The sequence below is a fragment of the Manis pentadactyla genome, chromosome 15 (assembly GCF_030020395.1).
Source record: "Manis pentadactyla isolate mManPen7 chromosome 15, mManPen7.hap1, whole genome shotgun sequence".
NCBI classification, from domain to species: Eukaryota; Metazoa; Chordata; class Mammalia; order Pholidota; family Manidae; genus Manis; species Manis pentadactyla.
The window spans coordinates 42,397,595-42,459,988 of NC_080033.1; the positions used below are offsets into that span (position 1 = coordinate 42,397,595).

Here is a 62,394-nt window from a genome sequence, read left to right on the forward strand (position 1 = left end):
ATCAGCAGCCTGTCGCCAGTGACCCCTGCCCGGAGCAGTTTAACCCATCAGGTCTGACCTTTCGCTACCCAGGAATCAGGGCCAGGACCCTCCAACTCACTAGGGCTATCCCTTACTGGGACACCAGATTTGCTAATTATTCTCCCAGATTCCATGTCACCTCTCATCAGGAAAGTCAACCGATGGCCAGTGCCTCAGGATTACCATCAATAGAATGGGCTTTTTGGGCCTTCCTGGTTCAGCCAAAGTCCAGCAAGCATTAAAGGTGACACTTTGTCCCCCATCTCCACCCAGATGCATAAGGATGGGTAGCGGATATACTTTAAGAAGCTCCAGCTCTGCACAGAGGGTGGGAAGAGAATTATTATGCCAGGACATGAGTCTGTGTGTGAAGGTGCCAAGGCTGCAGCAGCCAGCCGTGGGTAACAATGAGGGGTGTCTTTACTGCACTGTACCAATGTCAGATTGGGAGGTGCCACCTGAAAAGCTCCTGCTTCCAAAGAAAATACTAAGGTCACTGGGAACTTGGCCCTGCTACTCAGACCCACCATTGGAGATGGATGTCCTAAACACCCTTTGACCCATGCTCCAGGCCATGACCTCTTAACTCCTGCCAGGAGGCATCAAACTGCCTGATGGCATCTGGTCCATGCTCTGTACCCACAGCCATCCTAGGGCCAGGCCCCTGAAGGAGGTGAGCAGGGTAGGCACGAGAGTCACTAGCCTTCCAGAGGGCTCTCTTCACCACTTCCCAAGGCCACAAAGGGCTTCTTGCACAGCTCCCCAGGCACTGCTGCCTCCTGAGTTCTGGATTCCCCAGGGTCTTGGCCAGGGGCCTCCCGCTTGCGCTTGTGCAAGGAGGGGCTCTCCTCACCCAGCCGACCCTCAGGGAGGCCCTGGCTCTGCAGACAGACGATGGCCGCAGCCTGCTCCGCCAGTTTCTTCGACTTGGCCCTGGGCAGACGAGGCATAGGGTAATAAGGCAGGTAGGCAGGCAGGCTGGTTGCAAGACTAGAGTCTTGGAGGCCTGATGCTACATACCCCAGGCAGAGAATCTGACAGAACTGAGGAAGAGGTCATCCCCCTGGGCTGCCACCGCCCACATACACCATCTCGCTAGCCCTCCGAGGCCAACAATGGCTTCAGGTCTCTCATCCCAAGCCTCATGCCACTGACGAGGAAACTCACCACAAGGTGGACTGGTACTTTTGGTCAGCAACAGTGACAACAGAACAGAAGAGACGATCCAGGGGGCGCTGAACCTGGTGCAGAGAACAGGAAATAAGGATGGCTGCATTAGGGCAAGAGGACCAAGCCCTGGAGGATCCTCTGCCAGTGTCATGTGCAAGGCAGATAAAGGGAAGTACTTCCCACCTAAGTCAAATGAAGACTACCTATATTACATGCTCCTCCCCAGTGGCAGTACCTGGTGTATCTTCCAGAGAAGAAAGGTAGATTTACAAACAGACAGTGACATTCCAGCATGGCAGGAGTTCTGTCGTGGACCTAAGCAAAGGGCCATCAGAACCCTCAGCTGCATGTGACTGTGGACCTTCCTCTGAGTGACATCTGGATGGGCCAGGTTTCCCAAAATGAGGAGTTCATCAGATGGAAAGGAGTAAGAGGGGTTAAGGAGGGGGCAAAGAAGGTACATGTGGCAGAGGTACCAGGGGATGTGCCTGGGTGGAGAGCTGAGTGGATGAGACCTGAGGAAGAAAGGCATATGTTAGGATCCTGTGCTCTGTGCTGATGCACTAGGGCTTGATCCCAAAGGCACTCCGGAGCTGATGAGGGAGTAGAGGTCAGATTCATTTTGGAAAAATCACTCTGGCAGAAAGTGACACAAGGCCCAGAAGGTACAAGTTTGGAAGTGAGAAGGCCAATCCAGAAGAGAGCAGTCTAAACAATACCCAGCTGTGGAGGCCCAGAAAGGCGAAGCAAGACTGTCTCAAACTTTCCACCAAAGGGTCCCAGGTCTGGGGTCCAATTCAATGGCCCTTTGGCTGAGGCCTGGTCCTAAAACCTGTCTAACTTTGAGGTGTAAGCATCCTTCCTAAGCCAGTTTGCCCTTCCCAGAGAACTCTCTCCTGCCTAATAAACACCACTGAATGGCTGGCACAAGCAGGCCCTCACTTAAGTCTCAAGTTCACTTTTATAAAGCGGCCAGAATTAGACAACAGTACCACTGTCAAAGGGAAGAGGCAACTGGCCTGGCCACCAGCAACAACTGCAAGCCCACAGAAGCAAAGCCGGGCTCCAAGCCAAGCATCCTGGAGTTCAGGGTATGAGCTCGGGGTGTGCTGGGGTGACGGCACCAGCGTGGGAACACTGTAGGGCTGGATGCAGGGCAGGCCACAGCCAGGAACCCACTGTTTCATACACAGGCTGTGCCAACTTCTCCCTCCGGCACCACTCCAGCAGGCACATCTTGGGGGTGATCTGGGGGTGAATATGCTCTCCTGGGGAAAGGAGGGGAAGGTGTCAGGGCTCCCCCACCCCCAGCATCATCACTTCAACCCTCCTGATAGGGACTGCAGAAACTGAGCCATCAGGCTACTTGCCTCAAGACTCCTGTACCTATTCCTCTGAGCTCCCATTTCTGTGCCACCAGGGGCTTGGGGCTTGGGTTCTACGCAAAGTGAAGATAGGCTTCAGCATACTTGGGGAATTAGGCTGGGAAATGAACTCCCAGCACTCTGAGCGCCAGCCTGTAAAACAACTTCAAGAACTAAGAAGAAAGGTCCAGTTTTCCTCTCAAGACAATATTAGGGGGAGTGGAGAGGGTGCGGAATATAGGCAACCATATAAGGTCTCAGTGCCCACCCTGATTATGTCTATTATTAAGTGTCAGGATGATCTGCTGCTGCCCTGGACACAGTGGACTCTGGTTTCTGAGTTAATCTGTGACAGGGTGACAGGGTGGGAGGTGCTGTGTCCCAACTTCCCACCAGAAGCTCTCATGAGATATGACTGCCCAACAGCTGTGCCCATAACCCTCTTTCCAAGCGCTTGCCAGAGAAGACTGACTCCTGGTCTGGGCCTGGGGACCTAAGAAAGGCTCAGATCCCAGACAGCAGAGCACAGTCATGAGGGCCCCGTTTAAAGCTGAGTCACAGTCTGAGGCAATAATCAGCCAGAGGTTGCTTCTGCCTAGAGGGGGCACCACAGGGCTGGAGAGAGGTAGTGGGTGTGGGCGAGGGTTGCACAGACAGATGAGGGCTAGGGTCCCACTGCTACTGGGGAGCTCCTGGTAGGCAGCTAATTCCTCAGGGCCAGGGTAAAAACACAGACTCACAGGAACAGAGGGAGACAAACACCCCCATCCTGAGTTGTGGGAGGTATGGGTCAGGGAAACATGGGGTTTAATCACCTTGGGACAACAGTAACACCCTGACAGTGCTACTGGGCTTTTAGGGACTGTCTTCCCCAAAGTGACTTCTCTGAGATGCTGACAATTCAGAACAAGTGTCCAAACCAAGGAAATTTGTGGTCTCTAACCTTGGCATTAACCATGTACAGAAAAGCCAGCTTACTGGCCTAGTCAGACCCAAAAGGAACTGGCCCTTCTCCAAGCTGAGGCCAAGCTGGAGACCGAACGGTCAAACTTGACAGCCATCTGAATGACACCAGAGGTGTCTTCAGCTGGTTCCCCTGGCTCCTCCGGGGTCCTGGCCAAGAGCTCAGCCTGCCGGGCATCCAGCTCTCGGGTGGTGTCCTCATAGAAGGTACCAAGGCCAAAAGCAGAGCAGGACAGGCCCCTTAGTGGAGCCAGCATGCAGGGAACTGCTGCAAGAACCCAGAGCCCCACCACTGAAAAATGCTTCCCACCAACATACACCAAAACACCGTTGGGACCTGGCCATCAGAAGTTCCTTCCCACCCACCCCTGCTATCCGCCTGGACTGGCAGATGGAGAATGAACGTGAGCCTCTGAGGTTGGACACTGCAGGGCAGGACTGGGCTGGGTGGAAAAGGTTCTAACGGTTCCTCCCACCTGAGCCTACAGGCAGGTGTCCCCAGCTAGCAGTCAGTAAGTTGACCTACATTAATTTAGCGCCTGGGGTACGCATAGCTTCTAACTCATGTGGGGCCATGCAAGGAAGAGACAAGGCCTGACCACGGAATGGTTCGCCACTTCCTGTCCCAGCCACAAGCAGTCAGGCCTCGCCGTAACTGAGGTATCACCCAGGGCTACGGAGTTATACTCTTCCTCTTCAGCTTACAAGACACCTGCGTCAACCTGGTTAGGCTCTGTACGACAGGGACAGAACTGACACCACAAGCCCAGGGTGGGGAGAAGCGTTCTGACAAGGCTTTTCCCTTCTAGGGAGCATCTTGTCGGCTAAAGGGCATTCACAAAAATGGACACCTGGGGCGGTCAGTGGTTCAGAAAGGCTGAGGAGGGAAGACCTAGACAGGCAACATGAGGGGTCAGGAGCATTCAGGCAGAAGACCCAGTACAAGCACAGGTAGGTGGTGAGCTATAGGCGCAGGCACTGGGCCGAAGATCAATGCCAGAGTTGGAGCTATACCAGATCTGGAGGACCAAAGGGTGGCCTCCCAGACTGTAGAGTGATGGGGTCTGGGCGCAGGCTCAGGCCAGGAGCTCCATTCTACAACTCCAACTCTCCTGACCATTGGGTCTTAGCGTCCAACATGTGACACATCTGTCACCAGGAAGGCCCCTTCCTCCCCAAGAATTCCCAAGCCCAGCCCTCACATTCCTCTGTCCTACTAGTGCCCTGTTCCCAAAACTCTGCTGCTTAAGAAATCAGTCCAGGGATGGGAAGTCCCAAAGCTTTGTAAGTATCCCCTTCTGAGAGTGAAGCGGTACCACCATCCCACTCCTGCACACCCGCCTCCAGAAGCTGTGTCCCTGGTCCCCTGGTAGATTCAGCTTAGGGCTCAGGGTCAGCCCTGGCCAGTGTCCACAAGGACAGATGGACAGCTATTGCTGCTCTCACCAAATTTCCCGGGAAGACTGGGCAGCATGGAGCAACCTTCCCTGGGACAAGCAGTACTTGGTGTTGGTGTAGTGGTCGTCGTACTTCACAGCCTGAGGAAGAACCCGCATGAGCCCACCTGCTGCCTGAGCTGTGCTCTGACGGCAGAGAAAGGGGCTCCAAGGGGGCAGCAGAGGTGTGCTTGCAGGTGAGGCACCGTGACCCCGTAAGAAGACCCCCTCCATCCTGGCCACTGGCTTCCCCGGTTAGTGGTACAAAGCTTGAGGGTCATGGCCAAGGCTGCCAGTCAGGAGCGTACTCTACTGGCCAGCCTGACTGAGGTCCAGAGGTGCAGGCAGCTCCTCCTGCTTCAGCCACCGCAGGCTGCCAGCACAGAGGACCGGCCACCAAGCATCTTCCAGGGCGGGTAGGGGGGACAAGCCACAATTCCCGTACGGCAGGACTAGCGCCAGCACAGGTGTGAGACTTTTCTACTCCAATAACAACAGTGGGTACCTTCTCTTCCCGCATCTTAAATGGCCTGCCTCCGATTTCCCCCAACGTGGATAAAGCACAGCTCCATCTACCAAGCTTGTTCACACGTTACCTGTCACTACACTCAGCTTTATAAGCGTGAGATGCAGCTGTTACCACCACTCCACAGGCTGAAATACAGGCTCAGGGAGGCAGGCCACTGCCCAGGGTGGTGTCCAGTAGAAGCCTGCCTGGCAGGGGCAAGCAGGAGAGCAGTGGGTAAAGGGTGGCCCAGCCCTCCAGAAACCCCTCCCACCACTTGCCCCCTACACTCTGCTAATATCTCCACTTAGGCCTCGTCTTCAGTGCTTGGAAAGGTGCCAGGGCACACTCAGGACCAAGCAGGGATACGTGGGCAAGCCCCAGCCAGCGGCAAGGCCCTGATTCAGCTTGTTTGGGACAGAAGGCACCTGGCTGGACCAGAAGCAGCCCTGCCTAAGCTTGAAAGCCGCTCCCTTTCTCTGGGACAACACACCCTCTTGAGGAGCTGCCAAGGGACAGGCTGAGCAGGAATGATAACAGCACCTTTCACCCAGTGAGCAAGCTCAGCACTACTGAACGTGTCTTCTCTGCCACAGACTTGCCAGCCGGCCAGAAGAGCAGACATGACCTGGGCTGAGGCATGCCCCCCTTGCCTCTGGCTGACCCAGGACCCTGGACAACCTGATTGTCACCAACCTGCCGGACAGGATCCCCAGAACCAAGAGGATGAGTGCTGCAGCCCTGAGCAGGGAAGGCTGTAGGACAGAGGCCTCCGGGCCTCCTATCACCCCCAGCTCGCACAGCCCTGGGGACACCCACACGCCATGGCAGCCGCAACCGCCCAGGCTGTGGTTTCATAGTTTCAGGCTATGGCCATGGTTTCAAGAGGGCACAGGCAGCCTGAGGATCTGAGAAGCTCCTGATCTTCCCAGAGGGTGTGAGCCCCAGAACGGAAGAAGAGGACGGAGCCTGCTCTGGTGAGGGCTGTACTCTGTGCTTAGGCCCAACTCACTGACAATTTGAGGACCACTCATCATTTCTGCCTATTGATACGCATGGCTTATCATAAGAGTCCCACAGAGTTGCAGGCTTGTGCCAGAGGGACAGGGCAGGTGAACTTGTCAAATAATTCCTTTATGGGGAAAAGCCCCGCACTACCTACCATCAAGCTCCCACTGAGAAGAAAAAACTACTCCCTAAGGAGAGGGTTAAAGTTAGGCTATTCTCTAAGTCAAAGGTTTAAAGCATTCTGAGAACTGCAAGAGTAGATTTTAGAAATGATTTTGACTGATGCCTAGGTGAGATGTCTCTGTCCTCAACAACAGCTACTCCTGGCTGTGGCTGCTCTGGCACCAACCCACTGGCATGGGGGTCTTCAGTGACAGGCCCCATTGTCCTGGTGCATGAGTAGGGGGGAATGAGATGGGGGAAGGGAGTGTCGGTAAGAGAGAAAGAGAAAGAAACATACCATGTGTTTGGGGCCACAACTTCATCCTGAATCGAGAGGTCCTTGCTATGACCCCCACACTTTGGAAGCTTTAGAAGGAGGTGATGTTAAAGGCGTGGCTCCCCAGCACCCCTCTCTTCACACGGCAGTCAGGAGACCTGATACTACATTATAAGAATGAAAAAGAAAACGAGAGGAACAATAGGACTGCTGGGGGCTGGGGCTTACCCAAAGTGCCTTCTGTAGGAATGTAGCAGAAAGTGAGAAAGGTTTGTTTTGAAAAAGCGCACAGACGTACGTACTGGATGTACTTCTGCATGACCTCCTCCAGGAGCCGTAGACCCTCCTTGAGGAAGATGGACGGGTTCCACATGGCCCCTCGGGCCACCATCACTGAAGAGGCTGCTGTGGCTTGTCGAAAATCCTCTATGTCCACATACTCGTGGATGTGGTCGTGAGATCCTCCACTGAAAGGCAACAGGGCAGTAAGGGTGCCCTCATTCTCATACCACCACTTCCAAAAAAGACAACTTCCAGGTCTGCCGCTCATTAAATGTATGGCTTTGACCAAGTCTTGCAGCTACGAGCACTTCAGGAGGTTGGAGATTGTAATACACAGCCCACTATGGGGTCAGGAACACCAAGGGAGGGTATACAATAAAGCAGCCTGAACCTAGCCTGGCACTTAATAGGTGTCCCAGAGGTTTTACCTTCCTTTCCCTCATCCTAAACAGTGGCTAAAGCCAGTCCCCATCTGAAGACATGGGTCTGGAGGTGGATACTGGGATCACAGGAAAGCCTGCATACAGGCCAGGGCACCCATATGCCCCACTGTGGGCTGGGTCAGAAACCACAGACAGAGGCGATAGTGAGGGGAAGGAAGGAGGCCCAGCTTGGTTGCGATTTCCCTTCCTGCCACCCTGCAGCCACAGGAGCCCCTTGGAAGCTGCTGTTTCTTCAGCTGTTCCATTAGGAACCAGGCGGAGCCTCAGTCCAGTGGGTCGGGGGTCATGCGGCAATGATGACACCCTCGGGTGGCAGCAACAGCAATAGGATCCAGGATCCGAGCAGCCCTAACCTCTCCAAGCCACACCAACACTCCTTGGCCTAGGGACGCCAGGCCAGCTGCCACTCCCACCCTGAGCTCCCTCCCTCCCACTGTCAGGCATGCCTTTTGTCAGGACTTCAGAGCTTTGGAACTTCCCTGTTCCACCCTGCCTTCAGGCTCTGCCATCTTAAGGTGCAAGGCTGAGATGCACTCCCAGCTGGCCCACAGCAGCCAGCACTCCAGCGGCAGCTGGATGCTGGCTTACTTACTACTAAGCCTTTGGGCCGTCATCAGTACCTCACACCTGCCCGCCTAGGTTCCTGGTCCTGTAGCGGCCAGAATGTTTGCCTCGTCTTTGGACTGTAACCTGCCTTATGCCCCCTGAGTCATAGCTCTATGTGCCCTGGCTTGGACTCCTCCCCTTATACCCTGCACGCCAACCCTGGGTGTGACACCACATTCTCCTGGGCCTACTTCAACAGCCACCTTCTTGCTCTCCCTATCCCCTGCACATTCCTACCCCCAACCTGTCCACCGAACGCCCTGAGCCCCTGCCTGGTACACACATACATCAGCTACTCACCAGAGGCCGAGGGACATTTTCAGCCTTATTCCCAACCTCATGTTTTGTCCCAGCCTTTTTCTCTTTCCCTTAGAGTTATTTTTTTAATGCTATCTCATTTCATTTTTGTATGCCAGCCCAATTCCATTCTGAGTAAGGTGAGGCATAAAAAAATAAATGAGGAGGAAGGGAGGCTTACTTGGTTATGACAGGAATGGACAGGATTTCAGCAATGGCTTTGATGGCTTCAGAGCTGACAGGATGCTGGGGTCGCTCCTCCCGCTTCCTTGGAGATAAAGAAAAAAACGATGGGCCTGAAGGCTGAGTGCCAAGGGCCATGTCATAGTTTGCACAGGCCAACCCTACTGCCCTCTCTACTGAACCTCATGCAGGTCATGTAGCCAGCAAGGACAGGGTCTCAGTTACAGGGGATGGCTCTGCATTACCTGTGCTGTGAGAAGGCAAGTCCAGCTTTTAGAAGCTGGCAAGGGAGGCATGGCTGCACAGTGCTGTTGTGGGCGGCCTAGCCCCAAGGTCATACCACCTTTCCTTGGCTTCCCTTCACCTCTGCTAGAGATGAGGGACAGTGCTATAGGAATGCTACCCCTACTGTTCCAGTCTCACCCTCCTGGCCCAAGGGGCTGGGAACAGCTGCCGCTGCTAAGGCTAACCACTCCCACACAGCTGCCTGTGCTGAACCCCAGTTGGGCAGCTGATCCTGGGGAGAGGCACCTGGCGCAGGATATACCCAGCGGTCAGGGCAGGCCACAGACCATGGCTCTGTCACAGTGAGCCACAGGGGAGGCAGGACCACAACTTTGGGCCCCTCCTTCCAAGGTCAACGGCAAGAAATTCTTGTGTATGAGTCAGTCAGTCTTAGAGATGTTGAGGTGAGCCCTGACATGCACTGTGCTCGGGAACAAGCAAGAATGGTGGTCGGTTAGATAGCCCTTGCCCAGGTCTTGCCTAGGTATGTCCCCTCTGTTACACTCCTCAACAAAAAGCTCAGAGGCAACAGGGCTTCAGAAGACCCTGTCAACCAAGCCTCCACCTCCACCTTCCTATACCCACAGCAGCCAGTTCGAGCCCACCCTCAACAGCTTTGATGGCCAGAAAGTCCCTTCTTAAACTCACCCAATTCTATCTTCCTAGTGCTTCCAACTACCGGGTAAAAAGCATAAAGCTGTATTATTCAGAGAATACTCTATGCCAGGCACTGTGCCAAGGCTGTGTATTCACATCTCAGAAAAGCCTCATAACAACCTTGTAAAACAGAAATTATCTTAATTTCTAAATGAGGAATGTGGTACTCAAAGAGGTTAAGTGATTTGTCCAAGGATACAGAGCCAAAAACCAGCAGAGCTGGGATTTGAAACCAGGCAGTCTGAGCCCAGACCCTGCAGCCATGGGAAGGAGCACATGTGAATGTGTGTGTGGCCTTTCACCTCCCCCTACTGGTTTCTGCCTGCACAGCTCTACTTTTCTCTTTTTTACGTGCTGCAACTATGGGCCCCCTTCTTGGAAAATACTGAAATATACACAACCAGAAAAAAAATAGACTGTTGCTACAAGACTCTTGAACCCAAAAGGAAGATCAATAAGAGAAGAGACGTCAGTCTGGCCAAAGTCCACTGATCTGGGATTCTGTACAAAAGTGTATCTTGTACAGGGAGCAGGTCTGACTGGGAAACCAAAGGCAGTCGTCAACAGTACTTCAGCTCTCAGCAGACAGCACATTAGCTACAGATACAAGCACTGTTTAAAGCAGTCATTGTGACACCTGGCAGTCCACCAAAGGCTGACAAAAAAGGCAGTGGCTTTAAAAGAGCAGCAACTGCTTGTGGTCATTCAAGGGAGAAACTACTGTTCAATGCAGTACAAAGAAAATGAGATTCAGAGTTAAGAGTTCTAATTCCACCACTTCCTGGCTGCACGATACAATTTTAAGCAAATCACTCAACCTCTACCATTTATATATTCTGAAGGTAGGGGCATTTCTCCTTCCTCTTGGTCTTTCTGTGTCTCTAAAGCTCAGTGCAGTATCTACCACCGGTAGGTGCTCAATGAATGAAACAAAGAAAAATACAAGCCCATAAAGGGTTTGACTGCCTTCAGGACTTAGAGGACGTCAAAGAGAGCTAGGCAACTAGGCTGCAAATGTAGAAGAGAAGTTGGTTGTGACCGTGGGTCTGGTGAAGGATCATTAAGATGGCTGAGGACGTCCTTACAAGTCAGTCACTAGAACAGCGACCACTGACCTCCCATGAACTGAGATGGCGGCAATGCCAGTCCTCTCTATCCGCTTCACAAGGCTCAGGGTATCTTCCATCTGACAAAGAGGACCACAAAGAGTAGTTACTGAAGTCACCAAGCGAGCAGCTGCCAGCTCCTAAAGAGGACTTAGCTCCAACCCCTCCTCCAAACCTAATTCAGCTCCTCAAGGATCATTCACACCCCCAAATCAACATCCCCAGAGAAAATGGACCTTCAAATGGAACACATCAGCCTTACCGATGGCAGGATGCAAATCTTACAGGTCACAGGTCTGCGTGTCCCTTTAACAAGAGTGTGAGGATCTGCAGAGAGAACACAAGAGCACCTGCTCCTTTTGGAACAACTGCAACTGCCCATACTTACTAACTCTGCTGCAGACCTGCCCATCACAGTGGCATGGACATGTCTATGTCCGTGTATGTGTCCATGAGGCCAAGAAATCCACGTTTTTTTCTACACTAGAGCCCTAGCACCAGTAGTCCCTAGTTTGGCACACAGTGGTGTACCTATATTTGGTAAGAGAATGAGAATGGATCTGCATGCATGCCTATGCAGAACACAGTGCTCTTTGGCCAGGGCAAACATCTGAATCTCCTAGCAAGCTTAAGAAATACAAAATCTTAGATTCCCCCCCATATTTCCTGTAAAGGTCTCTAGGGGCAGGGCTTAGAGATATGTGTTTTCAAAAGGCTCTGTAATTACTTGAATTTAAAAAAATAGCTCTGTATTACTTAGCCATACAAAAAAAAAGAGGAAATCCTACCATTTGTGAGAACATAGATGGGCCTTGAAGGCATTATGCTAAATGAAATAAGTCAGAAAGAGAAAGACAAATACTGTTATGATCTCACTTACATATGGAATCTAGCAAAATACACAAAGAAATAAAACCCCACCATAAACTCACAATTAATTAAACTAGAAAAAGAAGAACAAATGAGGCCCCAAGTCAGTGGAAGGAGGGACATAATAAAGATTGAGCAGAAATAAATAAAATCGAGAAGAATAAAACAATAGAAAGAATCAATGAAAGCAGGAGCTGGTTCTTCGAGGAAATAAACAAAGTAGATAAACCCCTAGCCAGACTAAACAAAAAAAAAGAGAGTCTACACACATAAACAGAATCAGAACTGAGAAAGGAAAAATCACTACCAACACCACAGAAATACAAAGAATTGTGACAGAATACTATGAAAAATTATATGCTAACAAACTGGATAACCTAGAAAAAATGAACAACTTTCTAGAAAAATACAACCTTCCCAGGCTGACCCAAGGAAAAATAGAAAATCTGAACAGACCAATTACCAGCAAGGAAATTGAACTGGTAATCAAAAAACTACCTAAGAACAAAACCCTTGGACCAATGGTTTCACTGCTGAATTTTATCAAACATTTAGTGAAGACCTAATACCCATCCTCCTTAAAGTTTTCCAAAAACTAGAAGAGGAGGGAATACTACCAAACTCATTCTATGAGGCCAGCATTGCTCTAATACCAAAAGCAGGCAAAGACACTACAAAAAAAGAAATTACAGACCAATATCCCTGATGAACAAAGATGCAAAAATACTCAACAAAATATTAACAAACCAAATTCAGAAATACTTCAAAAAGATCAAACACCATGATCAAGTAGGATCTATTCCAGGGATGCAAGGATGGTACAATATTAGAAAATCCATCAACATCGTCCACCACATCAACAAAAAGAAGGACAAAAACCACATGATCATCTCCATAGATGCCGAAAAAGCATTTGACAAAATTCCACATCCATTCATGATAAAAACTCTCAACAAAATGGGTATAGAAGGCAAGTACCTCAACATAATAAAGGCCATATATGACAAACCCACAGCCAACATCATACTTAACAGCGAGAAGCTGAAAGCCTTTCTTTAGGATTGGGAACAAGACCAGGATGCCCACTCTCTCCACTTTTATTCAACATAGTTCTGGAGGTCCTTGCCATGGCAATTAGACAACACAAAAATATAAAGGACATCCAGATTTGTAAGGAAGAAGTTAAACTGTAACTGTTTGCAGATGACATGATATTGTACATAAAAAACCCTAAGAATCCACTCCAAAACTACTTGATCTAATATCTGAATTCAGCAAAGTTGCAGGATACAAAATTAACACACAGAAATCTGTTGCATTCCTATACACTAATGATGAACTAGCAGAGAGAGAAATCAGGAAAACAATTCTATTCACAATTGCATCAAAAAGAATAAAATACCTAGGAATAAACAACCAAGGAAGTGAAGACCTATACTCTGAAAACTACAAGACTCATGAGAGAAATTAAAGAAGATACCAATAAATGGGAACACATCCTGTGCTCATGGATAGAAAGAATTGATATTGTTAAAATGGCCATCCTGCCTAAAGCAATCTACAGATTCAATGCAATTCCTATCAAAATACCAACAGCATTCTTCAACAAACTAGAGAAAATCATTCTAAAATTCATATGGAACCACAAAAGACCCCAAATAGCCAAAGCAATCCTGAGAAGGAAGAATAAAGCTGGGGGGATTACACTTCCCAACTTCAAGCTCTACTACAAAGCCACAGTAATCAAGACAATTTGGTACTGGTGCAAGAACAGAACAATAGACCGATGGAACAGACTAGAGAGCCCTGATATAAACCCAACCATATATGGTCAATAAATATATGATAAAGGAGCAAGGGACATACAACAGGGAAATGAGAGCCTCTTCAACAACTGGTGTTGGCAAAACTGGACAGCTACATGCAAGAGAATCAAACTAGATTATTGTTTAACCCCATACACAAAAGTAAACTCGAAAAAGATCAAAGAACTGAATATAAGTCATGAAACCATAAAACTCTTAGAAGACAACAGGAAAAATCTCCTGAATATAAACATGAGCAACTTCTTCCTGAATGCATCTCCTCAAGCAAGGAAAACAAAAGCAAAAATGAACACATGGGACTATATCAAACTAAAAAGCTTCTGTACGGCAAAGGACACCATCAACAGAACAAAAAGGCATCCTACAATATGGGAGAATATATTTGTAAACAACATATCCGACAAGGGGTTAACATCCAAAATATATAAAGAACTCACAAGCCTCAACACTCAAAACGCAAATAACCCAATTAAAAAATGGGCAGAGGATATGAGAGACAATTCTCCAAAGAAGACATTCAGATGGCCAACAGACACATGAAAAGATGCTCCACATCACTAATCATCAGGGAAATACAAATTAAAACCACAATGAGATTTCACCTCACACCAGTTAGAATGGCCTGAGTCATTCTAGACTCAGCCTAGAACAGTCTGAGAAGACTAAGAACAACAAATGCTGGTGAGGATGCGGAGAAAGAGGAACCCTCCTACACTGTGGGTGGGAATGTAAACTAGTTCAACCATTTTTGAGAGCAATATGGAGGTTCCTCAAAAAACTAAAAATAGAAATACCATTTGACCCGGAAATTCCATTCCTAGGAATTTACCCAAAGAATACAAGCTCTCAGATTCAAAAAGACATATGCACCCCTATGTTTATCACAGCACTATTTACAATAGCCAAGATATGGAAGCAACCTAAGTCTCCATCAATAGATGAATGGATAAAGAAGATGTGATACATATACACAATGGAATACTATTCAGCCATGAAAAAGAAACAAATCTTACCATTTGCAACAACATGGATGGAGCTGGAGGATATCACGCCCAGTGAAATAAGCCAGGCAGAGAAAGACAAGTGCCAATGATTTCCCTCATTCGTGGAGTATAACAACGAAGCAAAACTGAAGGAACAAAACAGCAGCAGACTTATAGACTCCAAGAAGGGACTAGCAGTTACCAAAGGAGAAGGGTGGGGGAGGGTGGGTGGGAAGAATGGAGAAGGAGATTGAGGGGTATTATGTTTAGTACACATGGTGTGGGGGGGTCATGGAGAAGACAGTGTAGCACAGAGAAGACAAGTAGTGACTCTGTGGCATCTTACTACACTGTGGACAGTGACTTCTATGGGGCATGGGGGGACTTGATAACATGGGTGAAAGTAGTAACCACACTGTGTTTCATGTGAAACATTCATAAGAGTATATATCAATAATACCTTAATAAAAGAAAAAAGAACACTTAACAGTTCAAAAAAAACCAAACAGATTTGTGGCTATCAGGGGTGGGGCAGGTGGGTGATGGAGGGGTGGAGTGGAGGGAATTGGAGGAATATAGTCAAAAGAGTCAACCTTCCAGTTATAAGATACAGAAGTATCAGGGATGCGGGACACACCATGACTATAGCTCACACTGCTGTATGGTATATAGGATAGTTGTTAAGTAGAATTTAAGAGTTCTCATCACAAACATAAATCTTTCTCTTTTTCTTTTATCTGTATGAGATGATGGATACTAGCTAAACCTCTTGTGGTAATCTTTTCACATTATTTGTAAGCCAAACCATCATGCTGTGAACCTTAAACTTACACAGGGGTATTTGTCAATTATTTCTCAATAAAACTGGAAACAATTTTTTTTAATATTTGAAAAAGAGTCTGCCCAACACATTCCCTCCTCACTATGATTCTGAGGCCTAGTGCTGACTGAGACCACAGGCTGACAGCTTCTTTCCCATTGGAAGGCAATGTTCCCCGAGTGCTGTTCCAGGATCTGCTGAGTGAGAGCAGGAAGGCTTTACAGACCCCAGGCCCCATCCTCATGCACTACTCTCTTCAGAGGGATCAGCTGTACAGAAGGGAAGCTGGCAAAGGATATTTCAACATGTTAAACATTTTAAAAAGTGTTCAGTTGCATAGTAATTGCAAAGGACTTCAAAGAAAGATAAAGAAATCAAACAGGAAAATGCCAGGGAGGTGGCAAGACCAGACTACACAGGAATCAAATCAAGAGAGGTGCAGATAACACTGAATGTCCATGATATTGCTTTTTTCTTCCCTCCTCAAAAATTTCATGCCAGGCAAGCTGGACGAAAGGTGATCCCAAGAGCCTTCATCCAAGAACTGGATCACCAGCAGCTCTGAGAGGACACGCAGGCAACTGCTGCCAGTCTTGATTCTACACAGGTGGGGGGCAGCAGACAGCCAAGTTCATGAACCAATGGAAGGGCCCTTCTCTCAGGGACAGGTTGAGGCAGGCTCCTCCAGAAGACATCAGACCAAGAGGCAGGGCCGACAGGCAGGAGGACAGATCATGGGCAAGACAGGGCCTGCTGGCCCAGGCACAGCTGCCAGGGACTGGCAGAAAGGAACAGTCCCCACGTGCTACCCCAGGAGGTAGACTGGACTGAGGTCCTAGGGTCACTCTGGCAGGCTTTAAAGGGGCATCTACCCTTTAAGGGGGTGGGAGGGGCTGCCAGATCCACTGCGATACACAGTGAAAATTCACACTCTACTCCTATCCCTCAGGATGGCAGTACCATCTCTGGAAGGTTCCCTTGGCAAATGCTGACTTACAATCCTCTGGTGTTTGGTGATTATAGCAACATCAGCTGGTTTGATCCAGTTCTCTGTTTTGCACAACTTCCTTTTGGTGTATTTCATCCAAGTACATCTAGGCACTTTCTTCAGGATTTCTGTTCATCTCGTGTGTGTTCAAAACGAGGAAGGAAATAAGTAACGAAAAGTCCTAGCACTTGCAAGAGTCCCAATGAGGGGAAAGAACAAGTAGCGTCTCCCATCTGGCAAGGCTCTAGCAAGAAACTCTCTGGAACCAACTCTCCCAAGCTCCAAGCCACACCACATATCTCTGTGGTGTGAAAGTCTGTAGGGGAAAGGACCTAAAGACAGGCCCGTATCTGAGCAGGTCACAGCACATCTGCCCACAGGTAGGCTCATCACCCCAGACCCACTGGCTGACTCTGGAAAAGCAGACCCTTAGCTCCCCTGGTTGCTGGGGAGGGGTTGGGAAGGCAGATGAGAGAGAGCACAGGCTTAGGAATCGCTGAGTTCATGCAGGCCTGGCCCCACCAACCGTTAGCCAAGGCACAAGTACAGTGAGTGCAAGGGATGCCCTGGCTGCCAGTGGTGGGGGCAAGAAATCCTGGGCAGGGATGAGAGAGAGGATATTACTGAATTCGAGTCTTAACCCAGACAGGGTACACCAAAGTTAACCAGGAAGCTTTTTCAAAGGATTGATACCGCTCCCTGACCCTACTCACTTCAAGAGTATACAGAATTCTCAATGGATAGCATCTTTTGTTTATATTTGTGGTAAAATATAAACATAAAATTTTCCATTTTAACCATTTTTAAGTGTATAATTCAGTGGCATTAATTACATTCACAGTGTTGTGCAATCATTACTGCTTTCTATTTCCGAAATTCTACATCACCTCAAACAAGCATACTTATTTCAAAAAAATCCTGTAGATGGTCCTAAGATGTTCCCACAGATAAAACCATGGTCCTAAAACACCCAACCTGGAAGAACCCATAAAACTCTCTCCCAGGTCACCTAGTTGGCCAGCAAAGTTTGATCCTGAATCTAATCCAGCCCACTACTCCTGGATTCTACCTGCTTTGTTGTGAAGCCTGCAACCTCCCCCACATGAGGCAAACCCCACCCACTAGCCCAAGCTGGCCCTCCCACAGCCCCACCAAACAGGAGCGCCGTGAACTGAGCTTCTGAGCAGCAGTATAACCTGCTACCTCACATACAAACTGTGCCTCACCCAAACAGGCGCCGTGGAGGAGGACAGAGCCAACAGCATGCGTGGGAGAAGCCAGGAGACCCGAGGCTAACAGTGCCTGTGTGTGCAGTGCTCTGAAGCAAACCATCCCTAGATGGCCCCTTTCCCTAAGTGTGGTGATGAGTTTGACATCCAGAGTTGTCCACATCCACTCCATGCTGCACAGAGATGTCTGAGTCTGACTGGAGGTCCCCAGGCCCAGATGTCTGCTGACCTGTGGCTAGACACTTATAAATGACACCCAGGTACCTTCCACCTGAGATGCCATCAAGAGGGACACTGAGTGGAGTAGGGGCCACAAGACTATGACTGTGGATTTAGCACTACTGGCTACTTATATCTGCTATATGATCTTGAGCAAATTATTTTTATCTCTCTGTGCTTTCATCTTATTAGTCTTGATCAAATAGAGATAACAAATACCTGCCCTGTCTACATCTATTTGGGAACAAATGGAATAAATGCTAGAATAAACTTTGAAAAAGAATTACCCTACAAACGGTAAGAACACTTTACAGGCACATTGTAAATATAATCTTTGTATGTATCTGCACATGGGAAAAATGAGAAGGCACCTAGCCAATAGACACACTCTAATATCCCAGAGATGGGGGCTAGAGGAATACCATGGTCGAGGGGCTGACCCAGCAGCCAGGACAAACCTTGGCAGCTCTTACTGGTGGTGCCTTATCCCAGGCAGCTCTAGCCCACGGGAGGCACTGGGAGGCTTAAAGCCAGGCGGGGAAGCGGCGAAGGAGAATGAAAAGGAAAACAAAGGAACTAGAGGAGAACCAAGGAGAAAGCTGGCAGACTGAGAAAGAAAGTAAAAGGTGTATTATAAGGTGGCAGAAATTGTCATCCCCACATGCCCTGGCAGCTCACAATACTGGGTGGCAAACGCCAACGTGGGACCTCATAAACCTGGTCTGCACAGTCACCACTGGAAGAGGACCAGAGGAGACTAATTTCAACTTGCTTCTTATGGTGCTGGCCTGGACTGCTCTCAAAGGCTGGTGGTGGACCCTCTTCAGTGTGCAGTGGACTCACTGCTGCCCCCTGGGAGGGGCCGATCCCCACCCCCATAGCCACTGAGCCCCTACGCTATCCACAGGAGGCCTGGCCAATGTCTCATAATCGTCTCAGAAGAGACAGAGGAGCCTCTAAATGAGTCCCCAGAACCCCCAGCTCTAGCTGACATGTCCCTAGCCCTGGGATTTTGAGGAACCCCAAGGCTATTGTACACTGGCTCGGGGTTCCCAAACCTGGTTGTATGTCAAAATCACTGGAAAGCCTTTAAAAATTTTCCGAGACCCCAGGAGGAATGATCGACTCATTCTGGTTGATTCTAAATCTGGAGGACAGGAGGGGAGGGAGAGGCATTCTAGGCCACTCTAGCCCATAGGCATGTTTAAGAACCTCTGCTTTCACTCATGCAGGACTTACCTTCTCAACCTTGTCAGGGTCTGACAGCAAAGCAGCTCCCATTCCTCCCTAAGGAAAAGCACACAGAGGGTCTCCTTGCAGATGGAGGAGGGTGGTCCCTCCCTGTGGTATGGCAACATGATGTGGCCACCTGGCACCACCCCAGCACTTATCACCAAAGGACCAAAATCCACTGGCAATCGGCACTTCTTAGCAAGCAAGAAAGCAGCAGCATGCATGTCCGCAGTATCAGGATCGGACTTCGATGAATTCTAAAGTCATCACTCTGATTCTATTAGCAAAACCCATGGATCTATCTAGAAGTGGGTTCTACAAAAATTGTTGTTCAGGATTGCCCACTGCCTGCCCAGTCTCAGTGTCTTCATGAACTAAACCCCACAATCTGCCACTCTCCCTTTGAAATGGGATCCAGTACATCTTATTCCTACTCTTCCAACACTTGTTTTGCTACCACCACCGCCAGCCGAGCCACTCAGAGGCACACAACCTACAAATCTTGTCCAAGCCCCTCTCTCCTGCCAGCAACAACACCCCAGTCCCAAGCACCCAGGCCAATGTGAAACTCCAACAAAAGCCCCAGCTAATAAAAACCAACAACCTGTGGAGCCACTTATATTCTTGACATGAACAATGGTTGTCTCTTGCGATTATTGGTGATTGCAATTTTCGTATACTTTTCTATATCATCCAAGTTCTGGACAATGGTATGAATTACTTTAGTAACCAGGAGGGGGAGGATCTTTACAAATATGAACCCATTAAGAGTGAGATAAAGGGGAAAAAACAAATCCATTAAATATACACTGCCAGTGTAAAGACTGCATACCAATGAGTGCTCACATACTTGGCTCAGGTTTAAGTTCAGTTATTCTAGTTGAATTGTTTGCTGAAGGTTGACAGATTCTAATCAGAGAGAACATTGAACCACCACAGACTTGGCCAGCCTGAGCCTGCATTTCAGAGAAGAATGGGAAGGCCAGAGGAGCCACTAGCCCTGGCCTACTTGGCCACAGCTACAAACCTCAGCGGCCTTAAGGAAACCCTGGCCACTCACCCTGGCTCTGTCCATCTGTCCTTCACCTCACACACAACCCAGCCCTTCCTTGTGGCATCACAGGACCAAACATCCAGCCTCACTGCCCCGTCCACAACAATGGCTTTCTCAATTGGTATTTCCTTCCTTCCTTCCTTTCTATTTAATGTATTTGTTTTGAATAGGTAACATTAAAAGTTGTAAAGGTTCAAAAAGGTAAAAGTAAGAACTCTCTCTCCATGTGAAATGGAAAACTTTTCAATTTATACTTTTTATACAGCTTCAATTTTTGAACCATGAGGAGAGAGAGGATATTCAGGTGGTACATACTGGTAGAGATCTGCTGATTGGCCAGTGCCCAGTGCTGTGCCAGTTATTGTGAGTAGTGCCCCTGCAATGAGAATTTATCCCCACACAAAACCAAATAAAAACTTAATTTCCTTCCCCAGAAGAAACCAGTGTTACTAGTTTCTTGTGGGTCTTTCCAAGTATATTCTAAGAAAAGTAAATATACATGTAAATTAATTCCCCACCCCTCATATATAAATGGTGATACACCACATACAATTCTGCTCCTTGCTTTCTTCACTCACATGCATCCGGGAGATTATTCCAGTAATTTCAACTCTGCTCCTTATATTACTCAAGAGCACAGAGGACTAATTAGAAGACAGCAAGACAGAGTCCAAAGTTTTGAACTCCTCACAGATAATTAATTTCAAACCTCCCTGATTCTTTGAAGCAGCTCTCTAAGGCCCTCTGGTTTGCAAGCATCCAGAGGGCCTTTCCCTTGGGGAGTTGTCAGCCTCCTGGCCTAAAGCAAAAGTCTCCAGGCTGTGTAACTCCTGGGAGCAGAGTGGCTGACTCTGCGCAGTGGGCCAGGGGGACATGTGCAATGTCTATACTGCAGGCCCGGACCTCACACCCTGTGATACGGTTCCCAGGCGCAGCCCTGGAGGAGTCCCTCTGGTGCCCCACATGCAGCCAACCCCAAGCTGTCCTTGTTAACGGCTCCAAACACGCTTTTCCTCTAGCAGTCCTCATCCTGCTGAAGACAAACAGCCCCCTTGTCTGCCAATTGTTCCTCCCTCTATCCCCACACTCACTCCCCCTCCACACACACACACACCTAGTCCAACCATTTGCCAGCCAAGTCCTGTCAAATTCAGCTCCAGTTTGGCTTTTCCTCTCTCCACCCCTGGTCTCCTGTAGACCCAAGACACTTATCTCCTATTTCTGCACCCCCACCACCAGCCTATTGCCATTCAAATCCACCTAACGCATGGCTTCCAGATTAGGATTTCTAAGTATTTGTATTCGTAGAATATATTTGGAAAGACATGCAAGAAACTAGAAACACTGATTTCCCCTGAGGAAATTTCTGATCACATGCCTTCTCTGTTCAAAAGAGACCACTTATCAAAAGTCCAAGTTTAGCTAATCAGGTTCCAACCAAAATTTTGGTTGTTCCTGTGCTTCCTCTTCATCCCTCTCTCCACCCCTACAGTCAAATCAAGGATCTCTGCCTCTACCTCACATTGGGCTCCAGACCCTGCCTGTGTCAGTCCCTGGGCCTGCAGGGTCTTTGGTGAGGAGGCTGGAACTTATTCAGGGAGTGAGTCCATTTCCCTCCAAGAATCTGAGTTTAAGTGCTGCTTTTCTGCTCCATTCTCTGAGCTACCCTAGCACTGGGGTCTGATCTGATCTTCTGATATGACAATAGGGACATATGTATTGCATCTTTTTTTTTTTTTTACTGTATATCTCAGGCTGCATCAAAAAGACAAAGTGCTGTCCACATTATGTTCTCTTTGAACATTTACATCACTTGTTTTATTACTTGGGCACGAGTGCTCTGTGTTTATGTGTGTATATATATGTATATACGTATGTGTATGTGTGTAAAATTTTTCCTGAACCATTTGAGGATAAGCCACATGTATCACAGCCCTTTTCCCCTAAATATATCAGTGTGCATTGTCTAAGAATGGGGATATTCTTACAAAACAACTGAAGAGTTATAAACTTCACAAACTTACACTGATAGAGTGTTTTTAGCTAATCTACCATGGTCCATATTCCATTTTGCCAACTGATCTAATGATATCCTTTTAAGCAGTTTCTTCATCTAGTACAGGATCTAGTCCAGACTCAGGTATATACTTGTGTTGTTATATCTTGTTAGTCTCCTTTAACTTACACCCTACATTTGTAAAGAGTATGAAGAAATCAGTTTACCTTGGTGGAATACTCTTTTGGACAGCCCATGTTGACATCAATACCAGCCACATCATTTTCTCTGGAAAAACATGAAGTAGAAATGGTACTAAATATTCAGCTTGAGGAAAGAAAATAGTCAAAGGCATGGGTCTGTGCTCACGAACCTCTTACCATGTCCCTGGCCTTATGAAACACACCAAGTCTCAGTGACAGAAGTTGAAAAAACCTGTCTGTAAATGTGCAACTGCCTCCCCTGAACAGCGCTCAAGAGGAAGGGCACAGTGTGCTCATATACCTACAAAGGGCTAGTTGTAGAGGACTTTGCTACTTCGCAATTCTACCAGATAACCCAAACTACTGAGTAACAACCACACTGAACTTGATCCCAGAGTGCCAGTTCTGAGTGGGTTAGTGAAAGCTATTTGTCAATGCACAAAAGCGACATGAGTACAAGAGCCCCTTCCCAGAGCAGTGGTTCTAGTGAAAGTTACAGGACTGCCTTTGTTTGTGGGGCTGCACAATTGACTTACTTCAAACATACCTCATCTTCTGGTATATACACAGTTAACGGTCTATGATTAGCAGCAACAACTGCCTGAGTTCCTTCTCACCCTTACTGTAATCAATGACAATAGCTAACACTTACTGAGCATCCACTACATGCCACATATCGCAAAGAAATTTACATGCATTCTTTCATTTACCCTTTCCTATACTGCCAGAGGTAAGTAGTATGTTGGTCTCATTTTGTATATGAGGGAGGCAAAGTTCTCAGCAAGGCTAAGTAACTTACCTAAGGTCACATAATTAGCAAGTGGCAAAGCCAGAATTCCAACCCAGATCTGTCTAGCTCCATAACTCCAAAGCCCATCTCCTTAGCCACAGTACTCTCCTGCCTTCAGTAATTTAGGAAGCAGTAAGTCTAACCTACACTTCATGAGATTTAAAACGTCAGGGCTCATAGTCACAAAAGTCCCTGGAAAGGGAGCCTCACTGAAAAACAGGTGTCCACATAGGTTATCTGGAATCTAGGCACACTTGGGACACAAGTCCCAGGCCAGGCCTCGGACGCCACAAACAGAGAAGGAAATCATACACTCTTAAACTAGAAAGAGAAAGTAGTGAACCAGGAGGCAGAAGGGTGGTCACCTCCAAGGCCATCAGGAACAGAAAGGCCTCAGAGCACACAGGAGAAGCAAAGACAGTTGAAAAGAGGGAAGAACTTACACACGTTTGGCCACAGCAAGGGCTCGCGCTTCATCTGAAGTCCCCTGGGAACACAAGAGGCTGCATCAACCACCGCCCTGACACAGGTACACGTGCACAAACACATCCATGCATGCCATGCACATGCACACCTGTCAGCAAATAGAGTCTGGCTGGCATTATCTTAAAACAGCCACCCCATGGGATGAGCTCACTCTTGGAGGCAAAAAGTGGACCTGGAAGGCCTAGAAATGTCATCAATTGCTTTCAAACATACAAAAAAGCTGAAAAAAATGTATAGTGAACATTCATATACCCACCACTTAGATTCTACAACTAATACTGTGCTATAATTGCTTTACCATGTATCTACTCTGTCATCAACTTTTTAAAAACCTAAACATTATTCAGAAGCTACTTCTGAAAAAGCGCCAAGAAATGCCGAAAGGGAGAAGAGAGAGCCACAGAGTCATTACAACCCTAACATAATCTCAACTAGTCTTGAGGAAACCTAATTTTTTTCCATTGGTAATATATACAAACTACAGAAAAAACAAAGACCATGATCTGAGTAACCAGTCCTAGGGAAAAAAACATGTAAGCCATGCCAAACAGACAAAAAGAAATTAAATTTGAGACTGGAGGCATTTAACAGACTACTAGAGCTTGATTTCTACAGACTGCCTCCAACTGTGCAATCGCTAACGAGCAGGTCTTCATAAAACATTTAGGTCTTCAGGAAGCCACAGACGGGAAATGGAGCCCAGGCATTTAACACTGACCCAACACAGGCCCTGAGATGGGAGGGCGCTCAGCCCTGGGATCTCGTACCATCTGGAAGACAACCCTGCGCTGTTCTCTTTCACAGGTGCGGAAGACAACTCGGTCATCAGGGGCAACAAAGTCCACTGTGTTGAGCACCTCTGCAGGAAAACACAAACACGTGGGGCCACCCAATGAAGAAGCAAGATCAACCCAGCCTAATCCCTGGGAGAAAGCAAAGTATCACTTTGAAGGGAAGAAAGGGATGCTAGGAGTACACCAGTCTTAAAAGAAATCAATGTGCTCATGTTGGCTTCTGAGGAGCTGATGATGGTCTATTCCCTGACCTATGTGATGGTCGTTTGATTTAGAGTTATTTGTTAAACTGAATGCTTGTGTTTTATGCACTTTCTCTGTATGGTGTTTACATTTCATAATTCTGGAAATACTGAAAAAAATGTATATATGAGGAACCTTGTCTGTTTCAGATTTTGTTAAAATTTTCCTAGACAATGTCACTCTGAAGTTGCTGCTTCTTAATTACTTCATGCATTAGGTGCCAGGAGCAGGCATTTACTATGTTATAGTCAAACCTTATTATTTGCAGTTGTGTATTTGCAAATTTGCCTGCTCGCTAAAGTTTATTTGTAACCCACAAATCAACACTCAGGTCATTTCCATGGTCATTCATGGACACGCAGAGAACTGCAAAATATTTCAGTCACCTGATGCACATTTCCCAGCTGAGGTCAAACAAGGCAGCGCTCTGCCTTCCTGTTTCAGTTCTCATACTGTAAAGAAGTGTCCTTATGGTGGTATATTTAATGCCACGACTTTTGCATTTTTGTGTTTTTGGTCGGTGATCTCACTGTTTGAAATGGCCCCAAGCATAGTGCTCAAGTGCTGTCTAGTGTTCCTCTGTACGGAAGGCTGTAATGTGCCTTATGGAGAAAATACATGTTACACAAGCTTTGTTCAGACATGAAATTAAAATTGCTGTTGGCTGTAAGTTCAATATTAATGTATCAACAGAATAATTAGATTATGTGTCCTTAAACAGAAACACACATAAAACAGTTATACATTGATCTGTTAATGAAAATGTGATCAGAGGCTTATGGGAAGCTAATCCTCTTTTTCCCCTAAGAGCAATCGTTCAGTATTTGCTAATGTGGTGTTTACAGCAACTTTACAGAACATAATTATTGCAAATAAGACTCTCATGTGTTCTCATAGTGAAGCTCTACGATAAAACTACTGTTACTAGCTTTCAAAGATGACTACCACATGGAAGAAATTCAACATGATGGATTTTGCATTTATTTATTCATGTATTTATTTTGAAAAATCACTGAGATCTCTAATACATATAAAGCACTTTCCATAAACAGAAGCAGTTATTATCATTCTGGCACGTAACAGATGAAAAGGTGAAAAAGGTGAGGTGAAGGCAGTGACATGTTGGGAGAGAATCAAAGTGATCAACAGCACAGACTGTTCATGACTGACAGTAACAAGTCTGAGAGAAGAACCACAAAAACTTAGTAGGCTTATACTACAGCTTTATTTATAATAGCAAAATACTAGAAACTCCCAATAAAGCACTGGTGAAATCAATTCTGACATGGGAAAATGTCTTAGTGCACAAGTGGCAAAACAACATGCATGGCATGTTCCCAAGGGAGAGGGGCATACAACGTGTCATGTTTTTATACACACTTTACTAAATGTGTAAAAGAATACACCTTATTCCTCTTTGTGATTACCTCTTTAGGTATGGGATGACGAGAGATGCCCATTTTCTAGGTTATATAGGTCTGTGATAATTGAATTTTCAATAACAAAAGAAAATATAAATCTAAAACAAAGACAACATTGAGTCATAACTTCTAGTGAATCTATGTTAACATTTCACAGATGTGTATACATTTCAAAAACCTCAAACAACACCACAACTCTAAGCAAAGCAGAATCAGCCTCATCAATAAAGAATGAGCAAAAGCACAATTCAGCACAACCACTTCTGTTTGCAAAGTATTTACATGTACCTTATCTTATTTGATCCTCACTCCAACCTTATGAATTAAGTAAAGCAGAGATTTTGATTTTCATTTTATAGCTAAACGGAGGCACAGAGGTCATGTAGCTCACCCAAGGGAGTGGGAGGGCCAGGACTAGTGCTGAAGTCATCCTGACCCCAGGGCATGTAGGGTCCCTCCTGTACTATGAAACCTGGCAATTTCTATGCCAACAAGCCTGTGGGTAGAAGGTGTTCTTAACCTGGCTCTCTGGAGAGCAGTGATTGTTCTCAAGGGAGCACGTGATCCATAAAATTACTCAGCCAGGCAAGGAGCACCCTGAAAGGACACTGTCACCCCAGGCAAGGGCAACGAGGGCCCAACAAGGCACATGCACAATTCTGGTACCATCCAGCCACACTCACCGTTGACGACTCTCTTGCACTGAAGCATCTTGAGGTCAATCAGCTCCTGCAGAGAAATCAGAGGGCACTTGTCAGTCCTGACATGTAGGCCCTGGGCACAGGGGAAGGACCTTCATCACACACCTGATGGGGGCCATTAGGCTGTCATCCTACTACCAACAACAAATCATGGCTTTTGGTAGATGAATGGATAAAGAAGATGTAGTACACACATACAGTGCAATATTATTCAGCCATAAAAAAAGAATGAAATCTTGCCTTTCATGACAACATGGATGAACCTAGAGGGTATTAAGCTAAGTGAAATAAGTCAGACAAAGACAAATACCATATGATTTCACTATATGTGAATCTAAAACACAAAACAAATGAATAAGCAAACAAAAAGACAGAACAGACTCATAAATACAGAGAATAAACTGGTGGCTACCATAGAGGATGGGAGTGGAGGGATGGGCAGAATAGGTGAAGGGGATAAACAGGTACAAACTTCCAATATCAAATAAGAAAGTCATGAGGATGAAAAGTACAGCCTAGGGAATATAGTAAATAATATTGTAATAACTTTGTGTGGTGACAGATGGTAACTACACTTACCATGTTGTTAAAACACTGTGCTATACAACTGAAACTAATGTAATGTTGTATGTCAGCTATACTTAATAAAAAATTAAGAAACAAAAACCAAATACGCTACTGGGACATGTAGTGCTGTCCTCCCCACTTAAACATGGCAGGCAGGAGCCTGAGTGAGCCACCCTTGGGACCCTGGGGAAGGATGAATCAATCAAGGAGCCAAAGAGAAGACAACAGCCCAGGATGTGGACGCCTGGGCACCTTCCTCACCTACTGGTCTCAGCCCAGTCCCTCTCCTCAAAGGACCTGCCACCTCATCCCTATGCGAATGGCAGACTAAGAGCTCCCATGAAATATCCAAGGACAAAAGTGGGACTAGTAAATAGAAGCACAGGGAGGATGATGTGAGATCAACACAAGAAAGAAAAGTCTGAAACCCCTATACACATGGGAACCACTGTATGGAAACAAATGCGGGGAGGGCCTCCTCGGCTCCTGAAGGACTGGGAGCCTCCATCTCTTCATGGGAGACAAGGCTGTTCTGCTTTGTTCAGGGGTCATTTCCACAGATGTAGAAGACAAATGAGAAGATCCAGGCACCTGTCACACTGCCCAGAAGCTCATGTCCAGGGGTTCTGGGGGTCCGGAAGAAGACAGAAACTCCTACTCCTGTACTCATCTCCATACTAACTCCCTATGCACCTCAACCAGTCATACCCCCAACCAGGCGGAGATGACGGCCTTTGCTCCCTTCATGGGAGCATGTAGGGCTAAAGTGGCCAGCGGGCCCCTATAGCATCCATCCCCCCCAACCCCACCCACACATACCCTTATCGAGAGTAATACACCACCTAGGTGTTCCTGTGGCTATCCTCTCCATATTGCATTCAGGTCATCAATTGTCTGATGCCCACCAGGCCTGACCAAACAAATCACCACAACCAAGCATGGATACATGGCTGGCATCCAAGCCCCAAGAATGAAAGTATGGACAGAGCCCAAACAGAGTCCCTGTAGCCAGTGGTCCAAGCTGCAGGAACAAGACAGAAGGGAGCAGAAGAGGCCTGTACACGTAAACAGAAGCTCTATAGCCAGGCTAAGCTTCAGCCGGGAATGAGCAGGGAAAGGCGAGACGAGCCATCACTGGGGCCACAGCCCTGCCAGAAGTAACCTGTCCTCAGGACTCCCAAAACCATCTGCCAAGTCCACCTGTACGGCCCTTACCACATCTCTGAATGCCAGTCACACATCTGCCATTAGATGTGAGCCCACCCTGGGAAGGGTCTTGTATCCTTGGCCAGGTAGCCGGAGCCCAAGAAGAGGAGCTGAGGCAAAACAGCCCTTGAAATGTCTTATTTTCTTCTCTGTCTCCCCACTACACCAAAGAGCCTTTGGGACCTCGACACTATCTCATTCATCTTTGAATCACTAGCATCTAGCATGTTGCAGGTGCTCACTAACCATCTGCCGATGCCTGCTTCAACACCTTATGTGCAGCAGGTGGCCAACTCCTTGTTCAGTGTAGAATTAAATTGTCACCAACAAAACCAGAAGTGTTCCTGCACACCCACACACCTTCACACTATGGTTTATCAATTTTATTCATTTTAATTAGTTCTATGGGTACAGAATGGAACCTGATAGGTTTTTTTTCACTGTATTTCCTTAATTAGTGAAAAAGTTGTTTTTCCATGTGGGAGAGTTTATCAACCATGCATCTTCACAGCAAACTGCCTTTTACATCTATGCAAGTTGTGCAGAAAAAAAAAAATCTATTCCTTGTCAAGGCAGATGTTGAATTTTTCTCAGTTATCACAAATACTTTTCCTATATCAACGTCACATCTTCAACTTCTGTCATACAAATACATTACTTTTGTAGAAGAGAGCCCCCCAACTTCACGATGAATGATGCCTTCTAGTTCTAAATATATCTATATTAAAGACTTAAGAAAGTAATTTGTTTTCTTTGCTTCTTTTTAAAATTAATTTAGTTTTTTAACTCACCTGAAAATTAAGGCCATCTATAAGTCACTTTTTCTTCATTTCTACCCAAAGTTCTGAACAACATTTAGTTTTAAAATGCCGTATCATGTATGCACTTATTCTTTCTTACCTGTCACATGTTATGTTCCTATATCTGAAATATGTCCTGCTCCCTTCACCTCCTCCAATCCACGTGGCTTGCTTCCTCTAAGATGATCATAACAGTTTATCACCAGTATTTTTCCATGCCACCTTTCCACCCTGACCTCTAGAATATCCAGGTACTCTTTTTTAGTCTTTAGTTTGTTTATAAACAATCTTCAGTCTACGGCCATACCACCCTGAACGCGCCCGATCTCGTCTGATCTCGGAAGCTAAGCAGGGTCGGGCCTGGTTAGTACTTGGATGGGAGAACAATCTTCAGTATATCCCTCGTTTTCAGAAACACAAATATACTCAGATGAGAAGCTATATAATTATACTATCAAAAAAAAAGTCACTGCCAAAATGAATAATGAGAGTCCCAGAAGGAGAAGGAGGAGAGAAGGAACAGAAAGCATATTTGAAGAAATAACAGCATAAAATTTCCCAAATTTGATGAAAAACATTAATCTACACATCCAAGAAACTCAACAAATCCAAGTATAATTAACTCAAAGAGCTCCACACCTAGACACATCATAACCAAACTGCTAAAAACCAAAGACAGAGAGAACCTCGAAAGCAGCAAGAAAGAAGTGACATCATGGGCAAGAGATCCTCAGGAAGATTCACAGCTGATTTCTCTTGAGAAACAATGGAGGGTGGAAAACAAGAGAGCAAAAGTCTTATGAACTGAAAATTACAAAATATGTTGAAAAATTAAAAGACACCTATATGAGATGGAAAGACATTCGTGTTCATGAATCCAAAGACTTAATATTATTAAGATGGCAGTATTCCCTCAAGTGACCTACAGATTCAACACAAACCCCATCAAAATCCTAGCTGTCATTTAGCAACAATTGACAAGCTTATCCTAAAATTCATAATGGAAATGCAAGGAACCTAGATTAGACAAAACAATCTTGAGAGAGAAGAACAAAATTGGAGGATTCACACTTTCTAATCTAAAAACCTATTAAACAAGCTACAATAATCAAGACTCTGTGATACTGGCTTAACTATAGACATATAAACACAACGAAATAGCACTGAGAGTCCAGAAACAAACCCCAACATCAATGATCAGCCAATTTTTGACAAGGGTGTCGAGATGATTCATTGGGGAAAGTCCTGTGTTTCAACAACTACTGCTTGGACAACTGGATACTCACATGCAAGAAAATGAGTTTTGACCCCTACTTCATATCATACACAAAAATCAATTCAAAATCCATCAAAGATGGACAGTGACTGTAATGGGGTATGTTGGGGGGACTTGGTGAAGGGGGAAGCCTAGTAAACATAATGTTCTTCATGTAACTGTAGATTAATGATAACAACATAATAAATAAATAAATAAAACTTAAAAAAAAAATCCATCAAAGACTGAAATGTAAGAGCCAAAAATATAAAATTCATAGAAGAAAGCACAGTTATACATCTTTGTGACCTTAGATTAGGCAATAATTTCTTACAGATGATAGCTAAAGCACTAAAAAATAAAATAAAATAAATTAATTGGACACCATCAAAATTAAAAACTTCTGTACATCAAAAAATACTATCAATACATGGTACAGATGTACAATGGAATATTATTCAGCCATAAAAAGAAAAGAAATATTGCCATTTGCAACAACATAGATGGATCTAGAGTATATTATGCTCAGTGAAATAAGCCAGGCAGAGGAAGACAAATACCATATGATTTCATTTATTTATGGAATAGACAAACAAAGCAAAACAGAAGGAACAAAACTGCAGTAGACTCATAGACACAGAGAAGTGACTAGTGGTTACCAAGCAGGAGGGGTTGGGAATAGTGCAGGACTACAGGAGGGGGATAAAAGGGCATAATAATTCACAATCACAATACAAGTAGACCATGGGGACTGCTGAACCACTGTGATGTACATGTGAAACCAACACAAGATTGTATATTAATGACACTTTAATTTTAAAAAGACACTATCAATAAAGTGAAGAGATAGCCCACAGAACGGGAGACAATATTTGAAAATCATTTGTCTGATAAAGGTCTAGAATCCAGAATATATAAAGAACTCCTACACTCTTAAAACTCTAAGAATAGAAAGGCAAATAACCCAATTTAAAATGTCCTATAAAATTTGAATAGACATTTCTCCAGAGATACTCAAATGGCAAATAAACACAGAAAGAGATGCTCAAGATTATTAATTACTAGGGGTAAAAAAATCAAAACAACGAGATATACTTCACAGCCATTAAGAATAGCTATCATCAAAAAGACAAATAATATGTGTTGACAAAGATGTAGAGAAACTGTTAACTTCATACACCGCTGGTGAGAACGTAAAATGGTACATTTGCAATTTACATTTGGAAAACAGTCTGCTAGTTCCTCAAACAGTTAAACACATGCTCCAGCAATTCCATTCCCACATATATACCCAAGAGAAATGAAAACATGTCCACACAAAAACTTGTACATGAATGTTCACAGCAACATAGTTCATAATAACCAAAAGGTAGAAATTTGTCCATTAACTGATAAACAGATAAATGTACCATTAACTGATGAACAGATAAACAAAATGGTGGTACGTCTATACACAATTGACTACTATTCAGTCACTAAAAGGACTGAAGTACTGATAAAGCCAATGACATGGATAAGCCTTGAAAACCTTGTGCTAAAAGGAAGAAGCCAGGCACAAAAGGCCACATGGCTCATGATTCCATTTATATGGAACGTCCAAAACAGGCAAATTTATGGAGACAGAATATAGATTAGTAGTTGCCAGGGACTAGGGGAAGGGGAAATTGCGGAGTGTTGCTAATGAATATAAGGTTTCTTTTTAGTGTGATGAAAATGTTCAAAAGTTGTTAGATGTAAAACTCTGTAAACATATTAAAAGCCATAAAACTGTACACTTTAAATTTGTGCATTATAGAGTATGAGAACCGTATCTCAAGATGTTAAAAAATGATTAGAGGCACAATTTTGGGTCAACTGAAAAAAAAGAATATGGAAGATAGACTAGAAAAAAGTACTGTATCAATGTTAATTTACTGAAGATGAAGGCTGAATGATAGTCATACAGAAGAATGACTTTATTCCTAGAAAATATCAATGAAATATTTGAGAAGAAATCATAGTGTATGAAGTAGTTAAGACAAAATATATTTATTAGAGAGAGAGCACAAATTACAAAACAAAGCAAACAAAAGGTTAACAGCAGGTCAGTCTCGGTAAAGGGCACATGAATGTTCTTTGTCTAATTCTGCAACTTTTCTATAAAGTTTACATTTTTTTAAGTTTGTAAACATTACCCATTCTGGGACTAACAGTTACCAGAGGGAAAGGGACCAGGGAAGATGAGTGAGAAGGGAGGGACAAGGGGGTAAAAGGGGCATTATGATTAGCAGACATAATTTGGGGATGGGCATGGGGAGGCCTGTACAACACAGAGAAGACAAGTAGTGATTCTATAGCACCTTACTACACTGATGGACAGTGACTGTAATGGGGTCTGTGGTGGGGACTTGATGATGGGGGGAGTCTAGTAAACATAATGTTGCTCATCTAATTGTAGATTAATGATACCAAAATTAAAAAAAAATTTTTAATAAAAATAAATAAAAAATAAAAAAATTACCCATTCTGAGCAAAGGACTTGAATAGAAATTTCTCCAAAGATGATGTACCAATGGCCAAGAAGCATACAAACATATATTCAAAATGACTAGTCATCAGAGAAATGCAAACCAAAACCACAATGAGCTATCACTTCAATGGCTACTAAAAAAAAAACCCACAAAAACAAAATAGCAGGTGTTAGCAACGATGCAGAGAAATTGTGAACTATTGGTGGGATTGTAAAATGGTGCAACTGCTAGGAAAAATATACAATGAAAAACAGAACTACCGCATGATCCAGCAATCCCACATTCTGGGTATATATATATATATATCTGAAAGAACTGAAAGTGGGATCTCAAAGAGATATTTTATATGTTCATAGCAGCACTATTCAAAATTGCCAAAACATGGAAGCAACCCAAATGTCCACCAACAGATGAATGGGCAGACAAAATGCAGCATGTACAATGGAATATTATTCCACCTAAAAAATGGAAGGAAATCCTGCTAAATACCTCAACGTGTATGAACCTTGAAGACATTAAGCTAAGTGAAATAAACCACTCACAAAAAGACAAATATTGCATGTTTCCATTTACGTGAGGTATCTAAAGTAGTCAAATTCATAGCAACAGAAAGAATGGTGGTTACCTAGGGGTGGTGGTGGGGGGGTAGTTGTTTAATGGGTATAAAGTTTCAGTTTTGCCAGATGAAAATGGACTGAATATCTATTTCACAACAATACGAAGGTATCTAGCACTAGTGAACTGCACACTTACAAACGGTTAAGAAGGTAAATTTTATGTTGTGTTTTTTACCACAATAAAAAAAATTTTTTTTAAATACCCATTCTGGTATTCAGGGCCTCTTAAGAACATTGCTCTCTCCCTCAATTCTGCTTATTAAAAGGTTTAAGTTCAACAGGTGGATTTCCTCTCACAGTCGAGGCTACTGGAGTTCCACTGTTCTTATAAAAGGGAGTAGATATACAACATCTGAACAACTCACACAAAACTCCTGTCAATAAGGCAGAACTCGGCAGGGAATCAGACTACTGCTCCCTTGACTTTTGCCCAGCTGATTCACCCTTTCCTCAGCTCCAGCTGCCTAGGGCTTTGCAGAGGTCCTAAGGAGGTGCCTGCATGCCCGGTATGCCCTAGGTCCTATAATCAGTCCCGTGAGATGGGCGTCGTGGTTTAACTAGTCCCACAGATGGGCCACCTCATGTGAACCCAGTAAGATCATCCAGACAGCAGGCCTGCAGAGCAACTCTGGATCCAGCAGGGGGCACCAGGCACCACACTGTACATGCCCTGTACTCAGGGCCCAGTTCCCAGCCACCTCCCCACACCAAGCAGGGGCCCGCTAGCCAGCCTGCCTCTGCTCTCCACAGCCGCTCGGTCTGGGTGGAGGGCCTAGGTCTCTTCCAGCAGGGACCCCTCTGTTTGTTCATAAGCCATACTCACTCTCCCAGAGTCCATCAAACATGCTAAAGGGTTTTTAATCGCTGTTTTCTCTACTCCAAACTCAAGCAGAGCTGTGGAGGAAAGGAATGGTCACACTCATTAGGAAAAGTTTTGACCAATTAGGAGGGCCACACACTGAAGTCAGCACATAAATCCTTGCTCTATGACTTCCCGAGCGCTTGAAATGACCCTAGGAATTCCCAAAGAGGTCGCTGCTGTAGCATCTGGAACCTGGAAGGTCAGCTCTGCTTCCTGAGACAGCACTGCTCGCCCAGCCCAGCTCTGTGACCCCCGCCACACGTAGTGGCTAGCTAGAACAGGCACTGCTGCCATGCAGTCACTCACTCCAATCCTGGTGTTTCACTCCACCTAGCTCCAAGTGAGTACCACTTCCTGGAGTCCCAGAAAAATGCTCCCTGCACAGGAAAACTGAAGGCCGAGGGGCTGAATACATTCATGTAGGCACTATGGCCTTCTTCTCAATTTTCACAACCCCCAGAATGTGGCCCCAGCATAAATTTGAGCCCAGCAGAGCCAGTGCCTCTAAAGGCCTGAGGCCCTTACCACCACTTGGTCCAACAGAAGAAACCAGCAGGACAGCCAGAGTAGAGACATAAGTGAATCTAAACATAAAGGGCTAGCACTCAATTAAAAGTAAAGACCAACTCTTACTTTCAATGAACACAACATTAGGGAGAGAAGGGCCATGGAGGGCCATCAGAGTAAGCAAATAACGGACGGAGACAAGGTGCGATGCCTAGGGAGAGAGGAGAGAGACACCACAGACCCAGGGCCCTGCAGCACTCGCGGGGAGGGTGCAGCTGCACAGAGGGAGTTGGGCAGCAGGGAAGAAGCAGGGGGCTTCACCCTTGAGTCTGAGTCATCCCGAAGGACCCTGTTGGTAAACGTGGACTAAGTGGAATGAAGAGCTCGCATGTCCCTCTCTGTCATCATCCTGGGAGCAGGACGGGGGGCATCACAAGCAATGACAGGTTCACAGCTGTCTAAGTTCTCTGGAACTGGGGCTTTTTGGCCCCAGGCCTCAGGCTCTGAGTCCTTGATTCTTCACAGTCCCTCCTCCCAACTCCCTTCCAAATCCAGGAGGCCTGTCTGGAGGGCAAGGAGGGTGCTGAAAAGGAAACGCTACACCTGACCCATGGTTGGCCACCCGGGGGCCTGAGCGTGGGCTCAGGGATGAGTGACTGGCAGTAATGCTCAGCACACTACCGCATTCCCCGGGAACTGGCCCAGGGAACAGGTTTCTCCCTGCCCTGGGCTTGTCTGGCAGCCTGAAAGGCTTGTGGATGTGCGCTAACAGCCCAGTGCATGTTTCTTGCACATCGTCAGCTTCACTCTGACAAATCACTAAGGACTCAGGTCTCAGGCCTCTGTAATCCTGAACTCTAGAACCTCCTTTTCTGACTCTCACCTCTAGACAACACGTATTCCCTCCCTCCCATTTCACCTTCCCAGCCCTACCGTATAGATTCCCTGGGCCGTGCCCTACCATATATACCGTCATGGCAATCCCAGCCGCAGACATCTCCCTGCCAGGCTTCTCGGTTCTCCCTCCCATAAAGCTGCAAACCGGCAACCCTGCACACCTGGCTGCCAGGCAAACCTCCCAGTGCTCACTTCCCACAGGAACAGGACCAAAACGTCTTGACTTTCTTTCCTCAGGTCCCTGTCCAACACCTGCCACCTTCATTTCCAGAAGAAGACTGGATTCCTACACCTTGTCAACCAAGTCTCTCAGGCAAAACCCCTCAGCTTCCCCTGCTCCCATCACCCTCCCCCTCTCCTCCTCACCCTACGTTAGAGGACAGCAGGTCCCACCACCTCATCCTGTCCCCTCCAAGACCTGGCCCTACCCATCTCCACTAATCCCCCAAATCTTCAGGCCTCCCCTCAATGCTGGGGCCTTCCTCATGCTACAAATAGGCAAGTTGCCTAAAAAAACTCGTTTCACCCAGCGTCCTTCACCTCCACTACCTGCCTGCCCTCTCTCTCTCCTTTCACCTCTTGAATTCTTGCAGGGTAGTCAGCAGCCCTATTTTCACCTCCTCATTTGCTGTTCCCTCCTCAATCTGTTGACTACAGAAAGTGTTCCCATCTGTTGTACAATGCTGTCCTCCAATCAACTAATTTTCAAATCAAATACCTTCTTTATCTTTTACAAGTGGATTCTCTGCATCATCAGACATAGCTAACAGACCTGGGACTTCTGCCTGACATGCCACTTTTCTTAAGTAGCCTATTTCTCTCACTCTTTCACTTCTCTATCATGAATTGCTGTCCACGGCCCCCTTGTGCCACACACACACACCCAGTACAGAAGGTTATATTCTTTCCAAATCCCCTGTTAAGCCCTCCCTTTTCTCTTCACTGGTAGCTTTCTTTTTCATTAAACTTTTTGTTTGAGATAATTGGAGATTCACACGCAGTTGTAAGAATGTGAGATACTATGTACCCTTCACCCAGTTTCCCCTAGTGGTAACATCTTACAAAACTGTAGTATAATATCACAGCCATGATATTGACATTAATTCAGTAAGACACAGAATAATTCCATTACCACAGGGATTCTTCGTGTGGACCTTCTGTAGCCACAGCCCTCATCCCACCACCAGTGCCTTTTAAAGATGGAAATATAAGACACACTTAGGTAGCTTCTTCATAAAACTTCTCACACCCACTAAGGGGACATATCGGGATTGAGGATTGTGGGGAAGCTCTCCAGAAAATTCTAAAATGGGCCCAACTGAGAACCACTGCTCACACTCTCCCACTATCCAGTATCAGTTACTCCCGTAATTTTATTTTTCCTAGAAGATGCTCTCTAAACCTGGGTCTGAAGTCCTAATATTCTCCAGAGACACTGGCAAGTAACTGACCCGCTAGCTACTACCACCAGAAAATCCGGTGACTCCCAAAACCAAGCCCATCCAGTTTCCCTCACCTGGATCTGGTCCTTGACCTCCTCTTCCTAACCTTGAGTTCATTCATTCACGTATTCAATGTGTATTAACTGCTATAGGTTCCAGGGCAGCAACCTAACACAATGCTCATCGACTCACCTGGCCCATAATCCACAGAGCCTCTATGCTGCCCCGGCTTCCAGGCCTCAGCTGGGCTCACAGAACTCATGAGTGTCATGTGCTTGCCCGCTGCGACCTTCCGTGAGCATCTGTGAAGTGAGTGCCCATTCTGCCCCCACTCCCTACTCCTGACCACTCCCTCCCACACATGGAGAACCTGCACTCGAAGAAGCTTCTCTGGGGAAACTGGGGGCCCCTTACCTCATAGTACACAATGTCCGCTCCATAATCCAGGGCCAGCAGCCGCATTGGGAGAGTCCCTACCCGAACCATAGGGGCTAAGATGAGTTTGTTGCGGTAGCACAGTGAGAGGCTGTCCACAATCATTCCTCCTCTGCGACAGCCTGAAGAGAGGGAAAGCAAGAGAAATTCAAACGAAGGAAACCTCTTCTGTTATCCAGGGCAGGCTTTCCTTCTTCCTTTCAACACATACTACTTTGTTTTCCTTTTCACTGAACATAAAAATAATGCTCAGTCATTCATCCAGTAAATACTTCTTAAGTACCTAGTCTGGGCCAGTCACTCTCCTGGTCTTTTGGGATACCTTAGAGAAAAAAACAGAGAAAAATGTCTGCTCTGGGAGAGCTTTCCTTTTGGTGAGGGGGAAAAAAAACATTAAGTACAACAAATAAGTAATGGATATAGTATGCTGGAAAACTGGTAGTGCTGTAGACAAGAAAAGAGCAGGGAAAAAGGAGATTGAAAATGCAGGGGATGGGTTAAAACTTTCTGTCAATTTATTGAGATATAATTGACATACAACATTATATTAGCTTATGGTATACAACATAATGATTTGATATATGTATACTGGAAAATGATAATCACAATAAATTTCGTTAACATTTATCACCTCACATATTATAAGTTTTCTTTTCTTGTCATGACAATTTTTAAGATCTACTCTCTTAGCAACTTTCAAACATACAATATAGTCATGCTAACTATATTCACCATGCTGCACATGACATCCCTGCAACTTTGAACTACCTCCACAGGTTAAGATTTTAAACAAAGAATCCCAATATTGGCTTCAATGAGAAGACAAGATTTCAGTTAACCAAGTTGGTATCTAGTGGAGGAGTGCGCAGCAGAGGAAACAGCCAGTGCAAAGGCCCTCAGACAGCAGCTTGATTGGTGGGTGTGTGACAGGAACAACAAGGAGGCAAACTTGGCTGGAGCACAAAAAGGAGAAGAGAGAGTAATGGAAGTCAGATGCCTGATGTGACAGCAGTGAGCAGATGGGACACGGTCGTCAGATCCCCCCATATGGCCTTGTAGGACACTCTACAGACTTTGTTAGTTCTTTACAAAATTGGAGCCAATAAAGGGTTTTGAGTAGAGGAGTGGCGTGACTGAGCATCTTTTTTTTACCACAGTCACAGTGGCAGCTATATGAAGAGCGGACTACTGGGGGTCAGGTAGACACAGAGATCAATTAGGAGGGTCTTCGGCAGCCAACGTGAGAGATGATGGTGCTGAGGCTGGGCACCTGGTAGTCGAGGCAGTGAGAGGTGGTCACATTCTAAATATACTCTGAAGGTAGAGTTAACAGATGTAAAAGAAAATTAAAAATTCCATATCCCAGAGATAACTGTAAAGGTATTTATTCTAAGCAAATATGGTCCCCCTAAAAAGTCGTACAGCTAGCAAAGTATGCTCTGCCCAGAGTTAGTACTACAGGCCCCTCGTTTTGTTTTGTTTTGTTTTTCTATTTTGTTATCATTAATCAACAATCACATGCAGAACATTATGTTTAGTAGGCTACCCCCTTCACCAAGTCCCCCCCACAATCCCCATTGCAGTCACCGTCCATCAGGCTCCTCTTTCTTTTACTCCTTAGCCCATTCCAGTCTGGCCTCCACCTCCACTCTGCCAAAACTGCTCTGACTGAAGTAACCAAAGTTACCTCAAAGTTGCTCTATCTACTAGACACTTATCCATCCTCAACCTTGTTTCGCTAACAGTCGGTGACTTGGCTGGGCCTCCTCCTTCCTCTTTGATATTTCTCCTCCCTGGGCATCCCTGACCTTACACTCTCCTGATTTTTATCCTACCTCTCTGCCCGTGCTTTTTCGTATTCTTTGCTGGTTTTACCTCCTCTGCTCACATCTTGAGGTTCCTCCTTAGTCTTAGGCCTTCTTCCTTTCTAATTCCACACACACTTCCCTTGTGAATTTATTCACTCCCGTGGATTAAAATATTGGTGAGAAGCTGGTAATTTTCCAAGGTATCTCAACCTCACACCAAATATTCAATCACACCCCCACTCAGATGTCTTAAGGGTATGTTACACTAAATATGTGTAAAAAAAGTCAATCTTCTGCTTTGGTTATGTAACTGTATTCCTATTATGTTAATCTGTGTGCGCAATTTAATTAGTAGTTTAAAACCTATACATGCTGAAGTTACTCTACAAGAAGATATGTCAAAGAAATAATCAATCTTCCCATGTTTTCTTCCGCCTGCTACCTCTATAGCTTTTCTTCTTCCTTCCTAATTACAACCCTTAAATAGAATTCGTGCCTCATATCGAATTTACCGAGTATCATAATTCCTCCAAGTGCTAAAGATACCTCAAGACAAATTCTGGGCATAGAAGCCACAGGGCATAAATATGCAAAGAAGTAAAAAGCTAACCTTTTCAAACAATATTGCTTCTCTTCCACTTGCCAACTTTACATTTCCCTGTATGGCCCCGGAAGATGACTGGTTAGCCAGAGACAGGTAAGATTCCTCTAGGGAGGAACAACCTAAGACAGGCACAGTCGCAGGGGGGCCATCAGGTGAGAAATTGGGGATCAACAGAGGTGAGGCTTAGAACCTCTCCCCCCCTGTTTTGAGAGAAATCTTCTGCATCCGTGGATGTTTTATTGCTCTTGTATAGCTTGGATTAACACATAGTCTACAGGCACACACCTGCTCATCTACATTTGCTCTCTTACAACACTAAACTAAGTTTTCTACCTTTATCTTACATCTACCTACCACTTCAGCATTTTATTAAAAATAATAATAATAATAATAATAAAGGGAGAAATGTGGGATCCACATATAAATCAAGTATAAAAATCAAACGAATATTCATATTTGAACTGTTTATAGTTCATAATGCGTGATCAAAACCGAAAGTTTCTGTGATGACTGCCCTTGCACTGTTCACCATGTAAGAACTTACTCACTATGTAAGAATTTGTTCACCATGTAAGAACTTGTTCGTTATACTTCAGAAGATTGGAGACTGTTGAGAATTAGGCTTGGGGCTGATTAATGATTGTGCATTGAGTCCCCTATACAGAATTTTATTGTTGTTAACAACCATTTGATCAATAAATATAAGATACGCCCTCTAAAAAAAAAAAAGTCAATCTTTTTTCTTGAGCTGCCTCCCATGTCTAAATTTATTCATCAACAGACACTTATGGGACCCCTATGATATGCAAAGCACTGGTTGCACTAGAGATAAAATGATGAAGTGAGGTGAGAAAAAAATGTACAGTAGAAGACAGGCTTTCATAATGGGAACTTACAAATATGTGTGAAGTCACAACTGTGTCCAGGACCATGAAGAGCAGTTGCATGAGGTTATAGGAGTCTATGTCAGCAGGGAAGGTTCTGATGCAGATTGAGGAGGAAGGACTTCCCTTATGAAATAATCTCTGACTCAAGTTCTCTCTAAAGAGAGAACTAACAAGGAGAAATTAGGGACCAAGAGCAAAGATAGGCTCAGATGGACTCCAAACACTGTGAGATTTTAAAGTATTCTAGGGGCTTAAGCATGATGAGAAAGCAGCCATATAAGAACCAGCTACCCTGCCCCAATTATGTGGGCAAAATCCAAATGCAAATACATACCTACCTATTATCCTTCCTGATGATTCTGTCAATGTATCTGTTCTGGCTTTGTACAAGGCAGTTCTTTGTTTTATATCTGAAAAATAGTACACAAGTAAATGGATGAAACCTGTTGGGTCAGGCATCCAACGAGTTTTTTAGCTGAAGAACAAGGAGCCCCAAGTTCTTGGAAAGACTCATAGAAATGGTATAGAATCACAGTACCTTGGCTTATCCTTTATATCAACTCCCCTCTATCTTCTCACCATTCAGTGCTCAGCTGGCCTATATATGAACTTTTCAATGATGGAAAGCTCAGGGCTCTAGAACAGATCTGGGCAATTCTTGTTGCTACAGCAGTTCTTTATATCAAATTCAGAATCTGCCTATCACCCATCGGTCTCATTTCTGCCTTCCAGAATGGTACACTCCACAGCACACCTCATCTCTCTTCCATCTGGCAGAGTCCCCAAATACAAGAGGACAGTTTTGTTCCCAAAAACTAATCCAGCTTCACTCTCTTAAATCACTCTTTCCTGTGTTTAAAACTTTCAGGGAACTCCAAGGTTCCTGATTCCAAGGGTGTGACAAGCAATGGCATTAGTGGGCCTCTACAGATTCTGGGGATGGGGCAGCCAGTGCAAGAGTTTGGTAAATGTGCCTACCTGAAGCGAGAGTACATGCGGTGACCTCAGCCTCTCTGCAGTCTTCATCCTCTATCCACGGTTTCTCAACTTTGCACTATTCACATTTTGGACCAAGTAATATGTTGCGGAGGGGGGGGACTTGCCCCCACACTGTATGATATTTGGCAGCATCCCTGGCCTCCACCCATTCAAAGTCAGTAGTGCCTCCCCAGATATGACACCTAAAAGTGTGTCTAGCCATTGTCAAATGTCCCAAGTGGGGAGGAAGGGGGTAAAAAGGAACCACTGCTCTAGCCAATGACTCTGTGCACCTGTCACTACTCAAAATTCTCTCCTCTGCTGGTCTAACACGTGACTCTCCAGAAAGTCTACTTGTGTATCAAAAAGGTATTCAACATTTTTAAAGTCTTCATCTTTTTAACGGTATATGATATAACTAAAACACTTTTCCCACAGATTCAGAAACTCCCAGGTGGTTAAACCACATTTATCTTACTCCCACCCCACGCACTGGGGACTACATTAAAGATCTAACACCCATTTTCTACGTCTGTTCAAGAAGTACAAATAGTGTAGGGGTTATTTTGCAACCTTAAATCTTCTGCCTGAACAGCACTATGTGAGATAAGCCACCTACCTGATCACTCGCTGGTGTAGAAGGACCCTCCTCACTGCTATTCAAGCAATTTAGGTATCTCACTGGGAAGGCAGTGGAGGTTGAGTGGAACTGCCAGTGTGGTGGGTTCTGGACGAGAAGCTGGGAACGGTCACAAGGGAATGGAGAGTGAACCTCGCCTGCAAAGGAAGGAAACAAATGTGAAGAGATGAACCTACTTGAAGTAAAGCCCGAAGATCTTACCTACTACTTCACAGAGGAAAACCCCCGAGCTTGCCCTCTGGGCTCTCAGCTCTCCAGGAGGCGTGTGTGCGTGTGTGTGGGTTTAAGCATACATCTGACATACCTGGCCCTTGTCTCGGCCCCGGGACCCGACCATTCATTCAGACTCTAAAAAGCATTACGAGACCTTGCGCGGCAAGCATATCTGGGAAGATACCACCACACCCTCGTTACTTACTGCGGAAGACCAGCACTGGACAAGCCATCACAGGGGAGGGCGTTGTGAGAATCAGAGGGATCGGACACCCAATCGCCAGAAGACTTCTGCCCTGCTGGGTCCAGAACGCCAGGTACTCATCGCCGCGTATCGCTCAACCCCGGTCCTGCCTCCGTCGCGCACCGTTCCCCAAGGTAGGCCCGAGTCTGGACGTTGCCATTCCCTGTTTAGACCTACAGACCTCGCCGCCGCGTAACTCCACAGAATGTCCCTACCTCTTCACAGTTCTCCAACTATACGAGCATTACTGAGCCGCGCCGGACACCGTCCTCAAATCCTCGGAATGCGCGAAACGTCACCGCCGTTCGTTTCCGCTTGCCCGAGAGGAAGATGGTCGTACCGCGGTCGTTGCGGCTCTTTGCGCATGTGTCTAGGTTGCCTCGGGTGCCTCCACGGGATCTGGCGGCCCGCGGAGCCGACGAACCCCTGCCCGTGGTGGGCATTCCGCGGGCTCTACAGCGGCGGCAGGAACAGCAGCAGAGCGAACGGCGGGGACCCCTGCGGGTGGCGCTGGTGCGATCTGGCCGGCTGCTGATCTCGGCTCGGCGACGGGAGTTGAACCTCGCGGCGCGCCTCACGCTGGGCATTTGGGAGACCGCGCCGCTTGCTTCGCGTGCCTGGAAGAATCAGCGCTCCCAAGACATACCTCTCTGTAGAGACATAGCCTCTCCGGGCCTGGACAGCACCTGCGTGGAACTAATTATCAATTACGATTTCCCCCTCACCCTGCAGGACTTCATCCACAGAGCAGGGAGGGTGGGCCGTGTGGGGAGCAAGCTGTCGGGCACCATAATCAGCTTTGTGACCCATCCCTGGGATGTGAATCTGTTTCAGATGATTGAGCTGGCAGCTCGCCGGAGAAGCCTTCCAGGACTAGGGTCCTCAGTGAGAGAGACTTTATCCCAGCAACCTTGATTGCAGCTAGTTTAAATGATGTGCCAGTGGTGGGTGTACACACTTGTGAGTAGGACATGCTGCGCTGCCCAGTCACCTCCCTGAAGGCTTGGTGAGCTGCTGTCTAGCTCGAAAAGGTACGCTGCTGGCCAGCACTGGAGCTACTGAGCGTGGCTCTCGTCTTTCACGTGACTCATGAAAAATAAAGTCGATTTTGGCTGTGTATTATGTCATGATTTCTAAAAATAAATGATGTTTTTATGGGTCTTCCCTAATAATAGGTACCATTGGAGCAGGTCCCTGGAATGTGAATAGATTCACACTGCGAACTATACAAACCTAGGATAAAGGCTCTTCCAATTGATGTTTTAGTTTCTAAACATTTAGATTTTATTTCCTGTCCACAAAACGCCCATTACGCTCCAAGAAAGGAAAGGGGATGTGACTAGCACTAGAGAGAAATTTTCTTCAGCAATAGTACCTATGGCAAGCTTGAGTACTCTCGATGAAATCTCTCGGGAAGTACAGGCAGAACAAAAAAAGGCAGACTGACACAGAAGTATTGCTTGGTGTGCATTTCCAGGCTCACCTTCTTTCCCATCTCTTCAGGGCAGAGGAAGAGGAGAAAGGCTTAAACTGTTTTAAAAAAGTCAAAAAAAGCATGTTGCATCCTCATTATCTCCCAGGTTGCAGTTTCTGCAGCATTATTTAAGCTTTGCTCAAAGTAATGAACAGTTGAGGCTTAAATACAATACTCTACAAAATAACCTAAAAACACTTGCACACAGAAAACGATAAGTTTGCAGAGATTAGAAAGGGACCTAGGGCAAACTTTGCCAAAAGAGAATATTGTACAAAGTGTACAGTCATAGCTTTCTCTTCCATATGAAGAAACAAGCTCAGGGGGGAAAAAACAACTTGCTCAAAACCACACAAGTAGGACAGAATCTGGTCTGTCTGCACCAAGGGTTGTGTTGTATTCTTAACCACCATTCTAGCTCTTCTCAAATGTGACTCATGCATAAAATAACTATGCGTCTCTGTTTTCCTTGAATATTACTTGTTTACATCTGTACTGATGCAGTTTCTAATACTGCCCACTTTCACTCTTGAAAAGCGACACCCACTTTAGACACTAATTTGGTCACTCTATCCATGCACCACTGGGGCCAAACTGCCTAGGAAGCCTGATTAGTGTTAAAAGATTTCTGAGCCCCACTCCAGATCTGCGTAACAGTTAACCCAAGAATCCACGTTAAAGTATCTTTAAGTTGTTTTGTGGAATCCCCAAGTGAGTCTGAAGCCCTCTTAAAGCTGCTAGAACATTCGTCTATGCTATTCGGCCTTCGCTAGAGGCCTGGCCAGATACTGCGACGGTATCATCAGACCCTCACCAGATCAGAGGGATACTCCAAACATGGAGTCTCTCTGGAGCTTTGGAAAATGTGAGTGGTCTCAGGATGGTCCACCTGCCAGGATGAACCTCCAGAGCCGTCCCCTTCACAGTTTATCACTTCCAGACGTAGACTACTCTATTTAGGGCAGACTTAAAATGTCCTCACACAGACTACACTGATTCAAGAAAATTAAGAGAGAAGGTGCTGTGGTTCCCCACCAGAGTTGCCCATCGTCTAAAATGAGAGCCCAGATAGTCTCTACCTCCTGGTACACCTCCTCTGCAACACCCCCAGTAAACAAGGTCCCATCTTTGCTTATTCAAGGTCAGTGACAGGGACCCCCCTCCTGAGGAAGGTTATCTCTCGTTGCTAGAAAGTTCCTGGACACACTGTATCAAAGGTTGCCTCCCAGACGTGGTTCCTTACTGTGGGTCTCATCAGGCTAAGGACACTTGTATATTTCCTCCCACTCTGAGTAGAACTAAATTGTCTTTTAGTAACATCTCTGTACAGTGTTGATGTTGTTTTTCACCTGGGCTGCCGCTGAGCCCACGTATCCTTTCATGGTGGTCGGATAGTCCTGATTTGCCTTTTTGAGGGAGTGGAGGGTAATGATTAGGTTATCACTCTGTGTTATGTCATTTTGTCATGTTTTTTTAATTCATATTAAAATGGGCTCTCATTCCCACTCTGTGAAGTCACTCGGGCCCCTCACTCTGCCTTAGAGCACTTGTAACGTCCCTCCCAGAGTGACTTTGAAATGTGATGAGCTTCTCCTCACATTCCTACCAGCTACACATCCAGAGCCCCAAGGGGAAAGCCTACCCTTGAGCAGAACACCTTTCCACTGCTTGGGTCATCTACAGGCCCCTTAAACTCTTGGTTTTTTTTTTTTTTTTTTTTTATTAATAATTATTTTTTATTGAAGGGTAGTTGACACACAGTATTACATTACATGAGTTTCAAGTGTACAACACAGTGGTAGAACATTTATATACATAATTCTAGGTTCCAGCTATCACCCTACCAGGCTGTTACAATATCTTGACTATATTCCTTATGCTATACCTTACATCCCGGTTACTAATTTATTTTACCATTGGAAGTCTGTCCTTTTTTTTTTTTTTTTTTTTTGTGAGGGCATCTCTCATATTTATTGATCAAATGGTTGTTAACGACAATAAAATTCTGTATAGGGGAGTCAATGCTCAATGCACAATCATTATTCCACCCCAAGCCTAATTTTTGTCACTCTCCAATCTTCTGAGGCATAACAAACAAGTTTTTACATGTAGAACAAATTCTTACATAATGAATAAGTTACATAGTGAACAGTACAAGGGCAGTCATCACAGAAACTTTCGGTTTTGCTCATGCATTATGAACTATAAACAGTCAGTTCAAATATGAATACTCATTTGGTTTTTATACTTGATTTATATGTGGATACCACATTTCTCTCTTTATTATTATTATTTTTAATAAAATGCTGAAGTGGTAGGTAGATACAAGATAAAGGTAGAAAACATAGTTTAGTGTTGTAAGAGAGCACATGTAGATGATCAGGTGTGTGCCTGTAGACTATGTGTTAATCCAAGCTAGACCAGGGCAATAAAACATCCACGTATGCAGAAGATTTCTCTCAGAACGGGGGGGTGAGGTTCTAAGCCTCACATCTGTTGATCCCCAATTTCTCACCTGATGGCCCCCCTGCGACTGTGCCTGTCTTAGGTTGTTCCTCCCTTGAGGAATCTTACCCGTCTCTGGCTAACCAGTCATCTTCCGGGGCCATACAGGGAAATGTAAAGTTGGTAAGTGAGAGAGAGAAGCAATATTGTTTGAAAAAGTTAGCTTTTTACTTCTTTGCATATTTATGCCCTGTGGCTTCTATGCCCAGCATTTGTCTTGAGGTATCTTTACCACTTGGAAGAATTATGATACTCGGTAAATTTGATATGAGGCACGAATTCTATTTAAGGGTTGTAATTAGGAAGGAAGAAGAAAAGCTATAGAAGTAGCAGGCGGAAGAAAACATGGGAAGATTATTTCTTTGATATATCTTCTTGTAGAGTAACTTCAGCATGTATAGGTTTTAAGCTACTACTTAAATTGCACACACACATTAACATAATAGGAGTATAGTTACATAACCAAAGCATATCTGTAATTACCAGCCATCTGCAGTGAAACCAAGAAAACCAGTTAGGCACCTTAGGCATTTGTGAAAACTTATCTATGATATGGTGGATATTGTCCAACTGAACTTGAACAGTCTGAGAGAAATCAGACAAATTAAAACAACCCATTCCTGGGGACTGTTCACATGCCATATGTTCTTTTAACAATAAATAGTTTGTAGTTGTAAGACTTTGGAGCGCTACAATTTGCACTTCTCCAAATTCTTGGTTGAGTTCCAACAGTATAGATCCAGTCCAATTTTGTTGTTTTACTGTATGCACAGGCCAGCTTAGATATCTCCTTCCTCATTCCCATGGCAAGTCCAGGAACTGGTGGGATGAGTGCATCTACAGCTGTAGCAGTGCGTGGATCTTTGTTGGGGTTTTTTGATGATCATCTTCTGGCATGATTCTTCCAGAGGGTGCAGATGTTGGAAGTTCTTTTTCATATCGTATCTTAGTTCATTTTCGGGGTAGCCCAATTAGGCTTTGATCCTCTGTATAAACACAAACAGACCCTTTGCCTACACTTTTATATGCCCTTTATACCCTTGTGTAGAACTCGTTGGAGGTTACCACACAGGAACTGCCCTTTTTTTTTTTTTTTTTTTTTTTTTTTTGCTATCACTAATCTGCACTTACATGACGAATATTATGTTTACTAGGCTCTCCCCTATAACCTCTTGGTTTTTTGAAGTCTTACTTGTAAAATCACAAAGTTTCTATGAATTACCATCTGGGGCAGGGCAAGGTTAAGAAGAACTTGTCTTTGCTTTTATTTTTCCCACCTGGAGTGCCTTCCCTCTCCTCTCCATAGGTCCCAAGTCCCCTTGCCCTTCAGGCGCACTGCCAAGGAGCCTTCCCTGATTCCCTAGTCCACACAAATCTCTGCCTTTCCAACTGTGGGATCCTTAGGCTCAGTGCCAAACACCCTGGCTGTCCCTTAGGTTAATCTTGCCCTTCAAGCCAAAGTCAGAATGTGGGTCTCTTGCCCTCCCGTGCCATCCCACAGGTACATTCCTCAGGAAATGGCAACTTGACTAAGGCATGGATACGGAGAGCTAGATGGAAGGGCCAGGTAGGGTGCCCCTCTGCCTCCACCCTGCTCTCTTCCACAAGAGAGCCTGAAGCCTGCCCCTCAAGTTGCAAGATTCCGTACGTGACCTCACTGGGTATCGATGACCTCACTGTTGTCGTGGCAGCGTGACTACGCAAACCCAGTGTTCTTGGAGAAGCACTCCTACAAGTTTGAGACCAGATAGCAGTCTGGCTGCCTGAGAATGTCTCACCAGATCTACATCCAGTGTAACTTCTTCTCTGCGCCCTGGGAGGGCAGCGCTACAGGTAGGCCGAGGTGGGACATCCGTACAAAAGTCATTGGTGGGCACACAGCCTCACCTGGCTGCCACCAGGCTTCTCCTTTCGGGCTTGCCCAGAGTACGTCAGAACTTCCCCAGTTGTTAACGAATACCAGTGTTCCTACTCACTGCTGAGGGCAAGTGAAGTGTCATCCCTGGGCAAGCGTTCAGAAAGTTCCTAATCTTTATAAATGTAGCCTTCCCTCCACCTTTGGGCTACAAGTGCTTCCTTCCAGACCCTTGGGGAAATGGCAACTGAATGATCCTGAGGTAGGAATGAGGCTGGCCTGTTCTCGGACCAGCAGAAGAGCCAGTGTGGTGATTGGCCTCTTAGCAAAAGTCAAGAGCATTTCTGTGTAAACGGAGCAGTTTGAGGAAGAGCTGTTGAGGGACACTCATAACCTCACCTTCCAACCTGGGCCCCTTCACCATGCTGTCCACATGGGTGCCCTCAGACACATCCCAGACTGAGCCTCTATGTAGCGGGCAAAAGGGTGTCATACCGATGGGAAGAGCAGAAGAGTCAACGGGAGTGATAAAGGGACACTGAGGCTGAGGAAAAGACGTCCCAGAGGTTGTGCTGATGTGAGCCTAGACTAGGTACCCACATTCTGGCCTGAGCCTCCTGGTCACTCTGCTTTGGGATTGGGCCTTTTTCAGATCTACATGAACGTATCAGAGGGCTAGAGTTCAGCGTCGTTGAAAAAGGCAATACAAATGTGGCACAAAGGGAGAGGGGTTCTTAACTGATTCGTGTAAGATTATTTTTTCCAAAACTTGAAAGATATTTCCACTAAAACAGCCTCAGAAGTGACAGGCTTTAACAAATGTTTCCTCTGTTGTGGAAGGGAGAGATGGAGGGCATCCTGATTGCAATCAATTTCAGGTTGAGTTTTTTCCTGGGAATGGGGAACAGATTTCCTGGTCTCCTGCAGCCACAGGCTCCATGGAATTGCTTTTGCAGCCAACGTCGCTTCTCTAGGGGATTCATAGAGGTGATGGGCCAAGTCTGGGTTTTAGATGCCAAGCAGATTGAATGGCTTCAGCCAGAAACTGAGAGAGACATGACAGAGGGAAGGTTCTGGCAGGACACTGTGTACAGGAAGAGTGACTGATCAGCTCTGGTTTTCTTTGCAGCAGCAGCAGCGGCTTCCCCTTCAGCTACACCCATTTACTACCAGCTAATAAATGAAGGGCATGTTAAAGCCCAGTTCCACTGGAACGGTCAGATCATCCCCGTCGTTGGTGGCTACCAAGCCTATGTGACAGCACCCACGCCCACCCCAGCCAAGGTGGAAGAGAAGCCATTCCCCAGGCGGGCTCGCAAGAGGGTTCATAGCTCAGACGACACTGATGAAGAACAGGGTTGCACCCCGCCCAAAATTAGGCGGCTGGAACCCAGTGCCAAGCCGCTGCCCACACAGAAGCCTGCTCGCACAGCCATGTCTAAGAGAAGGGCACGCCGTTAGGAGCCTTCGTGCAGTGGTCCCACTTCCCAACCCCACCACCACCTCCCACCCCATATGAACTCTGATTTTGTTAGAATAGTGACTTTGTTTAATAAATTTATCATTATTGTAATAATTTATTGGCTGCAGTAATGTATTTATTAGTCACCTACCGTTAATTAAGAGTGCCAGCTTTTCCAAGGGCCAGTGTGCTGTGTTGTCTCAGTGCCCGGGGAGCTTCTGCCAGGCGCACCCACACGATGTGTGTCCTTGTGTCTTGCCCGAGTCCAGTCCTGGGGCCACCTGGCGGAGGGGGCATGCCCTGGTCGGGGCAGAAGGATTCCGGGCGGCAGACCCCATGCCCACCTCCCGGGGTTGTCACCATCTGTCCCAGGCTGAGCCCACATTCCCATCCTCGCATGCTTTGGTGCCGGCCCGCCACTGCCCTGGTTAATGCAGCAGCCGGGAGCCAGAGCTGCCATGCGGCTCCCGGCTCCACCTGCAGCCAGGGCCCAGCGGAGGGCTGGGGGAGCCAGGGAGGTGACGGGCAGGAGCAAGCAGCTGTTGCCTGGCTGTGACGCGACTCCATTCTCTTTTCCCAAACGGTGATGTCTCCTGTTTGGAAAGCACTCAGACGTCTATTTTCTCTGGGGGAGCTTGTAAGGAAAGGCTGTGCTCTTGGCCCCTTGGTGGTGAGCTTCAGGCGGTCTGCAAAAGATGGCGGTCAGGCCTGCAGGCGTGGAGAGAATCTCAGTGCCGGCGCCTCCCCTCCCCACTGCCCTCCCTGCATCTCCAGGATCAGCCCTCTTTCAAGCTCGTTCCAAAGCCCTTCCCAGAATCCAGGTCTGTGCTGTGCACCCTCTGGGGATTGCAGACCTTTTAACATGGATACATGTCTCCCCAGCTAGACTGTGAGCTCTCAGAGAGCAAGACCTGTGCTGGTTACTCATCTGCCTAGCAAAGGGCTTTGCACACAAATGCAGCTGGCATTGGTGGGAAGGGTGTGTGTGTGCACGTGCTCTGCAAACCCAGGGCAAGCAAGGCCATGGCTGAGCCTAAGCAGAGTGGGACTGTGGAGCCCCGGCTGCTGGCCTGGATTTCTCCTCCAAACCTAAGCTTGGTGGCCTCTCGAGGAAGAGACCCTGTACCCAGCCCACAGGCCAAATGCACACAGTCCTCACTCTCAGCTCAGGTCACCCTGGTGGGGCGTCCCGGTCCTCAGAGTACCCTGGCCACGTGTCCCCCGTGCATCGCCCAGTGTGTAGACCGAAGCAGTGCTCGGGACAATCGTGTGCAGCTCTGGGCTTCCAGCTCTTGCGTGAGCAATTATGGGACGAGGTGGCTCTGTGTGGTGGGAAGCCTTTTCCTATGGAATCGTGGGGTGTCGGAGCATCTGTACTCTGCCTTCATCAGTGGCGCAGTGAGCCTGAGTGTTGGCCAGCCCGATTCATTTGGCCTTCTAGGGGACCTCCACCCGTCCTTCCTGAGCAGGCTCCACGGAGACAGCTCGGGGCTGCCTGAGCGGGACTGCACAAATGACCGACAGACTTTGGGTAAACGGAATTAAATGTATTGGGTAAGGCTGGGAGGATAAGAAGACCGGGAGCTTTCACTGAATTTGCGTAGGAGAGTAAGAGGCGCCGTGTCTGTCAACCCTGGAAGGAGTGGTAAAACCATGCCAGTTGTCAGCAGGCTCCCAAACGGCATCCGCGAACTCAGTCCCCTCCACCAACTGGCCTCAGCCGTGAGAACAAGGGTTTGGGGCTGGTGCTCATGCAGGTCACTGGTGTAGTGACACAGTCATGAAATACATGACCACAGACTCGTGGAGCCAGTCATGACCCTCTATTTACTGCCCTGAAGGTTACAGACTCCCCAACTGACCGGAGATCTCGTTACGTGGCACCAGCTCTGGGCCCGACCCGGAGCTGAGGGCAGCTCTCCACTCTTCCGGGTCCCAGGGACGTCCCGTCCCCTAAGGGTGGATGTGACCACATGACATGAGGCAGGCCAAGTGCTGGGTGTGGGGCCGGCAGAGTGGGGCTCGGATGGGTGGTCACCACGTCATCTCCCTCAGCCCCGTGTGCTCAGGTAGAGGAAGGGCCGTGGCCTGCACTGCAGGTGACTCAGCTCCTCCTGCTCCTCACCCTTTGGAATGAGCTCGCCTCCCAGTGAACAGCAAACGCCCAGTGATGCCCACATCCCCCTGCTCTTCCCTATGCTTTGTCTCAACCTTCTTACTTGTGAAGGAGGGTGTAGCCTGGAGTTACTTCTGGGCTTGAGCTGTAGCCCCATGGAGCTGTGATCGTTGTTTCTAGGGCCAGGACAGGGTTCTTGGGAGAATGAGTGGCTGTCCCTTACCCAGGGCTGTACATTCATGGAGGAGCCACCTTCCCATATAGAAGTGGGTTGGTTCACAGAGACACCTGCTGCCCTACATTGCCAAGAAACATTACCCAAGTTCATGGGCTTGACATCCCACAGTAAAGTCAGTCTTGCCCAGGGCAAAAGGCTGTCCCCCTCGGATTTTGCCTTATTAGGAGTGCCCACCACAGTCACTTAATTTGCTAAATGGACTTTGGTGTGTGAGGCAGTACTTCACATCTACGTTGCTTAAAACTCCTTGCAGGGTCAAACTTGGCTGAGTGTGAACCAGCCGGAGGCGGTGTGGCCCGGCCCCTTGGCTGCCCTGTAGGCAGCCCGGCAGAGCATCTCCCCCAAGGATGCAGGCAGGAGCTCGATGTGTCATCCCCTCCTGCCCCACGAGGGGCCTGGAGTCCCTCACTGCTAGAGGCCACGTCACACCCACAGATGGGGCCCAAGAGGAGAAGTCTGGACAGGGAGGGCCAGTGCCCAGCTCCCAGGCTTCAGCGCCCTTACACCATGCTGGGCGTGTCTCCTGTGGCTGGGGACTCTGCAGTGGGGAGGACCCAGGTCACCCTGGCCTCAGCCTCACCCAGGGAGCCGTGGTGGTTTCCCAGGCAAGTCTCTGCCGTCAGCCCTGAGACGGTGGGTCCCGACTGCCCCGGATACATGCAGTGCACTGCGTGGCAGAGGGCGGTTCTCTCTCTCAGCCTTCGGAGGAGCCCTGCAGGCACAGGAGCCCGTCCCAAAACGCTGAGTGGCCCAGCTCCTCTCTCTCAAACCTAACTCTCTTCTTCTCTTTCCCTATCTCCATGTCTCTCCCTCTCGCTGTCTGTCTTGCTTTCTTCCTCCCCGCCTGGGGCTGTAGAACCGCATGCATGAGTCTCTCATGCTCTTCGACTCCATCTGTAACAACAAGTCCTTCATCCACACCTCCATCATTCTCTTCCTCAACAAGGAAGATCTCTTTGCTGAGAAGATCAAGAAGTCACCTTTGACCATGTGCTTTCCTGAATACGCAGGTGGGTGTCACGGAGGTCCTGTGCAGGAGGAAGCCCACCCCTACCAGGGACCTGCCTCTGGCAGGAACCAGAGCCCAGTGCCGGGCAGCAACCAGCTGATGACAGATGTCACTGCAGGCATGGGGCTGGGATGTGTGGGAGGAGTGCTAGGGCGTGACCAGGTTTGGCCATTCTGCAGACACCACCCTGGGTGCAGTGGGAAATGGACTCTCCTGATCCATGTGTTGTGGACCAGGTGACTCAGGGGTGACATGGCAGGAATCAGAAGGCCTGACAGGACCGCAGGGTCCCCCTGCTCCTTTCCTCCTGGACACCTAGGAAAGCACCCCTGTCCTCCCTGCTTCTCACCAGTGGCCACCACTGATCCCTGCCCTGGAGAGCGTCTGGGCCATACAGCACCTTGACATGAATTAGAAAGGGTGGACACATGACCTGGGAGTGGGACCAGGGCCACTTTTCAGCCCCTCCCCGCTTTCTGTGCTACCTGCTCTGGGGCACTGTGTGCATCTGTTCTGCCTGTGCGCAGCCAGATCTCGCCCCGTTCCCAGCTGCCGGCCTCCCCTCCCCTCCCCACTCCATCGCCCTTCCCCTCTCTCCATCCCTGGTCTTTCCCCACATCAGACCACTCCTACTCTGCAAGCGTCCTGCCTGCCTGTCTGACTTTCTTCCACCTTCTCCAGGGCTCCTTCCCACCTCTGACTCCCCGGGGGTGTGGCACAGACCCCCACCACAGAGCTCTTTCTGAATGGGCGGGTGAGATGTGGGGCTGTGTCTGGCAGCTGAGGGAGGGTGGCTGAGGCAGGGGGCTGGCTCTGAGCTGCCGCTGAAGGCTAGAGCAGTGCTGATGGGATGCCACAGCCCAGCCTTTGCCCTTCTGAGACAGGGGAGCTTCTAGAGGCCCCTGGGGTGGCAGTAGAGGAGGACTTGTTACAGGTTGGATCAACCAGGATCCCACGCACTGTGACAGTCCCAGAGAGGGAAGAGCACGGGCTTGGCCCAAGGGCTACAACAGCTCCCCAAACCCAGCCAGATTTCAGGAGGATGGGTGCTGGCCCCTCCACTCTTCTCCGCTACTGTCAGCCTAGGGCCCAGGACAGGGAGGGCCTTGCGGCTTATTGTGAGTACAACCTGTCTCCTCACCGATGCTCAGGCTGCCTGTGACTCTGCAAGGCTCCTACCCAATTCCGGGGTGCACGGAGAGGGCAGAGGGTGCAGGCTCTCAGGTCCAACAGACGTCAGACAGTCTCCCATGGACAGGTGGGTTGAAGCAGCCTCAGGCCGGAGCACCTGCAGCTTTGGGCAAATGAATCCCCTGAGCCTCATTTTCCTCCGCAGAGCATGGCTGTGGGGACGAATGTGGAGAACAGAGCCTGGGGCCAGGTCCGCACACCTGTGGCTATTGTCCTCTTTAGTACCATTCAGAGAAGGGAAACCAAGGAAGGGGAAATTGGCCGTGGAGGAGATGGATCCTGCAGGGTGGAATGAGGCCAGCAGGGCGCAAGGCAGGCCTGAAAGGTCCAGCCCACAGCTGCTCTGGGCAGAACTGGGATGCAGCGCCCCCTCTTGGCAGTCACTGCTGACCTCGAGATGAAGCCCCCCAGGGACCAGTTCAGGTCTTTAGTAAGTTGTGGTGACCAGGGGGACTCAGCAGCCACAAACTCCAGCAGATCCTCCCAGGGTCAGGCACAAACCCAAAGACATCTATAGAACTCTACATCCAAAGGTACTATTTACAATAGCCAAGAAATGGAAGCAACCTAAGTGTCCATCAGTAGATGAATGGATAAAGAAGACGTGGTACATATACACAATGGAATATTATTCAGCCATAAGAAGAAAACAAATCCTACCATTTGCAACAACATGGATGGAGCTAGAGGGTATAAATAAGCCAGGTGGAGAAAGACAAACACCAAATGATTTCATTCATGTGTGGAGTATAGGAACAAAGAAAGACTGATCGAACAAAACAGCAGTAGATTCACAGAACCTAAGAATGGACTAACGGTTACCAAAGGGAAAGGGACTGGGGAGAATAGGAGGGTAAGGGCGGGATAAGGGTGGGGAAAAAGAAAGGGGGTATTAAGATTAGCATGTATAGTGTGTGGGGGGTACGGGGAGGGCTGTGCAACACAGAGAAGACAAGTAATGATTCTATAGCATCTTACTAAGCTGATGGACAGAACTGTAATGGGGTCTGTAGGGGGGAATTGGTGAAGGAGGGACCCTAGTAAACATAATGTTCTTCATGTAATTGTAGATTAATGACAAAAAAGTCATAAAGTGAGAAAATAAAATTATCAGAGAATGTTAACAAATGCTAACTAATTGGTAGCAAAATAGACCAAAGTTGTAAGGAAGGCAGCTCTGAGGAAAGTCAAGGAAAAACTTTCCGTCTAGAATAAAAGATCTACATTCTGCTCCAGGGCCTTTGGCAAAGGCAGAAAAGGTCAGGAGTGCTTACCATCTTCCAAAACTTGCATTATACTACGGGAACAAGCGAAGCTCATGGAAATGTGATATATACTTGAGTACTGGGAGTGGGCCATAACACATGATACTGTCCACTCTCTTGAGCCAAACCCAACAAGGCCTGTCCTGAACTACTTCTCTACCTCTTCAGCCTTACTCCCTTAGGCCATAGACCAAAGCTCTTAAGAACAAAATGGGGGGAGGCGAGAGGCATGGCAATCAGGCAACCATAGTACATATATTTTGGTTTTGTTTTTATTTAATGAAAAAAGGAACAAATTATGCAAAAGACATTTGAAGAATATGATAAAAATGAAAACAAAACCTCTCCCTCAATACACACACACACAATCCAGAAACTGATTGCCAGTGAATGCTCCACTCTTAACAAATTTAAGAATAGTAATTCAGTAAATCATGAGACCAAATATAATAATAAAATATCAAATGAGTGGAAAATGAAGCCAAGGAATCAAACTAAAATTTAAAACACAACTGTAGATCTAAAATCTGAATTAGAAGCAGCAAGTGACAAAGAGATCAAAAACATGGGGGGCAAAGCTTTAATAAAGACATTCAAGTATCCACAGAAGAAAATACAGGTATGGAGAATAGATAAAAACAAGTTCAATATCTGAATAGTAATTGGAGTCTCAGAAGTAGGAGGCAAAGCAAATGGAACAGGAGCTACAGATACATAATACAGAAAAATTTTCTTGCACGAAAGAAGAATGAATCTCGGATTAAAAGGGAGCATCATAGGTACCGGGAAAGACTGATAAAGAACCATCAATATCCAGACATACTCTAGAGTTAAGTCACTAATTTCAACTCTAATGATAAAATTTTTCAAACAAGTTAGGAAAAAAGTCACAATGGGAACATAAAACATTGATCAGAAATCAGAAGCGTTAGTCTCCCTTAACAAAGAATCAGTTTTTAATTAAAGGAATACTGTGGAAATAAATTATCTGGCCTCCCAAAAGACTTCTGTTAATTTAAGCATTTTAAAATAATTTCTTTCCAGTAAGAAAAGTCAAAGATACAGGAAACTAGGCAGTTTCTCCTTAATCAAATTTTTAAAAGGTCTCATTTAAGAGCAAAATGTGACTCTAATAACAAATGGCAAAATTCCTATGTTGATTTTTCCTCACATTTTTTCTTTCGGCTTTATTGAGGTACAACTGACATACAGCACAGTATAAATTTAAAGTATACAGCATAGTGACTTGATTTACATATATTGCTGGTTGATTACTATGATAAATTTAGTTAACATCCATCTGCTCACATAGCTATCAGAAAGAGAGAGAAAGAGAAAGGAAAAAAGTTTTTCCCTTGTTACAAGAACTTTTAGTATCTACTCTGAACAACTTTCAAATATACCATACAGCAGTATTAACTACAGTCATCATTTGTACATTACACATCCTCAGTACTTACTTATAACTGGAAGTTTGTATCTTTTGACAACCTTCATCCAGTTCCCCTACTGTATCCCCCTGCCTCCAATCTTTTTCAGTAACTGTCATTTCAAACCCACCTAAAATGTTAAGCTTTGTCAAGAACTGTGAAACATGTTTAGGTAATAATGACAAATCATAAAGCATGGCCAGCACAGGAAATTATAGTTCATAAGTTCTATTTGTTCAAATTCACTTCACTACAATACACAATGCCATAAAACAAATTCTGAGAAAATGGGTGACTCAAGATTATTATAGATAGCCATTCTGACATTTAAATACATAGACAACAAACATGTTCTCAAACATTCATGAATCCAAGGAATACAGAATCCAAACAAAAAACAAAAACACTTCATGATATAAATAAAACAGAATTAGTAATAATCTTTGAATCCAACTAAGCTAAACTATGGGGTTGAGGGGAGATGGCTCGGATCTGAAAGGAGAAATAATACAAGCAACAAATTCAGGAGGTAGAAGGTAGAGCAGGGGGAAGAAGTTTAAGAGAGACAATTACCTCATCTTTCAGAGTAAGGAGTCAATTCATACCACCTAAATCTAAGACAACTATTCAGTCTCTCAAGAATTTATTTAATCTCTCTGACCTTAGAAAGATCTTTTAGGACCTCTTAGAGTGAAGAACAATATCTAAGGCTCAGTAGTTCTAACTTTTACTTTTACTTTCATCCTGGAGAGAAGCATTGTTTCATTCTTTAAATGTTTAACTCAAATAAAATTAAAGTTAATATCTAACTGCTATGACTCAAAACTTACATATTAAATATATTTCATATACTCAAACATGTTAGTTTTACCATTTCACTTTATTTTTTTCTAATAAATTCAAATAAATGTTTTAATTACAAAGATATTCAGTATAATCCTATCCTTAAAAAATCCACTCATTTTTCTTATCATCCATAGTCTTCCATAAATATACAAAGAATTATTTGGAATGTTAATCAAATGTTAACACCTGCTTATTTCTGAGGAGTTTAGATTTGGGGTAATATATTGCTTTATCCCTTCTACTTTTCTGCATTACTTGGATTTTAAACAAGCATATAGATGATAGATGATAGATAGCTAGATTAGACAGATAGATAGATGATAGATTGAAAGATAGATAATATATAAACATAATACAGTTTATTTTTTTAATCAGAAAAACAAATGTTTGACCATTATAATCTTCTTTCCCAGAGCTTCCCCAGCCAGAGTCAGTCCAGAACCAGAACATTTTTTAGCCTAGCAAAAAAAAACCTCAATGTGGAAGTGCTGCCATATCAACAAGGACATAAAATCTCAAAAGAGGCTTTCTAGCTTTGAATATTCTTTGGGCTCAGAAGCACTTAACTAAATAGACTTGATCATTAACAGATGTATGGGATCTGCAAAACCCGCCCTAACTCATACCTTCACAACAGGATGCCCCCCAGTAGATGCTTTTACTGCTCCTCGGCTACCTTCAGTTTCATAATGGGCTCGATGATGAGTTTTAGGTTGCACTTCTATTTTCAGTTCACATTGTCCAAAATGAGTTGGTAAAGGCCAGTCAAGTGGAGGTAATGAAGATGTGCTATAAAAAAAAACACACACACATACAAAGATGCATTTCGCTATGTTATTAATGCCAAGCAGTAATTAAAATCATTTCTATGCCAGCACCAACATTTCTTCCTGTGATCTCTGAAATGAAGTATTCCAAAATAAAACTTCACTTAGTAAGTTATAACACTGGATATGGTGGGTGCTTAAGAAATATAATTCTTTAACCTGAAGAATAAAAACGACTTTATCTACTTTTTTGGTTTCCTCTATTTTTTTAAAAAGGACAAATTTTAACATTTCACAAAATTGTAACTGTTTATCAACTATGTGTACATAATGACAAAAATAATCAAAATAGTGATAATTTGATTTTTTTAAAGCAAATATGCACAACTTTGTGTATGTGTATCAGTATCTCTCCAAGGATCCCTATCCCCCAGTGTATCTCCCTCCCTGGTGGGCAGCTACTGCAGTCAATCTGTTGTACATGCTGCTTCTCCAGTGTCCTTCCTATTACTCTTTCCCTATCTATCTGAAATACTGCGTATAGTCAGCAGCACATTGCAATTTGAGATAAAAATTTAATTTCAGTACATACTTGGCTGAAAAAAATCTAAGGCCTATCACTGTAGCACCTCCAAATGTCAACTTCAGAGACAAATGTCAATTGATCAATAAGATACTTTAAACAGCTTAATGGGCTACAGGATGATTTAGATACATTAACATTGAAAATACGGAATTAGAAGAGAAACAATCTATATGTCTGTAAGTCAAATATTAATGGATCCAAAGCTAGAATGATTTGTATTTTTAAAGAAATACCTTCATTAGTGATTGGTGAAATAGGACTTTTAAATAAAGTCTCTTCTAACACTGAAATGCTATCATGTCTGCCACTATGAATTTCTAAATTACTTCACTGCTTCCTTGAATGTGTTCAGTCTAGTTTTACTAGCTACTATGAAGTTTAAAGGTACTAATTCTTATCAGTATGAAACACCAACTCACTGTCAACTCTCAGCTAGTTTCTGCACTTACTCTGCAGACTTAAATAGCCTCCTAAAAAGACTAAGATAATTTTCAGAAGCAGAGTGATGGGCACAAAGGTGTCTTCAAATACTGTAATTCCACACTATATTTTTCTAAAGATCTGGATCCAGAAATAAACATTCATACCAATGAAAAAGCATTAAAAATAAATAAATAAAATAAACAGATCCAATTTCATGTGGGGATTTAATACATGATAAAAGATATCTTTTCCAAACCATTATAAACTAGATTAAAGCTTTTAGAAAATAAAGTACTTACACTTTTCTTTACTTCAGTCCTTAGCTGGACCCAAGAATGTATTATATAAACTACACAGTAGTCTATAAATGTGATATAAATTTGATTGTATTATATAAATACAAATATTACATATATTTTGTTATATATATAGATATATATATAAATGCTATATAAAACACTTTATTAGAAACGTGTGAAAGCTGGATTTTTATTTTTAATTATTTTGGAGTAGGGTAAGGCTTTCAAATATGACACAAAATCCAAAAGCCATAAAGAAAAAAACAAATTTGAATATATAAAATTTAAACATTTCTCTATAACTAAAAAAATCACAAACTTATAGTCAGAAGACAAAAAAATAAATTATGAAACACTTGCCACAAATATGGAAAAGCTAATTAATTTGCATATTCAGCCCTTAAAAATATAAAAAACCTATTGCCAATTAGTTTAAAGCTTTCGTAGATAAGAAGATTCCTTCTAGAATTCTTAAATGTAACTTGTTATTATCTACAATTTGTTATCTATACACTTTTAAAATGATAACTCTAACCTATCTATGAACACTTCTAAGACTCAAAGCAAATAAATGTGGACTTTAAAGCTATTGTCTGGAAGAAACAGAATGAAAAAGAGGAAGAGTAAAAATGGTAAAACCATTCCATACAGATAATGTCTGCCACCAGTAACCCACAAGCATGAAAAATGACTGGTAGCCATTCCCATCAACTCACCGAAATATAGGGGTGTGGCCAGGTTTTGGTTTGCTCCAGGTAAAAGGTGAAGGAACTGAAAGATATTGGTCACCAGACGAATCTTTCTTTAACGGATACTGAGATCCAAGGCCATCATCTATCGAAGTCTCTCGGGATGGTGATAAACTCCCTTGGTCATCTGAACAGAGTTCTAATTTTCCTGGTAGTACAGTAGCTTGACCTTCGGAAGTCTTCCTTGTTTTCAGAGGGATATCAGTCTCTACACAGTACTGAAATGGAAAAAGTGCAGGACCAAGGCCTGATCCACCCTGGAGAGAAGCATTGAGCCAGGTATCTTCTGCTACACTTCCCCTGGGGGAGTGACCGGGAGAAGGAACAGGTGAGTGATGGGGTGAAAGGGACCCAGCATAACAAACATCAGCACTAGAGTGCCGCCGTTTCCCACAGGGGGAAGTAGGCCTTGATGAGGGTCCTGAGGCTGGCCTGGAGAAGTCAGAGGGGATCCGAGAGTAAATCGGGCAGCAGCTTCATTCAACTCTGAATCCACATCATCATAAATATGTGAAAGAGATTCACAAGAAGATGCATCTGAGAACCAGCTCCTAGAAGAGACGCTGCTGGCAGGACTAGGGCTAAGGGAAGACTCCCGGTAGGATGGCTCAAGAGGAAGATAGAGATGATCTCTAGAAGGCCTTTCCAAAAATTCCCTTTCTGGGTCATTTATGTGTACATCATCTTCATCAGCATCTATTTCTTGATGACAGTGAGGAGAGACGGATGTAATTTGAATACTTGGACACTCAAAGGGTTTGGGACCACCTAATGGGCTGTATTTAGATTCAGGAATCTCACAACTTCCTTCATAGTTTTTGTGACCTTGGAACTGAAACGATGGTGACAAAACAGAAGAGTGAGACGGTAGTCCATGATGGGGTAAGCAAAGTGGTGAATTTAAAGTAGATGGAGGTGGACCGACATTAAAGATGTAAATGGATGCACAATCATCTGGCTCAAGATCTATGGGGGAAAGAAAAAATAAATAAAAATCAACAAAAGAAAATTTAGATGTACAAATTAGATGAGGAAGTAAGTAATAATCTTGAAAGAAGAGGGACATAAAATGTATATTATTAACTC

At 45.6% G+C, this 62,394-nt stretch overlaps 2 protein-coding genes across 2 annotated transcripts; one reads left to right on the forward strand and one right to left on the reverse strand.

Annotated features, from left to right (window-relative positions):
• Nucleotides 1–581: 581 nt before the first annotated feature.
• On the reverse strand, nt 582–43,193 carry LOC130681083 (tRNA-dihydrouridine(20) synthase [NAD(P)+]-like). The gene is made up of 19 exons (XM_057493252.1): nt 43,055–43,193; nt 42,616–42,773; nt 41,357–41,428; nt 38,872–38,989; nt 37,699–37,841; nt 26,604–26,649; nt 24,230–24,321; nt 23,420–23,463; nt 22,211–22,271; nt 18,936–18,987; nt 11,028–11,092; nt 10,775–10,845; nt 8,716–8,802; nt 7,205–7,373; nt 4,965–5,056; nt 3,598–3,758; nt 2,371–2,459; nt 1,189–1,262; nt 582–954 (listed from the first exon to the last, which is right to left on the reverse strand). Exons 5-19 carry the CDS (start codon nt 37,822–37,824, stop codon nt 720–722), a joined length of 1,464 nt encoding a protein of 487 aa, XP_057349235.1. The 5' UTR covers nt 37,825–37,841; nt 38,872–38,989; nt 41,357–41,428; nt 42,616–42,773; nt 43,055–43,193; the 3' UTR covers nt 582–719.
• Nucleotides 43,194–48,841: 5,648 nt separating this feature from the next.
• Nucleotides 48,842–50,388, forward strand: LOC130680981 (DPEP2 neighbor protein-like). Its single transcript, XM_057492878.1, has 2 exons — nt 48,842–48,905; nt 50,057–50,388. Exons 1-2 carry the CDS (start codon nt 48,842–48,844, stop codon nt 50,386–50,388), a joined length of 396 nt encoding a protein of 131 aa, XP_057348861.1.
• Nucleotides 50,389–62,394: the final 12,006 nt, after the last annotated feature.

Bases quoted from the DNA above. Each gene is read 5' to 3' on its own strand.
- LOC130681083 (XM_057493252.1), bottom strand. From the start codon at position 37,824: ATGATTGTGGACAGCCTCTCACTGTGCTACCGCAACAAACTCATCTTA. The intron at 26,650-37,698 runs GTAAGGGGCCCC...ATTTCTCTGCAG, and splicing joins CGGACATTGTGTACTATGAG to GAGCTGATTGACCTCAAGAT. The intron at 22,272-23,419 runs GTAAGTTCTTCC...ATGTTTTTCCAG, and splicing joins CTTGCTGTGGCCAAACGTGT to AGAAAATGATGTGGCTGGTA.
- LOC130680981 (XM_057492878.1), top strand. From the start codon at position 48,842: ATGTCTCACCAGATCTACATCCAGTGTAACTTCTTCTCTGCGCCCTGG. The intron at 48,906-50,056 runs GTAGGCCGAGGT...TTTTCTTTGCAG, and splicing joins CTGGGAGGGCAGCGCTACAG to CAGCAGCAGCGGCTTCCCCT.